We start from the raw sequence: 69,763 nt of genomic DNA, 5'->3' as shown, positions 1-69,763 counted from the left end.
TCTTCTTGTTTTTCGTATTAATTACTGATTTTTATTTGTGGTTGATGTGACAGAGCAAATATTTCTTTATTTTATTTCTTTGATCTACAAAAAGAAAAGAAAAGAAACCAGAAACAAAATAGCCACTAATGAGTTCAAAAGTTGATCTGGTTTATTAGTTTTATAGCAAGAAAGTTGAGTGAACATAGGTTATAGTTTTACATATGCAAGATTAGACTATAAGATAATTAGAAAAATGTCCCACGATTTGGATTGGGTTGAATTCCCACTAATCTTAGAAAAAATTATATTCGCTTATAGTTCCTTATTTCTTGCCACTTTTGATTTACTCCTTAAAAGAAAAAAAGACTAAAAGATAACAAATACAAAAAATCATTGTCAAATTTGAAATTACTTTTAAAAAATATTGTAAATTTTAGAATTTTCTAAACAATTTACTCCTAAAAGTAGAATTTTTTTTTTTAATTTTAGTTATTTATTCCCATAAAAATTGAGATATGATGGATAACAAAAATATTGTGAAAGTGATGTAGCGAAAAGGAAGTTAATATGACAAAATGCAACCTTATCAAGTAAACCTTTTTTTGAATGTAGTAGATCAAGGGAAATTTCCCTTTGTATGTTTACCTGTTGCATTGTTGATTGCAAGTTTATGAGAAGGTTTTTATTCAATTTCTCGAATTTAACAATCAATAAAATTAAATGAATATAAGTTAAGACTTTGGGAGAACAAGTTGCTTCATAGTTTTTTTAGAAGTGAACGGAGTGGTGCAATCCTTAAAAGTAGAAGGGTTTGGTTGACCATGGGAAAGAAGTCCACTATTGATTATTTCTTCAAAATAAAAAATGTTAAGAATGACACAGTTGATGCACCATTGCCTACCTCTATTCCTGAGACTTCAACTAGTGAAAAACATCATTAACAGTCTCTAATACATGAAAGTAAGAAACAAATTGTTTTGAGCATGATCTGGGGTTGAGAGAAAAACTTTAGATTATCTGGTTGATTGATATGATGAAATTCGGCGTCATTACATTAAAGTTGGACCATATCAGCATATCTTTCATGAGTATCCAAAATCTGGACTATCAAATCATCATTGATGTTTTTAGTCTTCGTGGTTTAAGGTTCATCCTTATTGGTTAGAGTATTTTCCTTCAAAGATGCAGAATTTTTTTTCCATGCTTTCTCTTCAATAAGCCTACAACAAACTCTAGATAGAAGTCATCACTGTTGACAGGCCTCAAAATTGGAGGAGTAGGATTTAATAAATCATGTAGGAAGGAAAATCAACTCATGCCACAAAGTTGCTGAAAAAGATTATACAAACTTGATGAAGCAATATCAATACATTCATTTAATGCTTAAAATGCATAAATCTCATGAAATTGAAAACAATTGGCTACGTTTGAGAGCATCAATTGATGTAGTCAGATTGCCTATGTGAAATCCCCTAGATTTCTAACCCGTTAGCCCATGATTTCAGGACCGCGAACCCGGGCCTCTAGTCGGCAACAATGTGGGCCATTCGAGTCTAGCCCAAAGGTTCGGAAGCAGACCCAATGATTGTGGATGAACTAGTGATGAAATAACTCTCATGGAGTTTAAAAGAAGAGAGAAGATTAATCTCGATGGTGTTAAAAGGCGATTTTGGCACGTTCGTAGATCGACGATGGAGAATTCAATTGACACAAATAAAGTATCAAATCGAAGATCATAGAAAGACCTTTCCAACAAGCCAAAAATAACAGGAATTGGAGTTTGTTTGGGGGTCCAAACATGGACCGGTTAGTTGGGTGAACCAACTCCCACCCCATTTTCTGTTTCGGGGCAAAAACGAAATTTCAAGTTTTTAAACCCTATTTTAAGTTATAACTCACCTCTAACCGCATTTTTTATGCTAGAATGAGGTTGAGGTTGCGGGAAGAGGAGAAACCAAGGAGAAGAGCGGTTCCCATCCTTTCGAAGGTGTTTTGTGATTCAGATCTTCACGAAAACATTAGGAAATGTTAGATTTCTTTAATCCTTCTCTTAGACATAGTTTTGTGGACAACTCTCTTCTCTTTATTCGTGGAATTGTGATTGTGGGAGCATGTTAGGGTTACTATTACCCTTGCTTTTTTGTTTTACTGTCCCTTTCTAGTATAAGAGTAATGGTGTGTCCCCTTGAGAAAGATTTTGCATTTTGATTCTCTGAGTCACCCACAAGTGATTTAGGAGAGTCAATTTGGGCCTTTTTGATCTAGATAAAATTAGATCAAATTGAAGGCACCCTTATGATTTTTTTTAATTGCCGATTAGACTTTCCCAAAATTTCATTTCGTTTCGACTTCAAATCAAGTGTGAAATTATAACTTTTAGCCGATTTAGGTTAAAAAGATGAGTTTAGAACCTAGTTTTCTGTTTGGTTTTTTGTGGGATTTTTTTGAGATATTTTTCTAAACCCAAATTAACTTATACTTTTATTTTGTTAATCCTCTTGCATGATTAGGTTAAATTATCTTTTTGTCACCTTCTTATGGGAAGGAATTCTTGATCTTTGGAGAAAGGAATCTAGTTGGAACCTGATGAATAACTAACCACATTATATATAATTAATTGTTGTTATTTTGATGTCTTTCATTAAATATAAATTGCTGTAATTTTCTATTTATCATACTATGCTTGTGTGTGACTTTGCGCGAAAGGAAGGTAAAGCTATTTGTTCTAATGTTGCTCTTTGCCTTTGAATCTATTATTATTGTTATGAGAATATTATGGAAATGTATGTGAAGGGAGATGAGGAATACTATTATTTTCTTTACCTTGTATTCTCTACTAGGGTTGTGGGTTCTCCCATTATCCTAATAACCATATGTGGTGCCATGAAACTCAATTGCATTATTGATAGGTGTCTAGAAGTGTTGGGATAGGAATCCCTATGAGTACTACTACCCTTCCGGTAGGGGTATTGAAGCCGGTTAATCCGTTATGCTATTGGCTGGGTCCTGTATATCGAGTAGGCCCACTATCATCATAAAGAGGTAGGGTTGCATATAATAGAGAAGGGCTCTTAGGTGCTTAAGACCAGTAACCAACCCATGAGAGGACATGAAGAACATCCTGTCCATTATATGTGGATGATCACTGGATTAAGGAATGAGGTCTAACATATGCCTCCCATTGAGGATTCCATTCATAGGTGGGAAGTTAGTGAACCACCAGAGCACTAGGCGTGAGGGGAGATATCCGGACCATATGTAGTACGAGACCGTATGACCTTGCACAGGGCTTAGGTTTATCCTTGATACACGCTAGATCTTATACCAATGGTGATGCGAGAGAGTGGTGACTTAATCCCCAACCATGTCTCGATAAGACTTTACCCAACAAACGTGCTTGAGTGCCGTGAGGGAAGAGTGATGAGATCGCCCAAAAAAGAGTGGTTTACGACTTAATGCATGTCTACTTTAGAGACTACATTATAGAGTTAAGAATCTCATATCATCACATTGCATTTGTTTATTTATATTATTAAATACATGATTGTCTTATGAACTATGATATGGAGTATGGATGAATATGATGTGAATGTTAGTTACCTCACTGAGTTCTATGAACTCATTCCTTTATTTTGTTTGTTTCTTTAGACTACTCTATAGGTTATGACGACCCCACTTTCGTAGAGGATCCTTTGTCAAGTGATTATCAGGAGGGAGTATTTGGAGAAGAAATGGAGGCACATGACGCTTCCTATTCGTGCCTGGACTGTTCTTATGGAGCTTCTTTTTCCATAGAGTTTCTTTAGATGATTTTCCTTTGCAACTTTAAACATTCTTTCTTTTCTTAGAACTTTGGTGTTTAGTTTTGATTGGAGGTTTTGGATATTATAATCCTTTCTTTTCATTCTTGATAATTAAATACTTGAACTTGTTTTATTTCTTGTCCATTTAATTTTACTTTATCGTATATTGTATGGAATTGTACTGAACCTAGATCTTGCGGTGTATCACCCCACGAGTATTCAGGTATGACCGGATCCGGCTTGGTGGGGGTATGACAACTTATGTCTCAAGGTTGTGCTCCTAGAGGTCATGATGAGAGAAAATATTCAACCAGTAGAGATAATTTTATTGAATTCTTAAAGTTGATAACTTCATACAATGATAAAGTTGCAGCAATTGTATTCGATAATTGTAACAACCCCCATATTTCTAACTCGAGATCTGTATTGCAGGTCCGAGAACCCGAAGGTCTAGTCAGGTAAATTTGTGGCGTGTTCGGATAGAAGTCCATGATCCATACCCTTAACCCATGGATCTGGATCCTCTGTCTGAAGAGCCTGCCTTGCTTGGTAGTTGGTCTTCTTGAAGGCAAGTGTTGTCTGGAGATGTCCAGAATGAAGGTAAGATCTCCCCCATCTCTTCTTTAGGGCTAGGTTGTACTTGGATATCAACCCCCTAGCAAAAACACCCTTGTAATGCAAAATACATGGGGGCAGTTGCTAGTGGCGGTCGATCAAACCAAGCCACCGCCCGGTCCTTTTTTGGGGTTTTACCCTATTTTGCCCTTGACTTCTATAAAAGGTAACCCTCGTCCAATTTATGAATATTTTATTCGTGGTTACCGTTTTTGGAGGTTAGACGGCTGCGGAGAAGTGCCGAAAGCGGATTTGAAGTGCTGGCAGTGATCTGGAGATCAGTCCTTCCCTGTTTCTGGTATTTTGGAGTGAGGTAATGGATTCACCCTTCATCATTTATCTCCTTTGTCTTTCAATTTCGTGTTAACCCATCCCCTCATCATGGTGGTTACCCTTTTGATCAATTGTAACTCTCTTTCCAATCTTCTTGATGTGATTCATCTGAAAATGAAACCCTGCTTTCATAAAAAGGATAGATCCAGTCAAGGGGAGAGTTCTGGGTAATCCAATGATGGTAATTGTTAGGTTTCCTTCACCCTTTGGCTATAGGAGTGTTAGATTCGAGATTTAGGCCATGATCACTCGAAATCCGGATTGAAAACGGATGATCAGAAGCCTGAGTTTCGGATTGAAACTCTCTGTTTTTGGGGCGGTCACTAGTGGCGGTCGCTCAACCTAAGCGACCGGCCCAAGCAACCGGCTGGTAAACAGTGACCAAATGACTTTTGGTTTTGATCCAAATTGATTTAGTTGACTTATGTATTATTGTAACCTTGTATATAGGTGTTCTCTGTTTGAAGAGAAAGTCTTGTAATAGTTTACGGATTCCGTTTTACAGACGATTTACTTATATGCAGGTAAGGACATTCAATTCTATCTTTATGAATAGACTTAAACATGCTAGTCCAGTGTCTGTTATCATTAGTCTTTCATTATATATATGCTTTTGTAGTCATGATTACATATTGATCTTGTTATATTATTGTTGTTTGTCTTGTTTACATATATACTTTGTTGGTTATGAATGTGATATATTGATGATGCATATTATGAGGTTCTGATGGATGAGGTATTCCTTTGGGATATCTTAGCTTGGGACATCAGAAGGCTGTGGAATGGGACACATGCTTGCTAATGTCTCCAGCACTGTCATGACTATTGGATGATATTCTTAGGTAGAGTTTAGAATTGCATGGCTAGGAACCCCACATGCTACTACCCTTTCAGTAGGGGGATTGAAACCGGATGACCCGTGATGACAGTGATGTGACGTTGGTCCACTGTTAGTCATGTAAATGGTAGGGTTGCATATGTTAGGGTTGGGCTCATGGACGTCCAAGGAATGGACCGGGAGTCGTGAGGAGTCATGAGAGCTTCCGCCCCAATAATATGTGGATGACCATAGGGTTAAGGAGTGGAGTCCAACAACGATAGCCAGTCTGTGAGGATTCTTATTCCTAGGTTGCGAAGGATATTGAACAGAGTTGGTTGGTGCCATAGGGGATGTATCTGGACTTCATGTAGACATGTTACCATTATGATGCATTGGATTAGAAACCCCGACATGCGCCAGTACTCATTGCCAATGGTCGTGGTGAGAGAGTGTTGACTTAACCCCCAGCCATGGTTTGAGAGCCAGGTGTGGACTTACCCCTTTGCCCAGGATCCCTACAGAAGTAACTAGTCCTTGCTGGATCAGAGTGACTAGACTTACCCAGAGGAGGGCTGGTGTATATCTTAAAGTATGTCAACTATTAGAGACTTGCATAGTTAGAATCTTAGAATCATTCATACTTTGCACTCATTCATATCATTTATGCATTTCTGCTTTGTTGGATAATTGATGGGAATTGTAATTGTTCTTACTGAGTTCTCAGAACTCACTCCTTTATTGTATATGTTTTATTAGCCTGCACAGATGGAGGAATTATGCCGGAAGATGGATTGGTTTCCTATAAAGGAACCTTCCCGTATGAAGAGGATGTGGCATCGGCAGTGGGAAATGGAGATATCTTGTGCAGGAGCTCCTGCGAGTGCATGGAGTGCGCTTATCGCACCTATTGATAGACAGAGATGGAAAGTGGTTAGACAGTTTGCTCAGCGAATAGAGAAGAACTGGAGGACCCCTTTTCTTGAGATTCATGAAAAACATTATTTAGCCTTAGAAAAGGAAACTTGAAAGAAAATAATATAACTCTTTTTGATTGCTTCCGCTGAACTCGTATTCATTTTAATTCATTATTCTTTCCTTTATTATTTTTATTGGAGTACTTGGGCTCCTGTAATTCTTTAATTCATTTATTGAACATTTATTTCTCTTGATTGTCTTTATTATTGTTGATAGACTAAAACTGTGGATCCTGTGACGGATCACTCCCACGGGTTTTCGGGCGGGTAACCGAGATCGGCGGGTGTGACAATAATGCTCCTTAAAATGCATCGTATACATCATCTCAGATACAAAAGAATATTTGACATATTATAGTAAATAGAGTGGAGTGAAAATTTTGCAAAGAGATTGGTGATGCAAAGTTTTGCCTAATAGTTGATGAATCTCGTAATAAAAGAAAGTAGATGACTATTGTTTTAAGGTTTAAGATACAAAGGCCTTGATTTGAAGACTACTCTTTTTTCTACTCTTTCTTATTCTAGGTTTAACATTCACAATATTTGAGGTCGAGGATATAATGGAGCAAGTAATATGCAAAGGGAGTGGAATGGGTTTACAAGCCTCAGTAATTATCGACAGTCCATATGCTTATTATATCCACTCTTTTGCAATTGGCATTAGTTGCAACATCTAAAAGTATTGACCTAGTTGAGAAATTCTTTTCAAATTGGTGTCTATTGTAAATATTGTTAGTGCCTCCAATAAGCGAATAATGAGTTAAAAGCTGCACATTTCTGAAACTGCCTATTTGATCTCCATTGATAAACTTGGAACTAAAAAAGCGGGCTAAATCATATTGGAACTGTACAACGGCCTGGGGATACTCGTCGTAATTCTCACTTGAGATCTATTTCAAGTTTGATATAAACATGTATGGTACTACATGTGGGGTCGGATCACCATGATTGATAAAGGGACTACTTCATCATAGAGAGTTGAAGCAGAAATAGGATACATTGACCTCATTTGATTTTGTTTTATTTTGATTTTGCATTTATTGCAATAAATTATGGGCATCACTGATGTGCTTTGTCAAGCTTTGCAATGAAAGTTTGAAGATATCTTAAATTCTATTCATTTTGTGTCCACTACAAAGAAACTTATTCAAGATATGAGAGATGTTAGATGTGATGGGTTTTGCTAACTTGATTTCTTTTTGTGAAAAGCGTAACGTTAATGTCCCTAACATGGGTGTTCAATTTGTTGGAAAGGAGGGTCGAGCTTGCCATCAATAGGATGACTTTACAGTTGAATGTGCTACAATTGATAGCCAATTGAAGGAGCTCAATAGTTGATTTCAACAAGCATAGTATGGAGTTGCTTATTCTTAGTTTTGCTTTAGATCCTCAAAGTGGATGTGAAAATTTTAAAATTGATGATATTTGCAAGCTTGTGGCTAAATATTATCCTCAAGATTTTATTAAGTAGGAGAGACACCACTTGAAGATACAACTACAAACACTATGAGTGTGAAACCCAGCCCTATCCTAACCTTGACTCGGAACCCTTGATGTTCGTAGGTCCGAAGACCCGGAGTGGTGGAAGAAGAGACTTGTGGGCCCTCGTAGTTGAAGACTTGGTGAATGATTTAGAGCTCATGGACATTGACAGTGATGCCCCTTACTTGGATGCATTGTCAGTGTTCAGTGAGAAACTGCACCTAGAAGAGGGGAAGCTTAGTTGAAGTACTTGGTGTGCTTCCAGTCTTGTTTCAAAGGTATTTCTCTAATTTAGACTTGTTAATTGACTTATAGGAGAAAACCAACTCAATTCGGATCAATCTAGCTCTTCATTTCCCTGAATCAAGCATGATGTCCATGCTTGGTCGACTGAATTGGTTGATTGGGCCAGTCGACCAAGCCAGATCGACCAAGCCAGTCGACCAAAGGATGCCTAAATCCGAGAAAAATATGCTTTTTGGATATTCTCTTCTCTACTTAAGTGAGCCTCATGTCTTGAACCCTATTTTACATTCCTAGCTTGCTAAGGACGAGGGGAGAGCTTCCCAAAGCACTTCCTTGGTAGTGGTGAAGATTATTTCATTCAAATCATTGCCAATCATTGCCTCTTGTCTTTATTAGCACCCACAAGGTATGATTCCTCTCTCTTGCTCTCTATTCTACTCTTTTCTCTTCTTCTTCTTGCTGTGTAACCTTGAAGTTGGTGCTACAACCTTGCAACCATCACTCAAAGTGTTCATCCTTGCTAATGCATGATTTCATTTCATTTCTACCTATGCTATGCTCTCATTTTGATTCTTGCATATGCATTTCTATAATTCTCTTCTTACCTTCTTGTATTCTTGTCCTAAACTAAAGTATGTAGTATGCTAAGTCTATTTTCTATCCTAGCATATGATCCTAATCTGTTGCACATCAATTCCCCTAGCTAATTCCTTCATTTCCGTTGCAATTTCATTTGGTTTCAATTGATGCTATGATTCTTGTCTTTAGAACTTAGGGTTTCAATTTGGGGATTCCTATTTAGACCATTAGATTATGCTAATTACTTGCTAAATAGTGTTCTTATACTGTTACAATCAACCCCTCCAAGTTTCGGATCGATCCGTACCCCGGAAGCTAGGTTTCGGATAAAAAATCACTATTCAACCCCGCACTGTTCACTTGGTCTACTGCTTAGTCGACTGGGTTAGTCGACCAAGTCAGTCAACCAATCTAATGCTAAATTGTGTTTTTCCCAGATTTGACCCATTCGACCTCCGATTTTCCCGATTTCTTTTCTAATATTTAATTTATGTTTGTCTAGGGTCTTGATACCCTCTTTGGATCATTCTTTTGAGATTATTGGATTATCATCATCGCGACTTAAGGTAAGGACGGTTATACCCATATAACATAGACTATGTGATTATTGTACTGATGTTGACAACTTAGTAGGCTTAGCTTATTGGTTGTATTTGGACATCATATGACTATTTTAGGTACCTTGTGATAGTAGCATCATGTTTATTTACTCTTGTTTATCATGTCTATTCATTCTTGTTATTTACTTATACACTTGATCATGTGATGTTATGACGTATCTGTCAATATGATGATGTATCATGTATGTATGATATGATGAAACAGAGAATGTGATTGGATAAATATGATTTGGGATTGGGGAATGTCCTTTTGACATTTCTGTCCTTAGAAATTGGAGGGAATAATATGGGATGTTCTCCGAAGATGCCCATCGACGCTTTCCCAGATTATTGGATGACATACATAGGACTTATCTAGATGTGTTGGCTAGGATGTCCTTGTTGTATTAGACCAAATCAGAAAGGCATTGAGACTGAACGACCCATGGTAGTTGTGTGATTTGATGGACGCTCAAGATCAATGAGTTATATCCTTGAGAGAACATAAATCACACTGTGGATACCTGAAAGGAGCCATTCATTGGTAGGGTTGCAAATAGCTAGACTTGGGCTCACGGGCGCTCGAGACCGGTGAGTTATATCCGTGAGAGGACGTGAGAGCTTCCCGTCTACTATTTGTGGATGACCAATAGGGTTGATGAGTCCGTATTTGAGAGAGTCGGATACGCTGACTCTAGTGTGAAGGATACCGGAAAGGATCCTGAGATGGGAGGAATGAACATATCCGGATCTGACATGATACGACTGAGTAGATGACTTGCATTGGGCTAGGCTTTACCTTGACATGCGCCAATACTTAGATCAAATGGAGATGTGAGAGAGCGGTGACCGAAACCCCAGCCATGGATTGTCCGAGATGGATGCAGGACCCAATTCCCACCGGTGCCGAGTGATTGAGACTTACCCAAAGAAGTATGGTGTTATGACTTAAAGCATGTCTACCATAGAGACTAGAATATGTAGAGTTAGAATCATATTTGCATCATCTGTTTCATATCATTTTGCATCATGTTATGTTTTGTATCATATGACTTATGTATTATGGAATAACTGCCTTCCTGAGTTATTTCAAACTCATTCCTTTCTGTGCAATTGTTTTGTTAGATTACTCTACAGGTATTGAAGAAGCTAATGGTTCCTTCCTCGAGACAGAGCCGAATTCCTCATACTACTCTGAAGGTCTTGGCTGCTATGAAGGTCACGGTGAAGATCCCGAGGGTGGTTACCCTCCGTACCAGGATTAGTTTGACCTTAGTGTGGGAAAGGCCGTGTTTGGTCTCCTATGTTTATACCTATGAGGATATCTTGTATAAGACCGAGGAGACCTCAATTTCGACCTTTTACCTGTTATTTCTTTGGAACATGGATCTGTAACTTTAACTTTCATTGATTTACATTCCTCTGTTACCGAGGGAGTGATTTCCGCTCACTCTCACTCTTTTTGGATTATATATATACACATTGGTATCTTTTATTCCACACTCTAATTATCTTGTTTTTATCTTATTCATGATTCCTTTTATTATAAGCTTTTACCTTGATTATTATTGTTTATGATTGTGTTATCGCGTATGTGGGAGGCATGGTTGCTCGATACATGATCCTTGGGACTGTGTATCACGTACCCAAGTATGCCAGGTAGGGTATCGGCTGGGTAGATGTAACAATGAGGTTGATGTAGTCAAAGGTCCAGATTATTAGAACATGTCAACCATTAGTAATTTGTGTCAGTAGTTAGTGACATCAACAAAATCTAATATCTACCCACTTATTCATCAATTAATTATACTCTTGATTACTCTTCCCATTATTACTGCAATTTCAAAACGAGAATTTTTTTATCATGAGAATTATTAAAACTGAATTGCAAAATAGAATGGAGGATGATTTTCTCACAAATTCTATGATGTGAGAAAATTAGTATAAAATCAATCATTGAGGATTTTTGCAATCTCAAAGATTGTCAAGTTCTACCATTAAATTGACATTAGAAAGGTGCTTTGTGGCTTTTCACTTGCTCTTGTTCCTCTAAGAATTTGTTGATTCATTGGCTAAAAATGAAGGTGTTGTCATTATTGGCAACTTAAGTGAGAAGATTGAGATATTTTAGCAGTTCAATAGATGGGCTCAAATCAAGTTGGGTCAACAAGTATTGGAGCCAGTTCAACCAATGGTTCATTGCTTATGGGCTTTGATATGGTACATCACATGAAGATAGCTTTGATATGGGCTTTGATATGGTACAACAAATACATGGGAAAGGGTTGAGACAAAAGGGGAAGTTAAAATTTTGAAATCATTATTTTTCAAGATTAAGAAGAGGGTTTTGGTTAAAAGCAAAAAGTGCGTTTCCTTTTCATAGAGCTGCAGCCAGCATGGGTTGAGAAATGAGAAGAAAAGCAGAAGCTGGAATCTGTGTTTTGAACAAAAAAGGAAGATGAAGATGCAGCAAATTTTTTAAATATCTTTTTCAAAGAAAACAAGTGTTCTATGGTTGAGTTGTGTTGCTCCAAAATCTGACTATGGGCCAACTGGTTCGTTGCAAGACTAAGCCTAGTTCTTGAGAAACAAAAAGAGTGAGTATGGGCCGCCTCTCTAGATGGGGAGCCACCTCTAATTATTAAGTCATAATCTGGTGAACACGAACTCTTGTAGAGAGGAGTAATTGCTCCAAGAAGATGAAGAAAGAATGTCTCCTTAGATAGTTGCAGAAGAATAAATGACCAGAGTTAATGTCATTGAACTTCCTTTAACCCCTGTAGAGTATTGGCTTATATATCAAGTTCATACCTCTGAGGTGGTGAAGATGTATCACAACCCTCTGATCTTCGAGTTCCAAATGAAGGGTTGAGATAACTTCTGATGGGTAGCTTGATCTGCAAGCCAAGAGCCCAATCTTCTTGAAGAAACTTCAAGACAATTGTTCCCAATCCCGCCGGATCAAGTGGTCAGGTTCACGTTGATGTGGATGTGACAACAGTCCCTTATTTTGGTAGACAAAACATAAGGGTGCAATACTCGAGAAAGTCCAAAGCGAATGAGAAGTTTTCTCGCCACCATTGAGTATTTAATGAATCTCAGTACATTCAATGCAAAAATTAATGTGTTAATTGATGTCTAATTGAAGATACATTGAATCATTTTGCAACGTTACTTTAACTGAGATATAATTTGTGGGGCGCTTAGTGAAAGACCATCCGAAAAGTCAATCATGACAGCTGGCTGTCACCATGAAGTGTCTTTCTCAGCAAGTATTCTACTGAGAAGTGCCTTATGAACCCTATGAACCAAGACTGAGCCAAACGTGCTGGTTTGCATGGTCGACTCAAATCCAAGTGTTTAAACCATAATATTTATAAAAAGTTGAGCAAATTGCACTGACACCCCAAAATAGAGACCTTAAAGCACTGACACCCCACTTTACGTTTAAAAAACACATAGGTCCTATTCTGTTAGAATGGTTAGTTATATTATTGCAAAGACTATTATACCCTTCTTTATCAAATTTATTTTCTAAGAAATCTTATTTTTATTTATAAAAAAAATAAAATAAAAAATTCATAGACATATAAAATGGCTAGAATACCTTTACATATATTTAAAGTATTTAAAATGATTCACTTAACCCCTACGTGGGTGAAGAGATTCTCTCCCTTCACCCATCTTCTTCCCATCCCACATTGAAAATACTCAGCACCATTGAAAATCGCCTACTGCCGGCGACGACCAGATCCCCTCCCGGCCTGCGATCACAGCCCGCCCTTATTTCTCTTACCGTTCAAAACCCTAGATCTCTTACCATACGATCCAACAGTGAAGTCACCGCAACCCAGAACCTAACAATGAAATCACTGCAATCCAAAACCTAACAAGGAAATCACCGCAATCTTTGGATTTTCAGTTTAGGGATTCATTTTTCTCTTCTATTTGACATATTATATTTGTTTTTCATTTTGATTCCCTTCTTGGTTTTACAAAGGCAAAAATCCTCTTGATCTCCGCATCAGCACCAAAACTAAAACAAGACCTATATGTAGATCCCAAATCAAACTCAAGACCTGCGGAAATTGTTTGAAAAAACTACTAAAAAAAATGCACTTCTCTTAACGCCTACGAATAAATCCCTTCCTGGTTTTAATTGATTTTGTTTTGTTCCTAACTAAAGAAAGTGTTTCGATCAATCAGGATTACAATTTAGGTTTCGTTTGTTTGTCATCTGGTTAGGGTTTTTAGTGATATAGGTTCGATCTTAATCAAGTTTGTGTTTTCTCATTACAGATGCAGAGACGGTCACCTTTAGGTCGAGAGTTTAGATTGGTAATTTGAAGCGAGTGGGTGATCGTCGAAATCGCAAGTGCTGCCAACTACAAGGATGCTGGACACAAAGCATACAACGATGGGGTTTTCGCGTCATAGAAATGGGGCTCTGACATGGTGCCAAATCATGTGGAGTGGATCTAAGGAGAAGGAGATGTTGGAGAGTGAGTAGAGAAGGTGTTGGGAGTCGGACGAGCAGAGTGCGTCGTTGACGGAGGAGGAGGTGGCGGTGGTGAACTGGGTATTTTGGATGCGAAGCCAAACGCAAGAGGAAGGGTTGAAAGAGAAAGCAGAGGTGATGGAACGATTGCGATGGTGAAGGGCGTAAATGATGAACCAGGGTTTGAGATGAGGAGAGATCCAGTGGGAGGTGGAGATGGAGCTTCTCCATTCCTTGGAGGCGCGAGAAGCTGCTACCAGATCCAGCAGTGTCAAGCGCGTGAGAAACATGGCCTCCAACACATCTCCATGGATTGGAAATGATGATGATGCAATTCTTTTTCTTCTTGTTCTTGTGCCGTGGCAACTGCTTCTTCATCTTCTTTTCTTTCCTTGTGATTATGGCCTACACTGGACCTAACACCAACAAGCGAGAGAGAGGTAGAAGATGGGTGAAGGGATTCACATAAGGGTTAGATGAATCATTATGTTTAAAATACAAGTAAGGATATTTTGGTCATTTTATAAGTTTTTTTTTGAATATTTTATTTTTTCCACATATTTTGATAAGGGTACTTTTAAAATTAAAGAAAAATTAACAATGAATTAACAGTTTCATTAACAGAATGGATTTGTATGTTTAATGAATTAGGGTGTCGGTGTTTTTTAAACGTAAAGTGAGGTATCAGTGCTTTAAGTTTTCTATTTTGGGGTGTCAGTGCAATTTGCTCTAAAAAGTTATATTGCCGAAAAAACAGAGTGAGAGAGAAAGAAGGAGAAAAGTTAAATGCTGCTGCGGGCTTGGCTATTGCTGAAAATTTGAGGGAGAAAAGGCAAATAAAAATAAGAGGAAGACAAGATGCTGCTCGATTGAAGAACAAAAGTAACCTTTTCTTCTATAGCTGAAAAATTAAAAGAGAGGGGAGAAAGAAAAGATGAACGCTGCTGCTTGGGATTTTTGGGAATCGTTTTCTTTTATACCTTTTCATTGTTGAACCAGGGAGAGTTAGAGAGAAAGAAGGAGAAAATGGGAACAAGCTGCTTCAAGTCTGCAGTTTGAAGAAAAAAGAGGAAGAAGAAGATTCTGCTGCTAAGGATTCAGAAACCGGGTCTTCTTTTGCTGAACGAGGGAGAGAAAGTGAAGAAGAAAAGAGAGAAACTGCTGCTGCATCCTGCGGTCTAGATGAAAAACAGAGGGAAAAGGAAGCGGCTACTGCTGCTCTTTGTTTAAAAAAAAGAGAGGAAGAAAAGTGCTGCTGCGACTGCTACTATGTGATTAAAAGAAACGAAAAAGAAGAAGAATGCTGCTGCTCCACTTTGTTTGAAAGAGAAGATTCTTTAAAAAAGAAAAAGGAAGAAGAAAAAGCAGAAATTTGAGTGAAACAAGAATTGGAGGTTGAAGAGGTGGAAGAAAAGTCAAAGTACTATTACCATGCACTTTACACAGGTTAGGGTAATCCGTATTCACAAGTTCTTGTTTATTATTTACTAAATTATGTTTACTGGTGAAAACTCCGATCATTGATCATTGATGTAATTTACGGAACTTGATTATTGTTTTACATTGTAATTTGACAAATTAGTGCTTGTCTAGGGGATTGGGGTTGTTGCCCTTATCTAAATAACATTTTAGATTTAAGCAGGGATTGGCGTTCTTAGGCTTTTGTTGCAATCAAAATATTGAGGAGTGTATTGAGTAATATACGAAATCTTGGGTAGGGTATTGCTCCATGGACGTAGGTAGTTTGGCTGAACCACGTACAATCTGGTGACTTGTGTTTTTGGTTTGTTTTGTCTTTGTTACACATATTGGAGTGTTTCTATTGCAGAGTGGTAGACATCGTAGTGTATGGTGGACATATTGGTATGTGGTTGATAATTTCGAGACTGTCCTGATTAATCTTGTTTTGAGATTAAGAAGCTTTATGTTAGAGAATTTTTGAATTTTTGAATTATTATCAAGTATTGTTTTCTTTCTCAATATTAGTGATAGAAATTTTGTAATTATTATTCAGCATCTCCAATGTTGAATCCTGACTCTTCCTCTGGAGTCGCCTTCTTGTTGGAGTCTTCAAATGCAGCACTAATGCTGCATTTCAATGAAGAACATGCAGGCGTGGGCTTAATTTGTCACGAATCCTCTAGACAAGTGGAGTTGCACTCTCCATTCAGTGGTCTACAGAGGGGTGCTGTTAGGGGAGGCCCTAGGTGTTCGACTTGGTTTATAAGAGGTTTTTTTTTTTTAGGAAAGGTAGCTTGTTACTGTGGTAGACCTATAAATGCTCAACGGAGACCATAAAGCCTCGACGGAGAAGGATATAATCCAATTGAAGGAACAGAAGAGCAGGGGTAGACCAAGATAACCTAAGAGAAGTGGTGAGAAAGGATATGTAAGCTAGGCCGTATCAGCATGGCCCGCAGACGATTGGAGGGCAAGAATCCATGTAGCCGACCCCATTTAGTTGGGACAAGGCTTATTGTTGTTGTTGTTGTTGTTGTTGTAGCTTGTTACTGTGGGGTGGGAATTAAATTACAAATATAAGCCGCCGAGTGGGTGCTTATAAGAGCTGTTGTCCTGTCGCATGGAGCATGTCGTGTTGGAAATTGATAATCAATATCTTGTTGCCTGTATTAATAGCCAGAATAAGGTGCCGACATGTACTTAGGGGCTAATTAGAGATATCGTTCAACTTAAGGAATCATCTACATCTGGTTCTATTGTATATTTACAAAAAAAAAAAAAAAAAAAGAACTAGAATGTTTCCGTTTTAACTTTCAGGATTCTTGCTGGCTTAGAGGAAGATATCTTAGTAGATAGTTGTCTTGATAAGATTATCTCTGAGATAGAATTACTATTAATAATGGCCAGTTTTGGGTATCCTTCGCAATAGTCTTGATCACTGAAGTCTCAAGACATCTAGCATTTTTGTGTTTCCTCCTAGTCCTCTCATACCACAAACGGAAAAGAATGATGAACAGAGAGATTTCCATACCCGCGGAAGCATAAAACCTTGGCTTTTCTTTTACATGCAGTAAGAGAGAAGGCTTTCAGTATCAGGGAATCTGCAAAGATCTCTTTCCATACGTTGACACCAAAATTTGCTTGAAATTAATTTTTTCCAGAGGGGAGAGAGGGAAACCTGAGTTTACACAGGAAGCATGAATGCTGAGAGTGATAGATACGATGAGAGAGACAAGATACAGAGATAGAGAGGCCATTGCAGCCTGCGGGATGAGTGTTGAGGAAGATTTTTTTTTTTTTTTGGGGTAACCAGTCTTGAGGAAGATCTGAAGCAGAGAGAAAGAGAAGAGATTGCAGAGATGTGTGTGCGTGGAGAGAGAGAGAGAGAGAGAGAGAGACTAAAGGACGAGAAATGAGGGACTAGCACAGGCCAAATCACACTCTATTGAAGTTCATCAAGTTTGGTTGAAGAGCTGACATGTAACACTCCCTAATCCTTCTAGAGTTCAAGCTCGTGGATTCTAGACAATTTTCATAATTCAATTATATATAGTCAATTTTAGAACGAACCTAGCCCCTGACATAGATCATAGATGTAATCCTTCGTTGATTTCCTTACATGGCTATCTGTAGCCACTCAAGCTTGGTATTCTGTTTTCCAGATTCAACATAACTGCTTTTGTCTTTCCAATATATATTTTCTCGCAAAAACATGCTAATGTAACAATGCCTAAACCTGCTTATCTAATCAACTAACATTCAGCAAGAAAGATTAAACCTAGACATGATTATCTAATTTTAAACATATTATGTCATGAATCAAACTCGTTAAGTGTAGATGCTGAAGACTGTTGCTATTCCTAGCATTGATGACAAGAAGATAGGGAGAAAAGCTGACTTCTCTTGAGGACATCTTCCCAATCTGAAAACCATGAAATATCAAAAACAACCGACAACCAGCCGCTGTAGCACCTGCGGTAAACCACACCGAGCCTGTTGAAATTCGTTGACAATGGCAGGATCCCACTTTAACAATTTTTCTTCCAGAATTGATATAAGATACATATGTGCTTTTTTCCTAGGAGTTCCACCAGATTGTATGATATATCGTTGGCACTCATGTAATCACTCATGATGGCAACTGGTTCATCACCAATGAATTCCAAAATTTGAAATTTGCCTCTTCAACCAAATCACTGAAAGTGGTTGCTGTAGACAGGGAAAATGACTAATGCCTCCTACTTCACCATGGAACAAGACTCCTACAAAATGAACCATCATAACTAGCGGCCCCCCACTCATCAACACTATCAGCCAAATCAACATCTTTAAGAAGACATCAAAAATAGTAAAGCAAATCAGTTATCACTTCTTGTTGAAGTGGGAGATGATAATGTCTCCTTGATGACTTGGTTTCTTTTCGTTTTCCCATCACTGAAGTTAGATAACAACAGCTTACGAACTAAATAAGGTACAAGACTAGACATCAAGGCATACTTTGGACATACAATAGAATAAAAGGACCACCTGCATCACCAACCGAAAAGTTAATCTTTATACAAACAAGAACACCTATATCTAGGAAGACCTAACATTAACATTTCATTCTAATCAGCTATAATAAACGTGGAAGATCAAGGCCCATAAAAATCAGCCACCAGGTGTGAGATGATGCTTTCAAGACTCAATGACAGTTTCAATGGTGAAGGGCAGTAAATGATATCCACAAAAGTGAAAGAACTTTGTGCCTCAAATTACTTAATTATCTGATAATACATCAGTGTAAAAAGTACAATTTTAGACCTCCTAGCTTGATCAAGATTACATTTTTTAATTATCTTAAAAAATCTCACGCGTCACATGAATGTCAATCTGAAGGGTAAAAATGTCTGGATTTGAATTCAACATTGACAGTAAAGCAGATAATTAGCACCTGGATATTGTCATCTATTTACAGTTATACTCCTCTTCCTCTCCCTTCCTGCACTATACCATAAATAAATCTAATACAATCTAAAAACTCCATCATGACCAAATAAGAAAAAGAATGAAGCACTATCAAAAACTAATAACCTCTCACCTTGGCTGCATTCCTGAAATGGAAAGAGAGCTGCCTAAATAGGTGAAAGGATTTATTGATTGTTTACCCTTCTGTGCATAAGAATTCTCTTGTGAACTACTACCGCCTGAGGATTGAGAATCCCTGTACATCCCTGGCTGAATTAATGACTCCACATTGAGGTTCATCTCTTCAGAGAGCATCTTCACCACCTGTGTCATGGAGGGCCTCTGGGAAGATGTAGCTTGGGTACAGAACAATGCTACCTTAATAAAGCGGAGCACCTCTTCCTCCGGGAACTTGGTGAGTTCTGGATCAACTATTTCCAATAGCCTATCCTCCTCTTTCAGCTTCCATGTCTGTAACATCATCCATACATTTAATCAGTATAAACAACTTCAAACTCTCCCTTACATAGTAGGGTACAATTAGTATTCAGATTTTAACTGATTGGAAGAAGTCATCAAGCAGAATATGAAAGCTGCCAACTAAATAGCATGGATGGATATCTGGAACACGCAGTAAAACGTGGAGATATGCATTAGATCTTCAAATGTGTAAACATAAATGATTGAAGAGAATACATGTTATTACAGTTTGTTTCATGCTTTTATGATGGAATGTTTGTCAAATAGTTTAATTCACGAGGCTCAACCAAATAACTAAATAAATTGTTCACAATGAGGGGCAACTTGTAGCCAATATAAACAGAAAAATAAGTTAGGCACATGCTAGTATAATATGCAAAGGGTATATACAATAGAGTGATAACAAATTTAACCTATTTGAAGCATCTACAAATGTTGCCTATAGATGAAAATCATAAAATGAGATAACAATTTTAATTGGAAGAAAAAATGAAAAATATCAAAATTAAAACCCTAAGATGTACATAAACTGAACCTTTTTCCAACAAATAGGGTCTGCTAAAAGAATCTTGCTTCACTGTTCAGAAGTTACTTCCAACGCCGAGCCATTCTTATTGGTTCTCATTCCTTTCCAATTAATTTTTGGTCCATCCGTTAGTTTTTTTAATCCCTAGTTTGCATCACACTACATTGTCCTTCAAATTGTATCCAAACGGCATTGTCCATAGCATATCAAACATTGCTCCTTTGACTAATCTACTATCAAGGCCACTTCTAAATATTTTTTCATTCTTATTGTAATTTTATTGATTACTCATCCAACTAAACTTTCCCACTTCAGATATATCAAGTCGTTAATTTCTTTTGTTGCTTAACATTCTGCTCCATAGGATATTGCCTCACGTAACTATCCGACAGAAATTTTCTTTTGGTGGATGTCTTCATAACACACTAAAAGCAACTCAACTTTCAACATCCCCAGTTATAATTTTATAGTTTTAATTATTTGAATGTCCAACTGATTGCATACTTATTTTCACTGAACTACAACTACAATCAACCAGCCATTTGGATTTCACTATAAGGCTGCTGGTGATATGTTTGTTGCAAGAGTTGTAAATCAAAATCACAAGATCCTGTAACAGTTCGATTATTTCTTAGGAAGATGTGTAGAAATAGAAAAATAGTTTCCTTTTGGAAGACAAAGAAAAATGAAGCTCTAGTTCATGAAAGGGCTGCATTATTATACTGAGATGTAGAAGACCTACCCATTCCACAAGAAGCATCAGATTCTCTCCAAATGCAGCCTTTGTATTACTTCTGCCACTAATTATTTCAAGTAAAAGCACTCCAAAGCTATAGATATCAGCCTTTTTGGTTAGCTGTCCCAACAAAGCATATTCTGGAGCCAAGTAACCCCTACAAAAGCAAGCAAACTAGAAATTGTCAAGGTCATTGTGGGATGCTGCAAATGACTAAATCTTGTACCACCGGGCACAAATGTTGCAATTTGATTTTAATTGAATAAGAGAACATTTTACATGCAAGAAACACATATTTGAGAAGAAAAAAATGGCTGCTTTGCAGATGCAAGTAGCCAGACTAAAATGTCAAGTAGAACCCAAAAATAGTCAAAAAGATTAGAGAAATTCTAAATTGAATCAGTGATAATTTTCTGGTTGACCAGACATTCCATGCATCCCTAAGTTGTCTAACAATGAATGATCATCATGAAATCTCTGCATTCTGCTAAAATGAGTCTGCAAATGAGATTTGTAATACCATCAAGCATAATGTATAAGAAAAGGGGCAGAATTCTCTTCACCAGCGAACTGCTTGGAGGAAGAGAAAATGGACTCAAATGGAAGAGTGAAAGGGCAAATATGCCCCAACAAAGTTGGCAAGAATTATATACTTGCGACAGCCTAACTTAAAAAATAAATAATAAATAATAAATAAATAAAATAAAAAAGAAAGAAAGAAAGAAGAAGAAGAAGAGGAAGATGAAACCACTATGGAGAATATTTCCCCACCAGTACTAGTGCTGGATCTCTTGATGATGGATAGCAGGCCAAAGAGCCCTATCTGGTCCTGGTCCCGTATCAGTATTTAGCTCTGTTGGATTCTATTAGGAGTCTAATAAGAGTTTGTATAGGAGTTAAGTTAGAGTTTGTATTCATATAGAATTCTATTCCTTGTAATATTCTACTTTCCACTTAATTATAAATAAAGGGCTTGAGATCATGGATCAATAAGCCATTCTACTACAATCGTTTATTTCTACATGGCATCAGAGCCTAATCTCGATTAGGGAATTAAGAAAAAAAAGAGAGAAGAGTGTCGAACTTACCTCCTCCCCTCTCTTGCTATCTCTGTCGTAGAAAAGAGAAACCCATCGTTTTTTTAGCAGTTCTTCAAACCAATCGATTCTTCAAACCAATTGAGTAACCATCGAAACTCATCGTCCTCTCTGGCTGATATTCAGTACCGCTGCATTCAAATCGACAACACCAAGAACAGAAAAGAAGAAAAAGAAAAAGAGAAAAAAGATCCGCTGCACTCCATCACCATCGCAGTTTTTTTTGGAACGATATTCTGATATTCCGGAACCGACTCCTTCAGCCATCGCTGTCTTCATCGTCTTCAGCCATCGCTGTCTTCATCGTCTTCAGCCATCGCTGCCATCATCGTCTTCAGCCATCAGTCATCAACCGAGTCTTATTCACCCACCTCTGCCATCGAACCAGACAATTTTTTCAACATGGCAACTATCGATGGTACTACTGCTCCCGCCGGCCCTGAACATTACCCAAATTTTCATCCTCTTTCGGTAAGATTTGATGGGACAAATTATTTGATTTGGTCACGATCTGCTTACTTAACTATTCTGCTGGAAGAGGACTTGTTGGATACATTACGGGCACCACTATCAAACCTTCTACCACAGGCGTTTCCCAGGAAAAATGGATCTCGAATGACTCTCTTATTATGTCCTTTCTCTTGAATTCCATGATTCCAAATATTGCCCGTGGATATCTATTACCGACACTGCTGCCCAAACGGAAGGCTACTACTGAAACATATGGACAGTTGGGGAATGATGCACAGGTTTATGAGCTACGAAAGAAGCTTCATGAGACTACCCAAAAGGAACTGACTGTGGCCCACTATTATGCTGAGTTGCGATCTCTTTGGCAAGAGTTGGATCATTATGGGGATTATCACCCCACTAATCCAGATGATGTGGCGACTTATAAGAAGCACATTGATAAGATTCGAGTATATGACTTCTTGGCAGGTTTGAACGTGGAGTACGATCAGATCAGAGTACAAGTCTTAAGTCGTTCTCCCTTTCCTACACTGAACAAGTCTTATGCTCTTGTTCGGTGTGAGGAAAGTCGTCGATTAGCCATGCTTCATACTCCTATTTTGGAGAAATCAGCTTTACCGTGTCGCACTAAATCTGATCCGGCTAAGGAGATTGTCAAGTGTGAGCACTGTCACAAACCCTATCATACTAAGGAAAATTGTTGGAAACTCCATGGGAAGCCTGCTGATTTTGAGAAAAAAGAGCACAAAAAAAGGAAAATCGAAAGCTCATATCTCTGAGACAGTTTCCACAGCACCCTCTGCAGATGTTGGTCTCTCACAGGAGGAGTTAACTTCTTTGCGACGTATTCTGCAATCTTCTACTGCCGGTACAACCTCTACCACTGCTTCCTCTACTAATCAAACCAACTCCTACCTTGCTACTTCAGGTAAAACTTTTACAAGCTTCCAAGTTTCTTCAGTTTCTACTCCTTGGATTATTGATACCGGAGCCACAGATCATATGACAGGTTTATCCTCTTTTTTCTTACAATATTCTCCAACTTCTGGAAAGGATAAAGTTCGAATTGCGTTGATGGCTCCTATTCTTCCATTGCTGGAAAAGGGACCATTCAACATTCTCCATCCCTGTCTTTGTCTAAAGTTTTACATGTTCCCTCTTTCTCTACTAACTTGCTCTCTATCAGCAGTCTTACACATGACTTAAATTGTAAAGTGACATTTTTCCCATCTTATTGTGTCCGGGATGGAACGGGAAGGAGATTGGACGTGGTAAACTAGACAATGGACTATGCGAGCGATTGAAGGATCACGGACACATCTAACGGGAGGTAAAGACCTCATCGGTGGAGAGGAGGACCCCAGAACCAAGAAAATAGATTTAGTTTCTCGAATGAGGATGATTTGGAAGCGCAGAAGGAGTTACTTATTTACCTTCTCTTCATAATAGAAAAAATATCCTTTATGTAATCAACGAGTGTGGGGGGACGGTGTCTACAGGCCATAGGTACTTTGTTACTTTATTGATTGTCACGTTCTACATGGATTTATCTTTTAAAACAAAAAAATGAAGTTTCGATGTTGTGATTTTCATAATATGATTAAAATGGCAATGCATGTGAAGATCCTGGTGACAATGGCAGAGTATATTGATGGTGAATTTCAAAGATATCTCTCGACTGGCATAATACACGGACTAGTGCGGATAGGGCCCAAAATGGGGGGCGAAAGGAAGAACGGCATCTCAGAGATAGCCGTTATATGATTGCTATGAATGTCCGACCGACGGAGTGATGCTATTCTCAGCTCTACCTATGAATAGGATGTAGGATACTTGGTTTTAAATGTCCTAATGAGATTCTTCTAGGAGCCTCTTCTTTTGTTATTTCCCCAAGGTTTTGGAGGTGGATGGGGGGAACCCCCGCCCCCGCGGGGGGGGGGCCCCCCCGGGCCCCGCGGGTGGGGTGGGGGGGGGCGCCGGGGGCGCGCACGCCCCGGGCGGGGTGGGGGGGGGGGCGGGGGGGGGGGGGGGGAGGGTTGGTGGGGGGGCGGAGGAAAAACAGAAACTTTATGGATTCGACTTATATGATAAAAGCTAGCTAGGGCCAAAAAGAAGGAGACACTATGGCGGTGTAGTGATAAGTGGGCAAGGGTAGCAGGGGAGGGGTGATGGGGGATGGGTGATAAGTAGCAAGGGTGCGTGGACGAGTGGGGTAAAGAAGCTAGTCCATAAGCATAGGATTAGATTGGCATCTGGAACATAGGATCTTAACTGGTAAGAGCTTAGAATTGATAGATGTTATGAGGAGAAGAAGGATTAATGTAGCTGCATTCAAGAGACTAGATGGAGGGGTAAAAAAGCCAAAGAGTTGGATGACTTTAAACTTTGGTATCGGGATAAAACAAATAAAAATGGAGTGGGTATAATAGTGGATAAAGATTTAAAAAATGATGTGGTGGATGTTAAAAGAGTGGGTGATAGGATTATTGCTATCAAGCTTGTAATGGAGAAAGAGTTCGAAATATAATTTGTGCATATGCACCTCAAGTAGGACTAGATGAAAGTCTAAAGCTAGAATTTTGGGAAAATATGGGTGGATTACGCAAGAAATTCGTCAAGGAGAAAAGATTATCATAGGAGGTGATTTAAATGGACATATTGGAAAAGATCAAAGAGGATATGAGAGTGTTCATGGAGGTTATGGTTTTGGAGAAAGGAATGACGAGGGGATTTCAATTTTGGATTTTGCTACTGCTTTTGATCTATCTATTATAAATACTTACTTCAAAAAGAGAGATGAGCATTTAATTACTTTCAAAAGTGGACAGCATAGAAGCCAAATAGATTTCTTCCTAACTAGAAGGACTGATAGATTGTTGTGCAAGGATTGCAAGGTGATACCGGGGAAAGCTTAAGCGCACAACATAGACTTGTGGTCTTGGATATGTGCTTAGTCCAAGAACACATAAAAGGTCTAAGGTAAACTATCCCGAGAATAAGATGGTGGAATTTGAAAGGAGAGTACTCTAAATCCTTCGTTAATGAAGTAGTCAAACAAGGAAAATGGGATTTTAAAGGGGATACCAATGCAATGTGGAATGAGATGGCTATGTGTATTAAGAAGGTGGCTAAGGATGTTCTAGGTGAATCAAAAGGAAAGATCCATTCTTATAGAGAGACGTGGTGGTGGGATAGTGAGGTTCAAGCTGCCATTAGGAATAAAAAGGCTAGTTTTAAGACATGGCAAAGAACTAAGGATGTTGAGGATCTTCAAAGGTATAGGTTAGATAGAAATGAAGCTAAGAAAATTGCGGGAAAAGCAAGGGAAAGAAAGTATGAAGAGTTATACAATAAGTTGGGCACAAAGGAAGGGGAAAAATCTATTTATAAGATAGCTAAGATGAGGGATAGGAAGAGTAGAGATCTTGACCATGTTAGATGTATTAAAAATGGAGATGGTAAAGTATTAGTTTGTGAGGAGGATATTAAGAAAAGATGGGAAACCTATTTCTCTAGTTTACTAAATGAGCATTCTTCAAGCACTTATGTTTCGGACGATTACACTTTTCACCAAGGCACGGTGTCCGAACTTATATACGTAGAATTTCGATGTCCGAGGTAAAAGAAGCTTTAAGGAGGATGAAACTCGGCAAGACACAAGGTCTGATGAAATCCCAATTGAAGTATGGAAGAGCTTAGGAACCCATGGACTAGTTTGGTTGACTAAGTTGTTTAATAAGATTATGAGCACGGGGAAAATGCCGGATGATTGGAGGAGAAGTGTTGTGGTTCCAATTTACAAAAATAAAGGAGATATTCAAAGTTGTAATAACTATAGAGGCATTAAATTGATGAGCCATACGATGAAATTATGGGAGAGAATAATTGAAACCCGGTTGAGACACTTAACTACGATTTACGGAGAACCAATTTGGGTTTATGCCGGGAAGATCTACAACGGAGGCTATTTACTTAATTAGGAGACTTATGGAAAGGTATAGAAAATGTAGGAAAGACCTTCATATGGTATTTATTGACCTAGAAAAAGCTTATGATAGAGTCCCTAGAGCGTTAATTTGGCAAGTACTAGAGAAAAGAAGTGTTGCAAGTAAATATGTAGATATAGTTAAGGATATGTATGATGGTTCGGTGACTAGTGTTAGAACAGTGGGGGGACAAAGTAAGGAATTCCCGATAACAGTTGGGCTACATCAAGGGTCAACTTTAAGCCCATATCTATTTGCTTGGTAATGGATGAATTAACCAAAGACATTCAAGATGAGGTCCCTGGTGTATGCTTTTTGCGGATGATATTGTGTTGATTGATGAGACCCAAGTGGGGATTAATACCAAATTAGAATCATGGAGAGTAGCTTTGGAATCAAAAGGCTTTAAACTTAGTAGATCGAAGACAGAATATCTAGTTTGTAACTTTAGTCATGATCGGGCAGATGATGAAGTGGTGATACTTGACGATAAAGAGATTCCTCAGAGTGATTGTTTTAGGTACCTAGGTTCAATCATAAGTAAAAGAGGTGATTTAGAAGATGAGGTTTCCCAAAGAATTAAAATAGGGTGGATGAAGTGGAGAGGTGCATCCGGGGTCTTATGTGATCGGCGTATTCCATTAAAGCTTAAAGGAAAATTTTATAGGACCGTTGTCCGACCAGCTATGATGTACGGTGCGAGTGTTGGGCTGTTAAAAAGAATCATATAGATAAACTCAGTGTAGCAGAAATGAGAATGCTAAGATGGATGAGTGGCAAAACTAGGATGGATAAGATAAGAAACGATCATATTAGAGTTGGTCTGGGAGTTGCTCCCATAAGTGATAAGCTTAGAGAAAGTCGTTTGAGGTGGCACGGCCACGTTCAACGGAGACCTATAAATGCTCTGTTGGAGAAGTGATATAATCCATATTGAAGGAACTAGAAGAGCTAGGGGTAGACCTAAGATAACCTTAGGAGAAGTGGTGAGAAAGGATATGTATAGCTTAGGCCTTGTATCTAGCATGGCCTTGAACAGGCGATTGGAGGGCAAGAATCCATGTAGCGACCCCATTTAGTTGGGAAAAGGCTTATGGGGGGGGCCGCCCGGAGAGGGGGAAAAAAGAACCCCCCTCCCAAAAAAAACCTAGGGGGGGGGGGGGGTGGGGGGGGGGGGTCCTTCCCCCCCCCGGGGGGGGGGGGGGGGGGGGGGGGGGGGGGGGGGGGCGGGCCGACCCCCCCCCCCCACCCCCCCACAGCCCCGGCAGAGGAGGGGGGGGGGGGGGGAGACGCGATCGAGGACAACCTCCCGCCGGAAGAAGGGGAGACCACGGGACATGGGGGCTTCAAAACGTTGACCAAAATAAAGAGGGGCACGGAGGAAGAAAACGGGGGGGAGAAAGGGAAGACAGGAGTTTGAGGATGATTCAGTGGAAAGGGGGATGAAACATCGAAAATGTATAATCTTGTCGTGGAAGGAGAAAGGGGAAGGATAAGAGATGGAAGGAAGCTATGGTAGAGGAAAGGGCAAGAAGAAAAGACAGGGGGAACGAAAAAAAGGGAAATGGGAGTGGTTAAACAAAAATGGATGGACTAACAAGTTGAAAGCTGACAGTGGGGACGAAGGGAGATACGGAGAGGGAAACAAATGGAGTGGGGGAACAAAAGAAGCAAGACGAAGAGGGGAGTGGGAAGAGGTCAGGAAATCAAGGCGGACGGGAAAGCCGGGGAGAGGTCAAAAGGGTAAGGTCGAGGTTGGGCGAAGGAATGATATGGTACAAGCAAGCAATGCGATCATACTATTTGTAGAAGTAAATACTAACATACACCCGCAGTAGCGATATGCATCCGGGGAAGATGGGAAGAAATCAAAAGTGAAGAACACGGCAAGAGTTGAAATAAAGACAGGGAAGGAAGGGAGAGGTGGGATCAAAAAAGGTATATCACCCAAAGAAAGTATGTCTAGAAATCGGGGGAATGTGGGGGTAAAGTAGTGATACCAGGGGAGCTAAACAAAGAAAAGAGGAGAACGGGACAGGAAGAACAAGGGGGAGACGAAGAGATGTAGGTATAGTGAGTCAAAGAGATCAAAGCAGAGGGAGGAACGTGAAGGGAACGGAAAAGGAATAGACAGATAATCTAAAAGTGAGCAAGAGGGGGGGATTGAGAAGTCAAAGGCGACTATGGAGGTAATCAGTACGGAGAAGTAAAAGAATGTGGTAGCATCAGGGAATATGGGCAGGTCGGGGGGAGCACATGGGAAAGGGGAAGATATGGAGTCCAAGTTCCAAACGATGTAATGGACAAAAGGGAAGTATGCAAAACGGCAACATGACAACTAAGCATGAAATGGGGTTTTGTAAGGAAAGTTGGAACAAGGGCATCTGATGCCTGTAAGATCGAAGACCAATAGGAGATGTTATAAGGGATTGAAAGAAAGAGATTTGAGGCAAGGGCGAGTATCATGTCCGAGGGGAGGTTGGATTCTATTAGGAGTCTAATAAGAGTTTGTATAGGAGTTAAGTTAGGTTTGTATTCATATGTTTTTATCCACAATTATAAATAAAGGGTTGAGAATGGTCAATAGCTTTCGGGGCGGGGGTTCCCCCGACCCCCCCCGGGGGGGGGGTTTCCCCCCCCGGGGGGGCGGGCTCCCTTCTCCCTCCTGGCGCGGGGGGGGGGGGGGGGGGGGGGGGGGGCCCCGCCGGCCCCAGGGAGTGTTTCATTAAATATTCTGGGTGTAGGTCATCTAGCAGAATAGCCCCAACCAAATCATGGTTGCAAAATACTCCCTAGATCTACCCAGAATAACAGATGACTATCTAGATCAGCCCATGCCTGGTGACATATAAATAATTAAGTGGTAGTCAGTCTAACAATATCATATAAGGGAGTGTGGACAGAGCTTGAACCCACTGGACCCCTGTCTAAACCAGATATAAAGCAAATTACCATTAAATTGCTCAGATCATCAAAGAGCCAACCGGGGGGGGGGGGCAGACAATGCAGTCTAAGCAAAGGATGCTTACATTGTTCCAGCAACTTTTGTGCTAAGATGAGTGACACTGTCTGGGAAAAGTTTAGCCAACCCAAAGTCTGCAATTTTAGGATGCAAATTGCTGTCAAGAAGTATATTGCTAGCCTTGATATCTCGATGAACAATATGTGGTTTAGCTTCTTCATGAAGAAATGCAAGACCATGAGCTGTACCCATGCATATGACTGCTCTTTTTGGCCAGCCTAGAGTACTCCTTTTATTATTTGGACCTGAAATAGATGATGTCAAATAAAAGTTAGTCCAGTTTCTCATTTGAATCAACTTGCTAAGACAAACATGTTTGGGACGAGTCAACTCAGGGTCCCGTGTGTCAGCATTCAGAATAGCTATTTCTGGTATATGTTTTTGGAAAAAAGCATTTGTGATCCAGTCTACGTTTTTTCAATTGAAATGAACTGGGTAAAAGAAATGCATTTGGATCAGTTTTAGGAACAATAAAGAAGTTTCAAAAAAAAAAAAAAGCACAAATTAGCCACCATCATTCCCACCAGAAGATAAAAGATAAGCTACTGTTAAGATGCATCTAATACATGTTTCAGTTTTATTTTATTTTATTTATTTTTTTTTTTTTGGGGGGGGGGGGGATGTGACAGAAATACATTCTTTCCCAGAGTTTTATCATGCTGCATTTTTTGGTACAGAAGTGCTCCAAAATATTAGGCACACAAAAAAGCTGTTAATGATTCAGAGATAATAATTTGGAACAGAAAAAATGCCATGCACACCCTCAGTGATTGGCAGCTAGTACATCATTTCAGTTCTATTGGCAGGACAGGAAGACGACTATTTTGTAGGATGTTGCATTCTTCTTGGCTACTGCTACTTACCTCAGTCACTTTAGAAACAGCTGTAATCATCATGGAAGCTGGGATGGCAGGGTTAGAGGTCTAAAATATCATCCTAATTAGTTCTTGCTACAATAAGAAATGACTGGAGTTATGTCATTTTTCCTTGACAATTTAGTTTCATGAAAGAAGTATTATAACAGCTTCAAACAGCCAGCCTCAGTTTTATAAGAAATGCCTGCATCTGCTAATTACCGAGTAAAGCACTTGCAAGGCTGTTGTTCTCCAAATACTCATAGACTAGCATACGGTTACTGCCTTCGATACAACATCCAATGAGTTGAACAAGATTTGGGTGTCTGATATTTGATATCATATCAATCTCCGTCAAGAACTCACGATTTCCTTGGTTAGATTCTGCAGACAGAGACTTAACTGCAACCTCAGTACCATTCGTTAGAACACCCTGCAATCAACATCCACAAAATTGGGTAACTTGAGAAACAGACACCTGAGGAGCATGCACAGTTTGATGTCTCTGAACTCATGCCCACAAACAGAAATTACGGAGAGAGGAATAAGAACTCTCACCCTATAGACAACACCAAAACCGCCTGCACCAATTCGATTTGAACGGTGGAAGTTTCCTGTGGCAGATCTCAATGTAGGATAGGAGAACAACCGCACACTGTCTGGAACAATCTCTACATATGCAGAAAAAACATACAGAAAAAAATCCATTTATGTCAATGATTTTACTAATTTACGTATTCATCAATGCAATGTATGTAAACTTCAAACTATTGCAGTGAAAAAACTCATAAATCCATATTTTGGTCTTCCTCCTTCATGTTTGCCATTTGATTTAGAAAATCAGAGACAGCCCTTGCTTCATGGCCTAATTACAGAGACACCCCAAAAACTTAAATATTATATGGACCACCCCTTATGTTATGGATTAATTGATACTAAGTCTACTCCATTAGAGAGTTCACAGTTAACCAAAGACTGTCACTTGGTTGACTCTTTCTAAATGACAAAACGACACTTAACACGGTGAACTTACCATAAAATCCTTTATATATATGAATAAGCTAGAATCCGTCTAAAAGCTCTTGCTATCCTTCCTTCACATGGACCTCTTTCTTTCAAAGGTCTTTCTTCCACTGATTTCGACTACAGATTCCCTTTTGTGTAATCACCTGTTGCAACCCCTTTTGTCTGAATTGATGCTCGCATCAGCTCTCTGTGGTCAAAGAAGAGATGGGTTCAGGAGGTAAATCCCAGGATTGTAGCCACAAATAATTTGGGATTTTGCACAGGAAGGAGGAGAAGGGAGACACTACATTGCCGCAGATGGCAACAGAATACTGGATCAGGAAGGGGATAGAGAGAGATGTTTCTAAGGAGATACAGCAGTACAACAGCATGATGCAGGACAACCAGCATAGAACCTGGACCAAGCGAATCAGCAATAGACCAGGCCAGCTCAACCCAGCCCATTCAGTTCAGATGGTCTTTTAGAAGACCGAAAAGAGGCCAAAAAGCTGTTCACGTGAACAAAGTCACTGCCAATTATTTGGCATATCGGGAATGTTCCATAGAGGATTTGTGGAGCGCAAGATCAGGTTCTATGAAGATTTTATTCTTTGGAGATTTAAAACTTCAGTTTAGCTTTTATTTTGGTAGTTAATATTTTAGTTATTTATACATGTGGCTGAAATATAAAGCCTAGTAGTTTCTATTTCTATAAGATTCTAATGCCATTAGTTACTAAGATACTAGTTTCTGTTTTCAGTCTACTTAAGTTTCTATTTCTTGTAAAGATTTAGCCAAGCTATACATAGGCCCTTATTTTGCAATAGAAAAAAATAGAGAGACTTTTGGAGGAAGAGAAAATGATGAATTAAAGCTTTAGCATTGGGCGTATGCAGCTTCCCTTCTCTTCTCTTCTTCTTATGAGTGTTCTTCTTCTTCCCCCTCTACAAGTCTAATTGTTCTCAGATTTCCCCTATCTTCTTTATCCTTCTTTCTCCTCTATTCTGTCCCTCATTACTGGTCTAAAACCCAAAGCTTCTGAAGGTCTCCAAAGAACAAAGTAGATGGAAGATTCAAAGCTGAAATTAGGTGAACCAAAGTGGACTTGATAAACCTGAACAGTCACAAACCAAGGTGAAAAATCCGTCACTGTCATGTGCAAGGATGAGGAGATCAAACATATATTTTTAACACCAATACATTTTTTGCAAGCACTCCTAAAGAGGGCTTTATTTATTGTCTCACATTCTAGTACTGATACTGACACCCTGCTGGAACCGAGGACAAAGGTGTGCTGACGGTAACCCTCTTTGGTGGCAAGTCACGCAAGAGACTGTCAAAATCATAAAGCTTATAATGGAATTTGAACTATACTTTTTTTTTTTTTTGGGGGGGGGGGGTGGGGTGGTGGAGGGGGGAATTTTATTACTAATCAACAATGCAAGTTTATGTTTGTCTTCTTTCTCCTAGATTCTGTTCAGACAGCTTTCTTGTTGTTTATTGTATGCTTTATAGGTGTCCCACCCTCTTATTCCTCTCCTTCAGCCAATCAGAAATTTTTTTTACTCTGGGTGGCGTTGTTTTTCTCTTTGTTCTCAATCTGTGCGTTCTTTGGAAAATTTGAGGGGGGGGGGGGGGGGAGAGAGTGGAACTTCTTTGGGCAGGTGAGGTGGGGTTGGGAGTTCTTTTTCCTTCTTTTTTATTTTTGGTGGGGGATGGAGAAAGACTGAGTCAACAGCCAGACATCAAATGGCATTGTCAGAGGCAGCAAAATCTTGTGGTAAGATAAAGAACAGGAGAAGCACAAAATGAGATGGTAATGAAGTTGGACAGAAAGGGAGTCGGAGGGAAATTAAAGGAATATCCTCAGTTTAGAAAAAGGATGTACATAAAATGAAAGGCAATAAGGGAAATAAAATACAGTCATAATAATAAGTTGTAAGGTATAACCAAAGTGGTACAAATAGAATAATAGATTAACCAAAAAATAAAGGGGTTAAAATAGACATTTCAAGTTTTAAGTTAAGGTGATAACCCGGGGTGGGGGTGGGACGTTACAAATTGAAAGTTTTGGGCATGTATGTCACTAGGCCAAACTGCATGGATCTTTGAAATTTACCCTTCAGAAAATATACAAGTATACCGGTCCAACAATTTTTCAAGAACATAACGTCTGAAATAGAGAAGAAAAAATCCAATAAATATGGAGAGTAGATAAATGGGTAACACTACGGTAACAGATCTGGAAACAATAAATCAGCAACAGAAGAAAAGTAGGGAACAAGGCATTCAGATTTGAGAAACAGAGTCTACTGTTATCCACACCTCTACCTCCTTTATTATGTAACTGACAACATACCTGGGAACACACTACGCCTAGGATTTATAATAGAAATAAGTTAATCTAATGTGAACAAAGCTGAAGATAGATTGATGTATATCTGGGGACCTACATCCACAGAAAGTCCAAGAAGAAGCAACCTAATAGTAGTAGTAGTTGTAGTAGTGCCACAATAGTAGTTCCATAATTCATACCTAGATTCTATTTGGACTTTCTAATAACACGATTGAACCAGAATCCCACCACTGGAGTTGGTTCAATTGAAGTTGTCATGGGACAGCTTAAGTAATCACATTTCATGATGCCATAGTAACTACAACTTCACAGCTGGCAAGGTTTTGCGTTGGTTTTTGTTAGCTTTTAATTTCTCTTTCCCAATGTAATTGAACCACAATCAAAGCCTAAGCCACCTCCCCTTACAAACAGACACCCATCACAGACAAGTAATAGACAAAATTGGTTATTGATTCCTCTTCTCCTTCATTTTCAAATTCCGGTTTGGTGAGTGAGATCTAAACTGTGATGGGATTGGTGTTTAATGTCAATCCAAAATGTTGTCAAAGAGAGCCCAAGAATTTCTAGTTAAGCTGCCCCTTCAATCAAGTAAATTATTTCCTCCATCAACAAGTTTCTAATTCAAGTTATACCACTCCATCACCAAATCTTCCTATGCAAGGTACTTTTTGAGAAAAATCATGTGGTTCAATCCATAAATCAGACCATTCCCCCCCCCCTCCTGACCATATGACCCCCTCCATAACCTTGGCACTTGATCCAAACTACATTCAGGTTGGACAGTGGAAACCCTAATCCAGCCATTCTTGAATTGTAATCCAATTCAGGAACCCCCATCTCACCGCTAACTCTCTTCAGGATCTTGCACCATAGACAGCTACTCAATCCAACTTGCTGCCACATCCTACCAAATAAACCCTAGTTCTTGGAAAGCTCAAATTCTCACCTACAAACCTGATTATTAAGAAACCTAACCTCAGAATTACCCCAAATTTGGATTGAGTCATCCTTAACTCTTCCCCTACATTTGATCTGAACCCCAACCTTAACAGCCCATTCAAAACTCTAAAAGGGAGATTTCAAAACAAAACCCTAACCATCTTATATCACCATAATTCTAAAGATCCCCGCTCCATGCGATACATCCTAACCGTCCTGTGACTCCTGCCCCACAAGTAGATCTTTTAACCCAAAAGTGAGGTCCTCCAGTGAGGCCTTCCAATGCTCCCAAGTATTCCACAAGATGGTACAAACCCAGTTGGATGACAAGATCAAAGTACTCCGCATTGATAATGGCAAAGAATATATGGAGCACAGTTCTCAAGCATACTTGGCAAATCACGGTATTCTCCGTCAAACCAGCTATGTTGATCCTCCTCAGAATGGTGGGACAGAAAGAAAAATCAACACTTGTTAGAGGTTGCTCGTGCCTTAATGTTTGCTGATAATTTTCCATCCTAATGCTAGAGTGGTGTTATTCCCACTGCTGCCTGTATGATTAACCGTATGTCTTCTCACATTGGGGAAAAACCCTTTTTTGGTTCCCTAGAGCATTCGGCTGTGTTTACAGGTGGGTGTTTAGTGTGAAATAGAACAGTTATGGATCTGTAGATTGATACAAGGCCAGACTGGCTTCTAAAGGGTTTACTCAAACTACTGGGATTGACCATCAAGAAATGATTGCACCTGTTGCAAAGCTGAACACAATCAGAGTAGTACTTACATGTCCTATCAACTTAGGATGGAAGGATGTGAAGAATTCCTTTTCAAATGGAGAACTAGAACAAGAAGTCTAAATGGAAATTCCTCATGTAACCATTGAAGACAAGACCCATGTGAGAGTATACAAACTACGACAAACAATATATGGGCTAAAGCAGTCGTCCTGGGTTTGGTTTGGTAGATTTCATAAAGTGATGGTGTTAGTAGGATATAAGCAGAGTAATGTTGGTCAGACCTCTTCATCTGAAAGACAGTTATTTAAGTTACCATTCTAATTGTCTAAGTTGATGATATAGTTGTGATAACTGATAACCAATGATGGTGAAGAAATATAGAAGTTGAAAAATCCTTGAGTAAAGATCTAGGAAAGTTAAGATACTTTTCTAGGGATTGAAGTTGCTTATTCAACTAAAAACATATTTCTATCCCAAAGAAAGTATGTCCTAAACTTGTGATCTGAAATAGGCCTACTAGGTAGCCATACCAATGATACTCCCATAGAATCGAACTCGAGGATAAAGAAGGGGAACCTTTTAAGCGATTAGTGGGAAAGCTAATCGACCTATCTCATACACGGACTGACATTACTGTTGCAGTCAGTATTATGAGTCAGTTCACTCACAATCAATCATATGTTTGCCGTCTTGAATGCTTAATTATTTGAAATCAGCTCCAAGCAAAGGTGTTTTACTATCCCCACATGATCATTTCTATATTGAAACTTAAACTGATGCAAGCTAGGGAGGTTCATATGATCAGAAGTGCACCTCACAATACTGTACTTTTGTTGGTGGTAATCTGGTTACTTAGCGCAAGAAGCAAAATATTGCTGCAAGGGCTAGAGCTGAAGCAGAATTTCAAGCTATGGGGCAAGTGGTTTGTAATTATTATTGTTCATGATCTACCAAAAGATATGGTTGTGAAAGTGATCGTTCATGTGACGCTATATTATTATAATAAGGCAGCCATGGGCATTGATCATTGTGACAATAGAGCAGCTATAAGCATTGCTCGTAATCCAGTACAACATGATAGGACAAAGCATGTGGAGATTGACAACCACTTCACAAAAGAGAAGCTGGAAAGCGGCATTCATCCGTATGTGGTATGCTATTTGTGAAGTCTGAAGATCAAGTAGTAGATGTCTTCACTGAAGGGTTTCCTGGACAAGTGTTCCATTCATTTTTAACCAACTTGGGCATGTGTAATATCTGGGCTCCAACAGGAGGCAGTGTGTTGAGAGGAGGACAAAAAAGTGCCTCTCAATCTAGCCCTAGATTGAGAAGGATCATCCTTCTCCTATTTGCATTAGGAGTCCACTCCTATTTTGTACTTGGGTCTTAGCTTCCTTTGCTAGTTTATTTTCTATCTTGTTTTTATTTCCTATTCCAGTTCGGGATTGGTTTTGTATTCCTTCTTGTATCTATATTTCTTTTCCTACTCAAAGTAGGACTTGCTCAAATTCTAACAAATTCCCCATTGAGGGGTATCAACAAACTCAGCAATAACGTGTCTCAGCTTAAAACACTAAGTTTTAGGTCTTCAAGACAGGTTAATTGAACCCATAATTAGATTTGTTCAATTTAAGTTGGTATTTAGTCCAAATTAAGTTAAAGCATCGAGATGCCTCTTGCATTTTCGTTAGGTGCTAAATCAGTTCAAGCTTTACTTAAGAGTTAAGACTCCATGCATGGATGGTATTTTGAGTCCCTATTGAGTTAAATGTTATATCTGACTATCAGGAAGTTAGACAGAGCTATTAGTTGGAAGTCTTTTCCGTTTTTAGTTTGAGTTTGGAAGGCTGATAGCCCTTTGTATAATCCCCAAACAAGGAAAGCAATAGGTGGATTGAATTAATAGAACTTAAACTATCTTTTAATCTGTTATGTTTATTCTCTTGGAGATAACTGCTTTTGAAGAGTTAAGCATTTTGGAAACCTAGCCCTTGTGAGCTGTTGGACAACCGATCTTGATTTGCCAAGCAGGTGTAAGCTCTGAAGTTTCAGCCTAGGCCGTCAAGTGAACCTTCCACCCTTCTCCTCTCATCATTTTGCTTTTCCTGGAAGTTTTTTAACCTTGTTCAATCCCTTTTACTTCCATCAGAATCTGCTGATTTATGGAGGAATAATTCAGCACTTTAACCCATTCATTTAGTAACCCCTTCTGCCAGCAAAACTACAATCCAATTCCGGCCACTGGAACTTCATTCCAGCAGGAATTAATCATCAATTTAGCCACAGTTTTATCTACCATCCCCACTCATAGCATCCCTACTCAATCCTCTTCTTTCAAGAGAACTCTAAATCCCATTAGAGTCTATAACCACCATTGAACCTGCAACTTGTGGTCCTTACCATCTGTCTTTCAGAATTACTTCTCTTTCACAGGAAACCATTCTCACCCCCACTCTATCTGAGTTACGGCCCCTGGCTCTTTGATGTAGGACTCGTAAGTTCTCTCTCAACTTGCCTAAATTTGGAGTCCAAATCCAACTATGAGAAGTACCTCAAACCTGGTCCAGAACTCCTCCTCACCCTTACATCACTATCCTCAGTTGCATCACCTTTAAAACCCTTAAAATAGTCCTCCTTTTGTGACCCCAAAGCCTTAAGTTTTGGTTCAGATTTGATTATCTTGGAATTGGCCCTCATTCAATTGAGGCCACATCACTCAATAGACATCACTTAAATCAATTCCAAGTCCCAGATGTGTATAAAATATTTGGGCTTCATATTCTGAATTCTAGGTGGTATCTAGGTCACACAAGCAGTCCTACCATGTTCTTCACATTTTTCTTGAAAATTGCAAGTTGAATCAACTTGGATCTAAAATAGGCAGAATTTCAGGGCAGGTCTATCAATTCAGAGCATTTTTGGTTACAAGTGGAGTATCAGAAGAGTGGCGTGAAATTTCTCCATGTCATCTGTCATAAGTCATTGGATAAAGAAAGATTACAGCACTTGAAATTATGTGTCATATCTAGTGCATTCTGTCAGAAAAAGAACAATGCAACAGGACCATGGATGGAATCCAAGGCCATCCCACAGTGCCTCCCACTCTAAACCACATTGATTAATGTTCATGAACTGGAATCTTGAGAACTTTCATCATGGTGAAGCACCATATGTAAAAGTTCTGTTCATAAGAACACAAATCCCCAGAACCATTACTTTTCAACCCTGTTAGCTTTGATGGATCAAAATCTGCTCATGTGGATTCAAATAGATGACCTTCAGGCCTTCAAAACCAGTAAACTCAATGAAAAAATGTCTCTGAAGAGACAGTTTCTGAAAGCATCCATTGAGGCTCCAAATAACTGATCTCCCAAGCATTTTTATGAAAAGTTCACACAGGCTTAATGCCTAGTCAATTTTTTTGCATCCAATACCTTCTCACAAGGCATGCTGGCCCAAATAGACACAACCACACACAGGGGCTTCTGCAGAAATGCCAGCCAGCATGTAGGAGGCTACCCCCTGTTTGTGCATGCTCAACCCATGAGCTGGTGGCTCCTTGCCATGTTGCTTGCAGCTTGGCCTTGGCCATGTGTAGCCTAGTAGCATGACATGGTGATCCTGCTGAAAGACTTTGGCCATTTGGCTCCATGCTGCCTTCGCCTAGACTATATGCAGCCATTTATGTCTGTGACCCTTTGTTCCTCCTGAACAACCTGTCTGCCTAAATGCTTACAGAGTTACAGTGCACTCTCACTTGCTTGGCCATATCACTGGCCATGTCACCTATGCCACATTAACTTCCCAAATCTCCAGTCAACTCATATGATGTCAAGTCACCATGGTCATATCTCAAACATCAATATCATCACTCACCATGGTGACTTGGCATAAAATCAGCAAACACATTCATCACCATGGACGTTATACATATCATGCACATGCAAGCGCATGCTATACACATCTCAAGCATGTCAAACACGTCACATCCTGGAAAACACTAACAAGTAGAACGCTGCATGACTATGAACAGTTTTAAGCACAAAATTGTCCTAAATGTGCAATAGAAATGTATAACTTAATAAAAAAAATTTGCATTTGATTTAACTGTTGATAAATCGAAGTCTTATATTACACACATTCAAATCCCTCTCTACTTCCTCAAAGAGAGAGAGACTGACCAGGAAACTATTGCAGGATTGGTCAAGAAGAAAGTTACTGAAAAAAATTAATTAACTTTATATGGAATTATCGGTGTAACCATTGGACATCCACAGATATTAGTTACTATCTATTGCATAAAATACAAGAGAAAGGTGATAACCAAATCTCCAGTAAGGCCCAAATAATTTACCTCTCCTGGACCATGTTGAAGTTCAATCTGAACAAACAAGTGTAATCTATAAGCACACAAGTATAATCTATACTGAAAAAACATCTATTTATGCATTATATAGCAATTGATTGGTAAAGGTGTCTTCTAGGAATTTGTTTTAGAAGCACATAGCATATAGCTCGACCAAACATTCCCCTAACACAATACAGCTATACAACACAAAGCTAATTCAGTTTCTTACCTTCCGTCTCTGAGGTGTTCACATTCTTCTCTTTGCGAGATATGAATTTGAACTTCAATGCACCGAAGCAAGACAGTTTCATCTCAATCTAATTAGGGTCGCTCAAAACCCCAAGTAAAACTATCTTCTTCAAAGCCAAACCTGTCAAATTACAATTACCAACTCATCAGCAGCTTCAAAAGCACAGAAACCCACAAAATTACATGAGAAACAAATCAGACCCATCCACAGCAGAAACGAAGAAGAAGAGGAAGAAGAAGAAATAGTTACCATAGTTGCAGTTAGATCCAGCAAAAGGTGGAAAAGAAAGGATTCAAAGACAATTATGAGATAGGAGAGGAAAGTGGAAAGACCAAATATAAGAAGAAGAAGAACTTTAGCTTTGCAATCTTTGTGGCAAAATCGTGCTAACTTATTTAATTTTATCTGTGAATATAAAGATGTTGCAGTATTTCTTCATCCGTTGGGGTTTTGACCATGTTATTGATGGTGGCTGCTGAGAGAAAGCTCATGCCGTCGTGAGACTCTAAACAGTGGAAGAGAGAGAAAAAAACATAGAATAATCCCTTCAGATACAGATTGAAATGGTAATAAAGGTACCGACAGTCTTTAAATACAGAATATACTGTTTCAACTTTCAAGTGTTCTTGGAGATTGCCACGTTTGCTAGCTTGACTTGGGATGGGTCTTGTGTCCTTGGATCAGAAATCAACATTTACTACACGGTCAGGGTCATGGGGACAATATTTTACGTGGTACACAGCATCTATGCTATCAATCCACTATGCAATTCCATTTTTCTGACCAAGTGAAAAATGGTGCATTTTGACTTTAAAGTCTCCAGCCAGTCTCTACGCGGAAACGAACGCCAACCACATTTGAACTTTTCCTAGTTTCTTATTTTATTTTTATTTTTTTGGTTTGACTTTTTCCAGTTTCTTCTTACTGGTAAAGGTGGACTTTTAACTTTGGTCACCGGAAAGTGAAAGTACAAAAAGTTAGACTTCACTGATTTTCTATAAAAGAAAAGGATATCTAGTTGAATGCGTCCCAAGCCATTGATCTTCTACCTTCGCTCTCATAAAATCTGTGGCCTAGGGTGTTAATTTGTAGATTGGACTATTAAAATCGAACCGAATTGGCCCATTATAAGTCAAGCTAACTCATACCAAAGTTTATCGGGTTGGCTAAGGGCTAAAGGGTGAAAAGCCAAACTATTCGAGTTCCTGTGGGCCAACTAGTTTGTGGCCCATTAGCCCTAACCAAATGGACCTGGACTGAACAATACTAAACAAACCGTATAACCTGTTATAAACTTATGAGAAAAAAAGATAAACAAAAGTTTTTTATTCCTATGTATGCCATAGCATTTATCTACTCAAGCTTTGTTATCCACATCATGTATGTTAACTAAACTAATTTAAAAAATATAAACATGATTGAAAGAACTGTGTATCAAAACATGATTGTCCAATTCCATCTCTGCAATTCACATATGCTCCTATTGTTTTTAGATGGCTACCCAATTAGGGGCAGAACCAGGATTCAATAGTGGGGGGGGGGGGGGGGGGCGAATAATAAAAGTTCAGATTGGGAAAGCACACCTACATATATTTTGTGGGGCCCATATATATTTGACAAAAATAGATAAATTATTAATAATGGTATTTTTTTCAACAAGATATAGGTAAATTAAAGCATCGGTTAAAAAAAATACACGTGACTTTAACCCTAAAAAATTTGCAAAAAAAAAAAAAAGTTTAAGTAAAGATGCAAACCAATGGTAGTTAGTTACTTTACAATTATAGACATTTTATTTACAATATAAAATCAAATAATAAAAATTGTAAAAGAAATACAAAAACAAAGAATATAAAATCAAATAAAGAATAACATAAAAAATAAGTAAAATTGAAAAAATATATAAATTGAAAAAGAGAAAGAGAACCTAATTGTGTAGAAGATTTTTCCCAAGTTTTCCTTAATAGAATAAATAAAAAGAAAGAAACTGAAGAGAATAAATAGGAAGAAAAGAGGAGAATGAGAGAATAAATAGGGATTGAGGAGTTAATTTCCATTAGAAATGACATTTTGAATATTTAATAATATTTTTTTTTCAAAAATTTTCCTTAACCCACATTTATAGAAGGAGAATAGGAAGAAAAGATGTGAGAGAGAAGAGAGGGGAGAATTAATCAGAATTGAGGAGTTAGTTTCCATTAGAAATGGCATTTTGAATATTTAATAATAAATTTTTTAAAAAAAATTCCCTTAACCCACGTTTATAAAGGAGAATAAATAGGAAGAAAATATATGAGAGAGAAGAGAGGGGAGAATAAATAGGGATAGAGGATTTGTTTTTTAAATAGGGATGACATTTATACCCATTATTTTACCTTTAAAATTTGTTTTCAACTTGGATTGGGGGGGGGGCAAATAGTGATATTTCACATGTGAGAAGAGAAAAAAGCTAGAAAAATGAAGGAAATTAATATATAAATGAAAAACCTAAGCAAATAATATAAAAAAATTAAAAATCGGGGGGGGGGGGGGGCATGGTCCCCCGGCCCCTTAGTGGGTCCGCCCCTGTTAACCCAGCAATCTAAAGCTAGTTAGCTAGTTAGCTAGTTGGAAGTAGAAACACTCCATACACAAGTAACCCAGCCAACTTTTAGTTAAGTGAGATATGCTAGCCAAACTTATATGTAGGATGGACTAGGGCGTATTACCCACTTTTATTAATGCTAGTTTTTATTCTCATTTTAAAAATAAAAAAATAAAAAGTCTTTGTTTGAACCTGGCCCATGAGGTAAAATTCAAGACCCATATGCCTTTTAATTCAAAATGGGCTATAACAATTTGATAATGGATTGATAATGGTCTGAAAACCACTGCAACCCGAAACCAAACCTTCAGCTCAAACTATTAGTCAACCGGAACCCAAATCACACCAAACTAAAACTGAACCGAAATTGCTATTTTGCAAAGGGGCAATGTTTGGGTTTGGTGTTTTATTGCAAACCGTTGAACCCAAACTGAAAGTGCCCCAAACTGAACCGTTGACACCCCCACTGTGGCCTATAGACGTCGTTCCTAAACTAAATAGTTTATCCCTAAAAAATTCAAAATGCAACCTTAGAATATTTCAAATCTCAAACCCTTCTCTACTAGCTCACCAACTTAGTTTTACAATATGTATATATGTCACATCCACCCAGCCGGTATCCTATCTGGCATACCCGGGATGTGATCCACAGCCCAAAGATCCAGATCAAGCGGCCATACCTCCACATACACGATAACATAATCATGAACAATATAATCAATGTATAAAACAAGCCATAAATAGATCAATTGAATAAGATAAGATAGTAAATCAGAGTGCGGAAATATATTAAGTATCAAATTCTAAATAACAGAGTCTCAAAGAGAAAGAGTGATCAGAAGTCACTCCTTCACCAACAGAGGAACAATGATAAATCAAGTTAAGTTACACCCAGTGTTATGAACAAATCCATAGGAACTAGAGAGAGAATATCCAAATGATTACAGTCATCCAGAGAAATGGGGCCTACACATAGGTTTCCTCTATCCTAATGATATCCTCTTCAAAAGTATGGATAAAGTAAACCCAACGTGGCCGCTCCCTCACTAACGTGGGGCTAACCCTGGTACGCACTATAATCCTCCTCGGTATAGCAATCCTGACTCTCCGCGTAGCCATCACCCGAAGGGTAGTATGCGGGATCATAGTTCAGGTCATAGGACGTGCCATCAAGGTCTTCTGTACCTGTAGTGTAATCTAACAAATTGCACAAAAGGAATGAGTTCAAAAAGAACTCAGCAAGGCAAGTCGTTTCATAATCCACAGTTCAATCAACACAAGTCAAAATAGGATGTAATATGATATGAGACAATGATGAATGATGATTCTAATTTTAAGTATGCTAGTCTCTAAGGTAGACATCCTTTAAGTCATGGCACCATACTTCTTTGGGTCGTCAGTCACTCCCCCTCAATCATAAGATATCTTGGGTCTGCCCGGGGAAGTTCGGTAAAATCATCTCAAAAACCATGGTTGGGGATTTAGTCACCACTCTCTCACATCACCGTTTGGTATAAGTACTGGCGCATGTCAAAGTAAAGCCTAGCCCAATGCAAGTCATCTACTCAGTCATATCACGTCAGATCCAGATACGTCCATTCCTCGCCCCCGGTTATCCTTTCCGATGTCCTTCACACTAGAGTCAGCGTAATCCTGGATTACGGACTCATCAACCCTATTGGTCATCCACATATAGTAAACAGGAAGCTCTCACGTCCTCTCACGGGTTGGTTACCGGTCTTGAGCGCCCGTGAGCCCAAGTCTATCCATATGCAACCCTACCAATAAATGGCCCCTTTCGGGTATCCGCAATATAGTTCAAGTCCTCTCACGGAGTGGGTACCGGTCTTGAGCACCCTTCAACCATATTCTACCACGGGTCATTCGGTCTCAATACCCTTCCGATTCGGGTCTGATACGACAAGGGAAATCCTAACCATACACCTAGACAATCCTATACATGTCATCCAATAACCCGGGAAAGCGTCGATGGACACCTTCGAGGAATATCCCATACTACTCCCTCCAATGTCCAAGGACAGAAGTGTCGAAAGGACACCTCTCAATCCCAAGTCATACGTAGTCAATCACAATCTCAATCTCATCATATTATACTAAATCAATGATTCGTCATATAAACAAATACATATCATAACATGATTGATCATACATGAATCATAAAGTAAAACTGAACATGATATTCTAAATGATATATATACATTCTATTATTGATAAGGAAACACATAACAATCATGTATAGTAAAGGATTTCTCATATGATCATAACCAATAAGTTCCCATAATGTAAGCATGTTGGTATAATTAACATACTTGAGTTAACGACTATCCTTACCTTAATGAAGTTGTAAATAGATTCAATGATTACCAAGTATGGTCCCAAAATCAGTGTTGATACCCTAGATAATCATACAATTAATGTCAGAGAAGAAAACAATTGAATTGGGGTTCAAACGGATCAAATTGGCTGAGTAAAGGGCCTTAACAACTCTTGGTTGACTGGCTTGGTCGACTGTCAATCGACCAATCGACCAAGACTTGTTATCTTCGGGATGACAATGGAAATTTGATCCGAATTTCAAAGAGAGATCCTGTATAATCTTCATGAATGTGTACTCATTCAAAGACTTTGATTTCTACTGCATGTTAGATTCATTCCTATGATAGTTTTTTTTATTGTGATCTATTGTTCTTTCTTTTCTAGAGTGAATTCTCATTCTCTCTAGCCTTTTCGTAGAATCCGCGGATTGAATTCGGTAAAAGCCTAGTTTATGATTAAATTTGATTTCTATTCCATTGATCATTCTTGATGCTTAGACTATGCTAGATAATCTTATTCTACTATTATAGAAATTTTTTTTTAAAATTTCGGAGTGTTTCGAATCCCGGAAGATGAGTTTCGGGTCAAAGTAGAGAGTTACTGTCCGTACAGGAGCACCTTGGTCGCTCAGCCTTTGTTGCTCCAAGCGACCAAGCATGACCGACCAAAGTGGTCAATGACAGCAACTTTTCCCAGTTTGGTCAATTTTGATCTCCAGTCTTTGGGGGTTTGTTCCTAATGCCTATCTATGTTTGTTTAGGGTTTCTTTGATAAACTTTGGACCTATCCTCTAACTTTTCTCCGGAGTTATTCAAATCAAGTTAAGGTAAGGACGTTCGTTTACAACTTACCTAAATTACATGTTTGCTCATATTGGAATTGAACTGCATGATCATACTACTGTTTTTAGGACTTGTTTATAATTGTATTTGTGAAATCCAGCCCTTTCCTAACCCTAACCCTGACCCGGATCCATTGGTGTTTGTAGGTCCGAAGACTCGGAGTAGTGGAAGAAGAGACTTGTGGGCCCTCTTAGTTGAAGATTCGGTGTATGACTTAGAGCCTATGGATATTGACAGTGATGCCCCTTACTTGGATACACTATCAGTGTTCAGTGAGAAACTGCACCTAGAAGGGGGGGAAGCGTAGTTGAAGTACGTGATGCACTTCCGATCTCGTTCTGAAGGTATTTATCAAATCTAGACTTGTTGTTTGACTTGTAGGAGAAAACCCAACTCAATTTGGATCAGTCTGGCCTTTCAATTCCCTGTCTAAAGTTGTTGTTCATGCTTGGTCGACTGACCAGTCAACCAGCCAGTTGACCAGCGGATGAATAAATCCAAAAATCACAAAATTCTCTATTATTTTAAGCCTACTTTATGGGAACTTGTGAATAGAAGCCTAACCTAATCATTGGGACTCCAAAGAACGAGGAGTGAGCTTCCCTAGGGAATTCCTTGAAGTTGGTGAAGGATCTTGGTCTCAATCATTGCCTCCCATCTCCATTGCTTCCTCAAGGTATGATTTCTCTCTCTCATTCTCTATTCTACTCATTCCTCTACTCTTTCTTGCCATTGAGACCATGGCTAAAGTGTTGCAACCTTGCAAACACTTGGTCATGTGTTTCCCCTTTCATTTCCATTGTTTTTCTTTCATTCTTGATATGCTATGCTTACAATACAATCAATAGCATTGTATTTCTATGATTTTTGTCATTCCAACTTGTCTTATTGATCTAAATTGATGTGTTGATGTATGCTAGGTCTGATTTACTATTGGTTTATGATTCTAGTATAGTTCTTATCACTTCCTTAGCTAATTCCCCATCATTCCTTGCCATTGCAACAAACTCCATTTCAATTCTTGATGTTTAGCATATAGAACATAGGGTTTCAATTTTGGTATTCCTAATTGGACCATTGGATCATGATAATATTCATTGTATAGTGTTCTTATACTGCTATGATCAATCCCTCCAAGTTTTGGGTCAATCCGAGCCCCGGAAGATCGGTTTCGGGCCCAAATTCACTATGCTGCCCGTTACTGTTCATCTTGGTCGACTGAGTCAGTTGACCAAAGGAAGATAGCAACTCAACACTTGCTCGTTTCACTCCGTTTGATCTCCGATTTGATTGTTTCCTTCTCTAATGTTGCATATATGTTGTCTAGGGTTCAAGCACTAAGTTGGGGACTATTCTAAGTGGTACCTGCTATATTTCCCGATTCGATTAAAGTAAGGACGATTATACCCATATGATATGGACTATGTGTTTATCCAATGATGATTGACAACTTGATATGCTTAGCTTATCAATTTTATTTAGACATCATATGACTACTGTAGTTGTCTTTTAACAGTAGTAACATGTTTAATTACTCTTGTATATCATGTCTATTTAATTATTGTTATTTACATATACACTTGAATCATGCGATGTTATGATATGACTTTCAATATGATGATGTATCATGTATGTGTGATATGATGAATTGAGAATGTGATTGGATAAGTATAATTTGGGATTGAGGAATGTCCTACTGACATTTCTATCCTTGGACATCGGAGGGAATAGTATGGGATGTTCTCCGAAGGTGTCCATCAACGCTTTCCCGAATTATTGGATGACATACATAGGACTTGTCCAGATGTATGGCTAGGATGTCCTTGTCATATCAGACCCGAATCGGAAGGGTATTGAGACCGAACGACCCATGGTAGTAGTATGGTTTGATGGGTGCTCAAGACCGGTAACCAACCCGTGAGAGGACATAGATCATATTACGGATACCCGAAAGGGGCCATTGTTGGTAGGGTTGAGAATAGTCAGACTTGGGCTCACGAGCGCTCGATGATCGGTGAGTCATATCCGTGAGAGAACGGGAGAGCTTCTCGTCTACTATTTGTGGATGACCAATGGGGTTGATGAGTCCGGTGAGTAATATCCGTGATTCTAGTGTGAAGGATACCGGAAAGGATCACCCGGGGCGAGGAATGGACGTATCTGGATCTGACATGATATGATTGAGTAGATGACTTGCATTGGGCTAGGCTTTACCGTGACATGCACCAATACTTATACCAATGGTGATGTGAGAGAGCGATGACAAAACCCCAACCATGGAATTATCCGAGAGGGATGCAGAACCCAAGTCCCACCAGAGAACCCAAGATACCTGGATGGTTGAGGGAAGAGTGATTTGAGACCTACCCAAGGAAGTATGGTGCTATGACTTAAAGCATGTCTACCATAGAGACTAGCATATGTAAAGTTAGAATCATATTTGCATAATCTGTCTCATATCATTCGCATCATGTTATGACTTGTATCATATGGTTTATGTATTATGGATTAACTGTCTTGCTAAGTTCCTTTGAACTCATTCCTTTTTGTGCATTTGTTTTGTTTGACTATCCTACAAGTTTTGAAGAGACCGATGGCACGTCCTTTAAAGAACCTTATGATGAGCCATACTACCCTTAGGGTAGTGGCTACTATGAAGATTATTGTGAGGGTACCAAAGGGGACTATGCTACGCACCAGGATTAGCCCGGCACTGGTGCTGAAGTAGCTGTGCTGGATTTCGGATATCTATAATTATGAGGATGTGCTTTATGTGACTGAGGAAACATTTGTTAATGTTACATTGTGAATTCTTCTTTTAGACCGGATCTGTAACTTAACTTTCTTTGATATACTCCTTAGATGTTGATTTTGTAACTTAACTTGAATTATCTACTTTCCGCTGCCATGTGAGGAAGTGACTTCTGATCACTCTCTCTCCCTTTTGAATTATATCTATACACTTGGTATCATCTTTATTCGCACTCTGATTATCTGTTTTATCTTATTCATGATTCTTTATTATATGCTTTTACCTTAATTATTATTGTTCATGATTGTGTTATCGCGTATGTGGGAGGCATGGTTGCTCGATACTTGATCTTCGGGACTGTGGATCACATACCCGGGTATGCCCGATGGGGTACCGGCTGGGTGGATGTGACAGTAGTGCTGTTGCAAACTACTGTAACTACAATAGGACATTACTCATATGAATACTTATCTATATTGAACATGAATGATTGGTTATTACTCATGAGAATGGCTTATCAGTTATGATTGTGATTGAATGATTTGATATGTGATTTCCTAAGTTGTAATTGGGGAATGGGGAATGCCCTTTTGGCATTTCTGTCTTTGGACACCAGTGGAGGTGGTATGGGACGCTTTCCCATGATGCCCCTTGACGCTTTCCCTGATAACTAGTTGACATGCCTAGGGCATGTCTAGCAGTGTTTGGCTAGGATTACCCTATTAAATCAGACACCCTATCGGAGGGGAATTGAGACCGAGTGACCCGTGGCAGCAATGGGGATTCATGGGCGCTCAAGACCGGTAACCAACCCATAAGAGGACATGAATCACATTGTGAGGGGCCATTCATTAGTAGGGTCGCATTTAATAGACTTTGGCTCATGGGCGCTCAAGACCAGTAACCAACCCTTGAGAGGACATGAGAGCTTGCCGTTTATTATTTGTGGATGACCAATAGGGTTAAGAGTCCATAGTCCAAGTTGGTTAGAGCCATAGGATACGATGACTCTAGGGGGGGAATGGAACTATCTAACCCTAAGTTGATATAACTAAGTAGATGACTTGCATTGGGCTAAGATTTACCATGACATGTACCAATACTCAGATAAATGGTGGTGAGCTATAGCGTTGACCTAAACCCCAACCATGGAATGTCCGAGAGGGATGCATGACCCAATTACCACCGGAGAACCCAAGATACTGAGACGGTTGAGGGAGAGTGATTTGAGACCTACCCAGAGGAGTATGGTGTATTAACTTAAAGCATGTTTGCCATTAGAGATCAGCATATATGCATAACTGCCTTATATCACATTTCATCCTATATATTTCTGAAATCATGTATTATGTGTTGTTTGTGAATGAACTACTTGTTAAGTTCTTTTGAACTCATTCATTTTGGACAATGTTATTAGATCTTTCTACAGGTATTGATGACTATGAGAACTAGTACAACCAGACCGCAGCGGATGACTCATACAATTCCCAAGGTGCTGGCTGTTATGACTATGACGGTGAAGACTACTAGTGTGATGTTGGAACAAATCAGGATTAGTCAGACTGTGTTCCTTGTGTGTCGGCGTAGGGATACTGATGTATTTCCGTTTAGACATACTCTTTTTATATTTGAAGAGACTTATGTTCAGTCGAGTTTTATTCTTAGATTTGATTCAGTTGTAATTACTTTTGAGATTGATCTACTTTTCCACTACTATTATAGAGTGATTTTCAGCTACACTTTATTATCTGATTATTGTTTTGGTATCTTATTTCCGCACTCTGATTTGATTGTAATCTTTCTAAGAATTTTTCTTGGATTATTCATTTATAATATTTATACATTGATTTATTTGTTCTTGTTTATATTATTTTTGAATGTGGGAGGATGATTACTATGAATTGATCTTCAGGGCTATTCACTCGATCGCAATTAGGGTACCGGCTAGGTGGATGTGACAAAGACTACAGGAAATATCTGAAACACAAGAAGGAAGATGTCACAATTATAGAGGGATATACAAATTGAAGAAGAGGACAAAATCCGTGATGGTACTGATATTTCTAGAGTTCTTGTAGTGGAGGAAGGCAAATACCCTAAAGAGAAGGAAAATTCTGACAAAGGTAAAATGAAGAGGAAGGGGAACTCAAATTCTAATTCCAACAAGAAACAAAAGTATGATCAGAAGAAAAAGGGTCCCTGTTATCACGGTGGCAAGGTGGGTCATATTAAGAAGGAATGTCAGTTTTTGAAAAAGAAATCAGACGAAAAGAACAATCATAAGGAGAACCTAGTGGCTATGATTTCCGAAGCTAATGTTCTTGGTGTTGACACTTCCTGGTGGGTTGTGTGAAAGACCTCACAACCCTAACCTAGAAATATATATTGTAGGTCCGAAGACCCGAAGGGCCATTCAAATTGAACCCATTGGATCTGACTTGGAACCAATGGAAGTAGATGGTGATGATGCTATGATAGAAAACTTGGTGGATTTTGGAAGAAGATGCAACTTGAATGATGGCAGACTTGGTTCAATTTTGACACAAGCGGAAGATCCCATAATACTAGGTAAGACCCTCCTATAACTTGGAAAAGGACCCAAGAGGAAGATAGAGCTTTCGGGGACCAAAATACAAGTTCTGGAAAAAAAAGTATAGGTTGGCAACCTACCTTGGTCGCCCCAAGCAATCAACCTGTGAAATCCAGCCCAAAACCTAAATTAGACACCCTATTTGTTTTGGATGAAGAAGAACTTGTTTGATGTTTGACCTTGAAGTTGGACCTTGAGTATGGTGTTGATATGTTTAGAAGGTCCTAGGAAGTCAAGTCGGACCTCTCCCTTAGTATAGATTTGAAAACCCATAGAAAATTGATGATGGAATTCCCTACTTGAAGAGCTTGGTTGATTTAGAAAAGAGAATGCACCTTGATGAAGAGAAGATTGGTTGATGACCTTAGAGCATGGTTTGATATGATTTAAAGCCATTTTCCTATGCTAGGTAAGTTATAGTTGTTGTGTAGAAAGTTTCGTTTGATTCCGATAAGAGAAAGGCCCTCAAATCCCTATTTTAGGCTATGCTTTCAGCCTGGGTCGAGTGCTTGGGTCGACTGGGCCATGCTACCCACCCACTCGACCCAAGTAAACAGAATCCGAGCAGAATCTTCTGTTTAGGTCCTTATTGCTATATATACCTCATAACTTCGTGTTTTTAGTATCCCTAGCCTCCAAAACACCTAGAGAACGAAGGAAACTCATCTCCAAGCCTCCTTTTGGTGTAGAAGAAGATCTACATTCAACTCTCAAGCTTTCTCTCTCTTGTTCTTCAATCAAAGGTTAGTATTCAATCTATTATGCTATTGATTCATTCTTACTATGATCATTCTCTTCTCTGATCTGAGATTATGAGGAAGATATTGCATCTCTGCAATCATATCTTCTACAATCTCTTCTCTTTCTATAAGCTATGATTTCATATTCATTCTTTACATGATTTTCATGATTTCTTCTTAAACTATGATCATGTTCTTATTTTGATTCCTTCTAGCATATTAGATGCATCTTTATAATCATTCTTACTCTTGATTTACTGTGTTCATATACTAGAATGAGGTCTCATCATCTCTAGTTCATCTCTTTCATTCATAGCTTGTTTTCAATGAAAACCATGTTGTTTTCCAAATTAGAAAGTCTTGTTTTCCAAAATAGAAACTATGATTCTAAATTAGTAAGTAATGGTTTTAATGGTGGTTTGATGTCTAAATTATGCTTTTTAGTCTTAGACTACTGTGTTAGACATTCCCTCCAAGTTTCGTCACATTCCGGTTTGTGTAGCATAGGTTTCGGATCAAGATTCTCTTTTTATTTCCGGATTTGCTCTTGGGCAGATTGCCCTGGTCGTTGGAGCACTCAACCCAGCCAATCAACCCGCAAGAACAGCAACTCTGTTTTTCATCTGTTTCGACTCCAATCTTTTGGAATCACTTCTTATGACCTATACATGTTTTGTCAAGCTTATTTAGGTGATTTTGGATCTATTCTATGATTTCTTATTTGAAGACTATAAGTTCGGATTATGAGGTGAGTACTCCAACTCACAATATGCCTATTTACATGTCTTATGATATTATGACATGAATGCATGATTTAGCTACTGTTATGTTAGTTTCCATTATGATATGAATGCTGTAAGTACAGTAGGATCTTATTTCCTTATTTACTTTATGTACTTGATCATGAATGAATACTCATTCATGTATGTTTCTTATTCATTTAATCTTGTCTTATTATACTCTTCTATTTGATGAGATATTTGTCGTGGATGATGTGACTGAATTATGATTGTGATTGTTTAGGTATGATTTGGGATTGGGGAATGTCCTTTTGACATTTCTGTCCTTGGACCTCATTGGGAGTAGTATGGGATATTTCCAATGTTGCCCTTTGACGCTTTCCCGGATTATTTGTTGTCATACCTAGGACTTGTCTAGCAGTGTTTGGCTAGGATATTCCCTGTTATATCAGACCTGATTCGGAAGGGTATTGAGACCGAATGACCCGTGGTAGCAATGGGGATTCATGGGCGCTCAAGACCGGTAACCAACCCGTGAGGGGACATGAATCCCATTGTGGGGGCCATTTATGGGTAGGGTTGCATATGGATAGACTTGGGCTCATGGGCGTTCAAGACCGGTAACCAACCCATGAGAAGACATGAGAGCTTCCCGTTTACTATATGTGGAAGACCTATAGGGTTGATGAGTCCGTAGTCTGGGACTATGCTGACTCTAGTGTGAAGGATACCAGAAAGGATCGCCAGGGGCGAGGAATGGACGTATCTGGATCTGAGTTGATATGACTAAGTAGAAGACTTGCATTGGGCTAGGCTTTACCTTGACATGCGCCAATACTTAGACCAAACGGTTATGTGAGAGAGTGGTGACTTAACCCCCAGCCATGGATTGTCCAAGATGGATGAAGGACCCTTTGCCAACCGGCGTTGTGAGATGAGACCTACCCAAAGAAGTATGGTGCTATGACTTAAAGCATGTCTGCCAATAGAGACCAGCATACACATATAGAGTTAGAAGCATATTTGCATATATTGTTTCATATCATTGCATATATGTTTGCTTGTGAATGCATGTGAAGACGCTTATTGTGTTTGGATTACTTGCTAAGTTCTTTTGAGCTTACCCTTCGGGGGACTTGTTTTTAGATGACATTGCAGGTACGAAAGAGAACCCGTGCACCAGCATGGAGAACCTTTCCTTATATGGTACAGCTCCGGATGTCCTTGGACAAGGTAATGAACAGCGAGGCAGCCAACACTCGGATTTGGGCTGCATTGATGGCTCCTATTGATGGCAACCGGCATCATCTTATTCGCCGATGGAATCGTGCGCTAGATGCTGATCTGAAGCTTCAAGAGCATGACCCTAAAGTGAAGAGGATGAAGACTGAAAAAAGAAGAAGAGCCGACTGAAGAAGTGGATTAGATTCTCTTGTTTCTTCTAGACTTTTATTTTACTTGTATTAGCTTAGAGCTTGTTTTAGATTTTGATCTACCTTCCGCATATGTTGTGGGGTATATTTCTGCTATACTCTACAGTTGTCTTTTGATTTGGTATCTTGTTATTCCACACTCTGATATTCTTTAGTGATCCTTCTGTGATCCTTTCTTGATTTTTACTATTAACTTATTAGAATACAATGATTTGTTCTTGCTTTTGATTATGTTATTGTGCTAAATGGATATGATCGTTCCTAAACTTGATCTTTTGGGTTGTGGATCACTCCCCCGGGTAACGATAGGGTATAGGCTGGGTGTATTTGGGCGGGATGTGACACAACCAGTCTTGGGACAGATTTGGTACTTTTTGGAAATTAGGTTTCCAAATCCCTATATAATCAATTCTCAATCTAATTTGTGTCATATTGTCACTAAGATGTTGTAGAACGTCAGAGACACCCTAGAGCACTCTCTCCAAGGCCAAGGAAGATTTCCAAGTGTCCGTGAAGCTTTCCACTCGATGACTCTTCTTCTCCAAAGTTAGCGATCACTCTCATTCTTCTAGTTCTACACTCTCTTATTGATTATACCCATTGATGAGACTTTGAGGAAGGTCTTATGCTACTATAATGACCTACTCTTCCATCCTTATAGTTTTAGAGTGAATTCCCATTCATCTAGTTCTTCCATGAACTACACGGTGTGATTTTGGTATAAGCCTAGCATGAATCCATATGATTGTATTCTCTTTGATTTGTTGATTTCCAATCCATACTAGATCATATTCTAGGTTGTTTTTAGACTTTATTCTTGTGAAATCCAGCCCAAACCTAGCTAGGACACCCTATTTGTTTTTGGGTGAAGAAAGACTTGTTTAATGTTAGACCTTGAAGTCGGACCTTGATTTCAACGTTGCTATCTTTGAAAGCCTTAGGAGATCATGTCCGACATTTTCCTTAGGGTAGATCTAATATCCCTAAGTGAAGGAAGAAGTCCTTGTGGGCCCTCTTTGTGGAAGACATTGTGTCTGACCCAAAACCCACGGACATTGACGATGATGCCCCTTACTTGAGTACATTGTCAGTGTTTAGTGAAATTCTGCGCATCGAAGAGGGTTGAATTATTTGAAGTACCAAATGAACTCCCATGCTCAATCCAAAGGTATTTCCTGAAACTAGACTTCTTGATTGACTTATAGGAGAAAACCCCACTCAATTTGACCCTGTTTAGCCCTCCGAATCCCTGTCCGAAGTTGCAGAACTATTGCTGATTTTCTGCTGAAACTTGTTTGGTCGATCCTCTTTGGTCGATCCCATCGACCAAGGAGCATCGACCAAGGCTTCCCAGATTCGAGTAAAAGATGCTTTTTGGAATATTCTCTCATCTATTTATGCTAGCCTCGTGTTTTGAACCCTATTACACTCATCTAAGCCACTGAGAACAAGAGTGGAGCATCCCAAGGCACTCTCTTGGTATTTGTGAAGGATTCTTGCCCCCAATCATTGCAATCATTGTCTCTCTTCTCTAATCCTCATCTACAAGGTATGATTCATCACTCTCACTCTCTATTCTATTCTTTTCTATTCCTTTTCTTGCTGTTGCAACCTTGGAGTTGATGCTGCAACCTTGCAACCATCACTCCAAGTGTTCACTCTTGCTTAACCTATGATCCTCTCCCATTTCCATTGATGCTATGCTCTCATTTCAAGCCTTGCATATGCATTCCTTTGATTCTCTCCTTAACTTCATACATTCTTGTTCTAAACTGAGGTATATAGTGTGCTATGTTTATGTTTATTACTAGCAGATGATTCTAACCCAATTCCTATTAGTTCCCCTAGCTAATTCATACATTTCCAATGCAAATGCATTTGATTTCAAGCCATGCTTTGATTCTTGTCTATAGAACTTAGTAGTACAATTTGGGGCTTTCTAATTAGACCTTTAAATTGTGTTAATTTCTTGATTTATAGTGTTCTTATACTGTTATTAATCATCCCTCCAAGTTCCGGATCGATCCGAGCCCCGGAAGAACGACTTCGGACCAAAATCCTATATGCAGCTCGAGACTGTCTTGGTCGATCCTCCTTGGTCGATCCCATCGACCAAGAGCATCGACCAAACATGCTGCTAAACTGTATCCTCTGCCGTTTTGACCCGTTCGACCTCCGATTTCCCCGATTTCTTCTCTAATCTTTCATTTATGTTTGTCTAGGGTCTTATTGCCATCATTGGATCATTCTTGTGTAACCTTTGGATTATCATCATCACAGCTTAAGGTAAGGATGGTTATCGCCATAAACACATAGGCTATGTAATTATGTCTTGATGTTCATAACTTAGTGAATATAGTTTCTTTATTACTTATGGACATCATAGGACTGTTGTACATGCTTTAGAACAGTAATATTGTGTTTATATATATTCTTGTTATAATGATTAGTCGTTCTTGTTACTTACATATATGATGAACTATTGCGATGTTATGACTTAACTTCTATTATGATGATGTATCATTTGTATATGGTATGATGGACTTGAGCATGTGATTGTTTAGGCATAATTTGGGATTGGGAAGTGTCCTATTGATGCTTCTATCCTTGGGCATCGGAGGGAATAGTATGGGATGTTTTCCAAAGGTGCCTATCGACACTTTTCTGGATTATTGGATGACATATATAGGGCTTGTCTAGTGGTGTTTGGCTAGGATGTCCCTGTCGTATTAGACCCGAATCGGAAGGGCATTGAGACCGAACGACCCGTGGTAGGGTATGGTTTGATGGGCGCTCAAGACCTGTAACCAACCCGTGAGAGGACATAAATCATACTACGGATACCCGAAAGGGGCCATTTATTGGTAAGGTTGCAAATAGCTAGACTTGGGTTCACGGGCGCTCGAAGATCGGTGGGTCATATCCATGAGAGGACATGAGAGCTTCCCATCTACTATTTGTGGATGACCAATAGGGTTGGTGAGTCCGGTGGGTAATATCCATGACTCTAGTGTGAAGGATACCGGAAAGGATCCCGGGATGGGAGGAATGGACGTATCTGGGTCTGACATGATATGACTGAGTAGATGACTTGCATTAGGCTAGGCTTTACCTTGACATGCGCCAATACTTATACCAAATGGTGATGTGAGAGAGGGGTGACCGAAACCCCAGCTATGGATTGTCCGAGAGGGATGCAGGACCCAATTCCCTCCGGTGTTGAGTGACTGAGACTTACCTAAAGAAGTATGGTGCTATGACTTAAAGCATGTCTACCTTAGAGACTAGCATTCATAGAGTTAGAATCATACTTGCATCATGTGTTTCATATCATATTGCATCATGTTATGGCTTGTATCACATGGCTTATGTTTTATGGAATAACTGCCTTGTTGAGTTCTTTTGAACTCACTCCTTTTGCAACTTCTTTTGTTAGACTCTATTGCAGGTACTACTACTGTTGTCTATGACAGTAAATACTCTAAAGACCAAGTTGGTGATTTGTACCACACTGGTTACGGTGAACAAGTTGATAAAGACTAGTAGTCCGAGATTGAGACTTATCTGGAGCAGATCGGTTTTGCACTTGTGTGCTAGAGATGGGATATCGTCTCATTCCTTTTTTTTTAATGTTTTATTTGATTCGTTGAGACCGTAGTTTAGTTTGTTCCCTTGTCATTTTGGGAACCGGTTGTAACCCTTTATTTTAGTCGATATACCTTCCGCTATTATTATAGTATGGGTTCCCCCCTCCTTTTCACACTTTGACTATTTATCTTATTTGTATCATTTCCACACTCTGATGTCCTTTGTGATCCTTCTGAGATCCTTTCTTGACTTGTATTATTAAATTAATTGAATACAAAGATTTATTCTTGCTTTTGATTATATTATTGTGCTAAGTGGCTATGATCGTTCCTAAACTTGATCGGCGGGACCGTGACTCACTCCCCCGGGTAATCCAGATAGGGTACCCCCTGGGTGGATGTGACAATTCTACTGTCTTCTTAGTCCTAGAGTGAATCCCCATTCACTCTAGTCTACCGTGAATTTGTAGTTTGATTTCGGATGAAACATAAGTTGGGACTCATTAGGTTTTCACTCCATTGACCATGATTGAAGCCTAAATCAAATTAGATAGTGTCCTACTATTATTTCTGAGTTTTCTAAATAATTTCTGAGTGTTTTGGAACCCAAACTATGAGTTTCTGATCGATCTAGGTTTTACCATCCGTACACAACAACCTTGGTCGATTGGGGCGACCAGGCCAAGTGACCAAAGGGTACAATGATAACAACTTTCCCTATTTTGATTTTGTTTCATCTTCGATCCTTTAGGGGTTTGTTCCCAACGTTAAATCATCGTATGATTAGGGTTTCTTTGGCAAGTTTGAACCTACCTTTTGGTCTACTTTGTGAAGGTTACAAGACGACAACAAGGTAAGGACATTCACTTACAAATAGCATGATTTACTTTCTATTTTTAGAGCATGATCTTATTTACTGTTTTAAGACTTGTTCATGATAGATATGCCTATGTAATTTCAATATGATTTTCATTATGTGATATGCATATTTGATATGAATGTGCATGTTTGGAATGGGAATGGATTATGATATGATGTTACATATGAAATCATATTGTAATGTGATTGCTTTAGTTGTGATTGTGGAATGGGGAATGCCCTTTTGGTGTTTTTGTCTCGAGACATCAGTGGAGGTGGTATGGGATGCTTTCCTATGATACCCCTTGGCGCTTTCCATAATTACTGTATGGAATACCTAGGACTTGTCTAGAAGTGTTTGGTTAGAAACCCCGTTATATCTCACCCTATCAGCGTGGGTATTGAGGCCAAGTGACCCATAGCAATAATGGGGATTGTGGGCGCTCAATACCGGTATCCAGCTCGTGAGAGGACATAATCACATTGTGGGGGCCATTCATTGGTAGGGTCGCATTATAATAAGCCTGGGCTCATGGGCGCTCAAGACCAGTAGACAATCCGTGAGAGGATATAAGAGCTTCCCATTTACTATATGTGGATGACCACTAGTGTAACAACCCCCATATTTCTAACCCAAGATCCGTATTCCAGGTCCGAGAACCCGAAGGTCTAGTCGGGTGAACTTGTGGAGTGTCCAGATTGAAGCCCATGATCCATACCCTGGACCCATGGATCTGGATCCTTTATCTAAAGAGCTCGCCTCGGTTGGATTTTGGAATTACGAAAGTCGGGTGTTGTTCAGAGATGTCCGGAATGAAGGTAAGATCTCCCCCATCTCTTCTTTAGGGCTAGGTTGGCCTTGGGTATCAACCCCCCTAGCAAAAGCACTCTTGTATGGCAAATTACATGGGGGCGGTTACTAGTGGCGGTCGATCAAACCAAGCGACCGCCTGGAGCGACCGCCCTGTCTGTTTTCGGGGATTTTGCCCTATTTTCCCCCTGACTTTTATAAAAGGCAACCTTCGTCTAATTAACGAATACTTTATTCGTGGTTGCTTATTTGGGAGGTTAGACGGCTGCGGGGAAGATCCGAAAGAGTCTCTGGAGTGCTGGCAGTGACTTGGAAGATCAGTTATTTCCTTCTCTGACTCTCTGACGTGAGGTATTGGATTAATCCTTTATTCTTTACTCTCTTTGTCCGTTAAATTAGTATTAACCCTTTTTCCCTCGTCTTTGTGACTACCCCCTTGGATATTTTAACTCTCTTTTTAATCTACTTGAGATGGAATAACCGTAAACGAAACCCTGTTTCCGTGAGAAGGTTAATCCAGTTAAGGGGAGGGTTATGGGTAATCTATTGATGGTAATGGTTAGTTTTCCCTCACCCTTTTGGCTTAAGGAGTGTTTGATTCGAGACTTAGGTCAAGATTACTCAAAATCTGGATTGAAATTGAGTAATCAGAAGCCTGAGTTTTGGATTGAAACTCACTGTTTTTGGGGTGGTCACTAGTGGCGGTCGCTCAACCTAAGCGACCGGCTAGTAAACAGAGACCAAATGGTTTTTGGTTCTTATTCAAATTGATTCATTTAACTAATATGTTACTGTAACCCTGTATATAGGTAACTACTGTTTGAAAGAAAAGTCATATAATTGTTATCGGATTTCATTTTACGGACAATCTTATTATATGCAGGTAAGGACAATTCATCCTATCTCTTGAATAGACTTAAAATATGTTAATCTAGTGTATATTTGAAATCATATTCCTTTATATATGCTGTAGTTTATATGTTTTATATAGAAATCATATTACTTTACTGTTGTTTGTCTTACTTATATACATATTGTATTGATTATGGATGTTATGGATTGATGGTAGTTGGTATATGGTTCTGATAGATGAGGTATCTATTTTGGGATATCTTGGCTAGGGATATCAGAAGGTTGTGGAATGGGACACATGCCTGCTGATGTCTCCATCACTGTCTTTACTATTTGATGGCATTATTTAGGTAGAGTCTAGATTGGATGGTTAGGTACCCCACATGCTACTACCCTTTCGGTAAGGGGATTGAAACCGAGTGACCCGTGATGACAGTGATGTGACTTGGTGGTCCACTGTTAGTCATATAAATGGTAGGGTTGCATATGTTAAGGTTGGGCTCATGGATGTCCAAGGATCGGATCGGGTATCGTGAGGAATCACGAGAGCATCCGCCCCAATAATATGTGGATGACCATAGGGTTAAGGAGTGGAGTCCAACAGAGGTATCCAGTCCGTGAGGATTCTCTCTCCTAGGTTGCGAAGGATACTAAATCGAGTTGGTTGGTGCCATAGGGGATGTATCTGGACTTCATGTAGACATGTAACCAATATGACCTTGCATTGGATTAGAAACCCCGACATGCGCCAGTACTCATTACCAATGGTCATGGTAAGAGAGTGTTGACTTAACCACCAGCCATGAAATTGAGAGCCAGGTGTGGACTTTCCCTTTTTCCCAAGATCCCTACAGAGGTAGTAAGTCCTTGCCAGATCAGAGTGATGAGACTTACCCAGAGGAGGGCTGGTGTATAACTTAAAGCATGTCAACTATTAGAGACCTGCATAGTTAGAAATCATAGTATCATTCATGTTTTGCATTCACTTATATTATTCATGTATCTTGGCATGATTGGATATATTGATGGGATGTTGATTGTTTCTTACTGAGTTCTTTAGAACTCACGTCTTTATTTTTATTGTTTATTAGCTTTGCACTGGAAGAAGGAACTTTACGGGGAAGATGGACTGGTTTCCTATGAAGGATCCATCCCGTATGAAGAAGATGTGGCACCGTCAGTGGGAGATGGAAATAGCATGTGTGGGAGCTCCTGTAGCTGCATGGAGTGCGCTTATCGCACCTATTGATGATCAAAGGCGGAGGGTGGTCAGAAAGTTCGCTCGGCGAATAGAGTTGAATTGGAGAACACCTTACCTTGAAATCCATGAAAAACATTTTTAGATTTAGAAAAGGAAACTGGGAAGAAATTGATATAACCTTTTTGTTTACTTCCGCTGAAACCTTTATCCATTTTATTCATTATTTCTTTCCTTTATTTATTGACATTGGAGTATTTTGGACTCTTGTAATTCATTTAATTCAGTTATTGAATAGTCTTTGCTCTTGATTATCTTTATTTGTCTTAAATATTGTTGGTAGACTAAAACCTTGGATCTTGTGACGGATCGCACCCACGGGTTGTCGGGCGGGTAACCGAGACCGACGGTGGGGTGTGACAGATAGGGTTAAGAGTTCGTAGTCCAAGGGTTGGAATCATAGGATACGATGACTCTGGGGGGAAGGCATTGGAACGGATTGCTAAGGCCAAGGAAGGGAAGTATCCAACCCTAAGATTGATATGACTCAGTAGATGACATGCATTGGTCTAGGTATAACCCTGACATGCGCTAGTACTCATGCCAATGGTGGAGTGAGAGAGTGGTGACCTAAACCCTAGCCATGGTGATTGTCTGAGATGGATGCCCTGATCCAACAACCACGGAGAACCCAAAAGACATGCTTAAGAGTCATGAGGGAGAGTGACTGAAACTGCCTAGAGGAGTATGGTGTTGTACCTTAATGCGTGTCCACCACTAGAGACTAGCATATGTCAGAGTTAGATGCATACTTGCACATTGTTTCATATCATATTGCATTATGCTTTGTTCTTGAATATTGATTGTAATGGTTATTTGTACTTGAACTGTCACATCCACCCAGCCGGTATCCTATCTGGCATACCCGGGATGTGATCCACAGCCCGAAGATCCAGATCGAGCGGCCATGCCTCCCACATACACTATAACATAATCATGAACAATACAATCAATGTATAAAGTAAACAATAAATAGATCAACTGAATAAGAGAAGATAGTAAATCAAAGTGCGGAAACATTAAGTATCAAATTCTAAGTAACGGAGTCTCAAAAAGAAAGAGTGATCAGAAGTCACTCCTTCACCATCAGCGGAACAGTGATAAATCAAGTTAAGTTACACTCAGTGTTATGAACAAATCCATAGGAACTAGAGAGAGAATATCCAAATGATTACAGTCATCCAGGGAAATGGGGCCTACACATAGGTTTCCTCTATCCTAATGATATCCTCTTCGAAAGTATGGATGAAGTAAACCCAACGTGGCCGCTCCCTCACTAATGTGGGGCTAACCTTGGTACGCACTATAATCCTCCTCGGTATAGCAATCCTGACTCTCCGCGTAGCCATCACCCGAAGGGTAGTATGCAGGATCATAGCTCGGGTCATAGGACGTGCCATCAAGGTCTTCTGTACCTGCAGTATAATCTAACAAATTGCACAAAAGGAATGAGTTCAAAAGAACTCAGCAAGGCAAGTCGTTTCATAATCCACAGTTCATTCAACACAAGTCAAAATAGGATGCAATATGATATGAGACAATGATGAATGATGATTCTAACCTTAAGTATGCTAGTCTCTAAGGTAGACATGCTTTAAGTCATGGCACCATACTTCTCTGGGTCGTCAGTCACTCCCCCTCAATCATAAGATATCTTGGGTCTGCCCGGGGAAGTTCGGTAAAGTCATCTCAAAACCATGGTTGGGGATTTAGTCACCACTCTCTCACATCACCGTTTGGCATAAGTACTGGCGCATGTCACAGTAAAGCCTAGCCTAATGCAAGTCATCTACTCAGTCATATCATGTCAGATCCAGATACGTCCATTCCTCTCCCCCGGCGATCCTTTTCGGTATCCTTCACATTAGAGTCAGCGTAATCCTGGATTACAGACTCATCAACCCTATTGGTCATCCACATATAGTAAACAGGAAGCTCTCACGTCCTCTCACAGGTTGGTTACCGGTCTTGAGAGCCCGTGAGCCCAAGTCTATCCATATGCAACCCTACCAATAAATAGCCCCTTTCGGGTATCCGCAATATAGTTCAAGTCCTCTCACGGAGTGGGTACTGGTCTTGAGCGCCCTTCAACCATATTCTACCACGAGTCGTTTCTGTCTCAATACCCTTCCGATTCGAGTCTGATACGACAAGGGAAATCCTAACCATACACCTAGACAATCCTATACATGTCATCCAATAACCCGGGAAAGCGTCGATGGACACCTTCGAGGAATATCCCATACTACTCCCTCCAATGTCCAAGGACAGAAGTGTCGAAAGGAGACCTCTCAATCCCAAGTCATACGTAGTCAATCACAATCTCAATCTCATCATATTATACTAAATCAATAATTCGTCATATAAACAAATACATATCATAACATGATTGATCATACATGAATCATAAAGTAAAACTGAGCATGATATTCTAAATGATATATACATTCTATTACTGATAAGAAAACACATAACAATCATGTATAGTAAAGGATTACTCATATGATCATAACCAATAAGTTCCCATAATGTAAGCATGTTGGTATAATTAACATACTTGAGTTAACAACTGTCCTTACCTTACTCAAGTTGTAAATAGATTCAATGATTACCAAGTATGGTCCCAAAAGCAGTGTTGATACCCTAGATAATCATACAATTAATGTCAGAGAAGAAAACAATTGAATTGGGGTTCAAACGGATCAAATTGGCTGAGTACAGGGCTTTAACAACTCTTGGTTGACTGGCTTGGTCGACTGTCGGTCGACCAAGACTTGTTATCTTCAGGACAGCAATGGAAACTTGATCCGAAACTGCCCTTCCGGTTGTCCGATAGTCATGAAATTTGGAGGGCATGTTTATAACAGTAAGGGGATACTGCACACTAATTTTCATGATGATCCAACTGTTCAATCAAAAATACCCAAATCGAATTTTAGGTTCTATATGATGCTTAGCAAGAATTAAATTGGAACTTATAGAAATTGAAAGGGATGATAAGAATCAATCAAATGAGTGCTAAGAATCAAGCTAAAATCTTAATTTCATTACAGCCTAAGCTTATCATGCATCTACATATCAGATTAGAATCAAAATAGGTTAGATTGAATAGAATCAAAGTGATGGAGTGCAATTAATCTCATTTGAATCATAGCATAGCAACAGTGGGGGAGGATTAAGAAATTGAAAAGGGGGGGAAACTCATGGTTAAGTGTTTGCAAGCTTGCAGCACTTCAGCCATGGTTTCAAGATCATTAATTGATAGAAACATGAATAGATTAGAAGAGGAATAGAAGAATCATACCTTGAGATGATGATTAGTGTATACAATAAAGAATGGAGTCAAAGATCTTCCCAAACATCAAGGAGTAGCCCAAGAGAGTGTCCAACCTCGAGCTCTGGAGTGCAAATGATTAGTTTAGGTCCTCATTCATGAGTTCCAAAAAGGTAGGGGCAAAATGGGAAGAGATTTAGTGTAAACTCGAATTCCATTACTCTTGGTCGACTGGCTGGTCGACTGTCAGTCGACCAAGCACTCGACCAAGCTATGACAACAACTTCAGGAGTGGATTCGGAAGGCTATACAAGGTCAAATTGAGTGGGGTTTTCTCCTACAAGTCAATCAACAAGTCTAGTTTCAGAAAATACCTTCGGATTGATCACGGGGTTCCGGGAAGTGATTCAACTAATTCAATCTTCATCGATGCGCAGATTTTTACTCAACACTGACAAGGTGCACAAGTGAGGGGCATCATTGTCAATGTCCATAGGCTTAGCATCAAGCATCGAATCATCCACTAAGAGGGCCCACAGGTCTCTTCTACCACCACTTTGGGTCTTCGAACCTGCAACAGAATAAAATCCGGGCCGGGTCAGGGTTAGGATAAGGCCGGATTTTACATGAACTACTTGATGAGTTCTTTTGAGCTCACCCTTTGGAGACAATGTTTTAGACTTTGCTGCAAGTGTTGATGACATCAAGACCCAGGAGTACGAGGCCACGATGAGTGACACGTATGGTTTACAGAGTATTGGCGATCATGAACATCACAGTGAAGAATGTGAGTGTTATGACTATGTGTTTGGATTAGTCCTGTTCTGGAGCTGGAGTATCCAGTATTGGATACGGAAGTCTTTGAGTTTAGACATTATCTTTTAGATAAAGAGACATATTATGAATAGTACTTAAGACGTTTTGTTTTCTTTATTCTTTCGAATCTAATACTTTTAGTTGACTATTCTTCCACTTTTGATTACTAGAGTTTATTTCGCTAACTCTTTTACTCTGATTATATTGGTATCATTTTTCCACACTCTGATTATGTTTTGAGATCGATTAATTATTTATTCTTTTAATTACATTAATATATGATTATATCCTTGCTCTTAATTATACTATTGTTCAATGTAGGAGGATAATTGTTGAGACTTGATCTTCGAGGCTGTGGATAACACCTCTTGGTATTGCAGATAGGGCACCGGCGTGGGGATGTGATAGGTTCACTCTGGTGAAACTAGACATGCCTGTAATCACAGAAGTTTCTTTTTTGAGTATAAGTTAGAAGAAGATGGAAGCATCCTCTATATGAGAAATGCTTCACTACAATAGTGGAAGGAAAAGGGAAAGCGCAACTTGAGTTCACCTCTAGAAAAATCCTCACTCTGGTAAATGTGTACCACGTCCTAGAAGTCAGGAAGAACCTTGTGTTTGCAAGTCTATTAAGTAAATTTGGGTTCAAACTTGTATTTGAGTTAGATAAATTCATTTTGACTAAAGGTGGCTTCTTTGTGGGGAAAGGTTATTTGTATGAGGGTATGTTTAAGTTAATTATTGTTCCTGTTTCAATGAATAGAGTGAATAATTCTGCTTACATACTTGGCTCTTTCTCTTTATGGCATAGTCGATTAGGACATATGAATTTTTGAAAAATGAATGATATCGTTAGACTAGACTTGATTCCTAAAGTTAACCATGATATAGATAATTGTGAAACATGCATGCTAACTAAGATTACTAGGAAGCCCTTTCCTAATGTAAATAGAGATTCTAATATTTTGGATTTGGTGCATAGTGATGTTTGTGACTTTCATAGTACTCCTACTTGAGGAGGAAAAAAGTAATTTGTAACATTTATTGAAATGGTGAACGCTATGACGAATGTCATTAAACCTTTTTAGATTTTGTTATGTCTATCTCTTGAATGTCAAAGATGAAGTTTTGAAATATTTTAAAGTTTTCAAAAGTGAGTCTAAGAATTTTTGTAAGACAATCATCAAGTGTCTTAGGAGTGATAGGGGTGGAGAATATTATGACCCTAAATACTTTGAAATTATGGGCATAGTACATGAGGTTACAACACCTTATTCTCCTCAGCAAAATGGCGTGGTAGAGAGAGAAAAAATTAGGACTTTAATGGAAATGGTGAATGCTATGATGCCCTATTTGGGGTGAAGCATTATTAACAATGTGTCATATACTTAACAGAGTTCCTTTCAAGAATAGCTCAAAGACCTCGTATGAACTTTGTAAGAAACGAATACCAAATTTGGCATACCTTTAGGATTTGTGGTTGTAGAGCTATTGTGAAAGTCCCATAACCAAAAAAGAAGAAACTATGTGAAAGAGGTATTGAGTGCATTTTCCTAGAATATGCTCTGCATAGCAAAGCATATAGGTTCATGGTTATTGAACCTAATGACACAATAGAGTTAAACCCAATTATTGAGTTAAGAGATGCCATTTTTTTAAGAAACTAGATTCTCTTCCATCCCTAGGACCATAAATTTTTTTAATCGTGAGAGATGAATGAAGAGTCTCAAACACCTAACGTAGAACCAAGGAGGATAAAAAAAGAAAAGGACTAGAAAGTCTTTTAGCTTAGATTTCTTTATGTATCTAGTAGAAAGTACTAAAGAAATTCAGAATAATCAAACCTTATTAGCTTTATATGTAGAGACAGATCCTAAAACATATGAGGAAGCTATGAAGTCTCAGGATGTTGCTTTTTAGAAAGAGGTCATAAATGATGAAATGTACTCCATCATGGGACATAATACTTGAAAATTAGTTGATTTGCCCCTTAGCTCTAAAACAATAGGGTGTAAGTAGATTTTCAAAAGGAAATTAAAGGTTGATGGAACCATTGATAAATTTAAGGCAAGGTTAGTGGCAAAAGGTTTCACACATAGATTATTTTGATACTTACGCTCTAGTGGCTAGGATTGCTACTGTTCGAGTTTTAGTTGCACTAACATTTATATATAAATTTGACATTCACCAAATAGATGTCAAAACAACATTTCTAAATGGTAAATTAGATGAAGAAATTTATTTGCAACAACCTGGAGGATTTGTTGTGAAGGGACAAGAGCATAAGGACTGTAAGTTATTGAAGTCACTATATGGACTCAAACAAGCACCAAAACAATGTCATGAGAAGTTTGACAAAGTAATTTTGTCAAATGGATTTAAAATACATGAGTCAAACAAATGTGTGAATGGCTAGTTTTTCGGAGGAAAAGATGTGATTATTTATTTAAATGTTGATGACATGCTTATATTTAGTACTGATTTAGAACAAGTAGAAATTACTAAGAAGTATTTGTTTGCTAATTTCGATATAAAGGTATCGGTGAAGCTGATGTCATTTTGGGCATTAGAATAATTAAACAGGGTGATGGATTAATGTTGAGACAATCTCATTACATTGAGAAAGTGTCAAAGAAACTCAACCATTTAGATCTTTCACCTGTTAGTACACATTTTAACTTTAGTGTTAAGTTAGTATCAAATGATAGAAGAGTTATGTCTCAAACAGACTATGCTAGTGCTATTGGTTGTCTAATGTATGCAATGACTAGTAAAAGACCAAACATAGCATATGTTGTAGGAAAATTTAGTAAGTACACTAGTAACCCTAGTAACATACATTGGAAAGTTGTATTTAGGGTTTTTAGATATCTTGAGGGAACAACTAGTTATGGCTTAAAATATAGTGGATATCTCACCATTCTAAAAGGGTTCATAGATGCTAGTTGGATAACAGATAGTGAAGACCACTCATCCACAAGTGGTTGGATATTCACTCTTGGTGGGGGGTGCAATTTCTTGGGGATTCAAAGAAGCAAACCTATATCGCTGATTCCACTATGGCAGCAGAGTTTGTGGTGTTAGCTTTTGGTGGTAAAGAAGTATAATGGCTTAGGAATTTATTGATAGAAATTCCAATATGGCCAAAACCCATGCCGCCAATATCGCTTCATTGTGACAGTGAAGCAACCTTGGCTAGAGCATATAGCCTAATTTACAATGGAAAGTCAAGACATATTAGACTTAGACACAATTTTGTGAGGTAGTTGATAGTTGATGGAGTAATTACCATTGATTTTGTAAGATCAAGTCAAAATTTGGCAGATCCATTGAAAAAAGGTCTTACAAGGTATTTGGTTAAGAATACTGCAAGAGGGATGGGTCTTAAGCCCATTTCCTAAGATCACCGATAGAGGAAACTTCGTCTCAATACTTGAGATATCAAATTTGAGTTCAATGAGTAAAGTACTTTGTATAGAGTGGTCTGCAAGCACTAATTATCCACCATCCCATAGAGGAGTGCTTGGTTCCTGTAATGTAGGTGGAGGGTGAGTTGTGTGCTCTTCATAGATCTATAATAGTTCTTGTTGAGGTGTTTGTTACAAGACATCTTTGATAGATCTACCTAAGTGAGTGCATGAAGTGAGGTCGCTTCTACTAAGTTTTGGGCTTAGACTCTAAAGCACTCATGATACTGGTATAGAGACACATGGCCTTATAGGTGTACGCTTATTGGACTATCTTCAGAAAAGAAATCAACTATGTGACATACGTCCAGCTTGTCATCATAGAATTATCAGTTCAACGACTTGTCTACTGTAGACTTCTTATTAGCCTTGATGGATTTCACTAAGTAGCAATTCAAGTCAGAGTACACGTAACATTTAAACATTTGGTTTCCAATTGTTGTTGTGCATTTATTTTCATTATATTGAAAATGGTGGGGTGGGGGGGGGGGGGATGTTGTATTATTTTTAATATAATACAAATAAAGGTTTTATGTGCGTATAACTTAAATTATTTTAGGAAAGTATTTTTATTTAGTCCCACATCGGAAACCGAGAAGTCAAATCTGAGTTAATTAATAGGCACTGCTTATTAACTTTGATTTATAATAATAAGACAGGCCAATGCATGTGCGGTGTATGACCGAAGATTATGTAACGTACGAGTGTGCTCGTGCACACGCGGCATGGGCAATGGGTTGTTTAGGCGCCTTTGGCACAGCTTACCCAACTAGACAACGCGACCAAGATATATGAGTCATATATGAACTGTATGGTGTCAACTTGAAGATCAAGGGCGATGGAAGTAGATCATTGGATTCCAAGAATATGTTAGAAGATGATACACATATCAATTCGATGGTTCACTATGGACCGTCAGATCATGCGGTTGAACGATTCGACGCCTTAGATTTGAACATAGGCATTAGTATCCCTACAAAGAGGTGCACCCATACAAATAGAGTCATACATGCACCTCAATGCCTATAAATCCCCTCGCTTTTCAACAATAAAATAGAAGAAGAATCCAAAATTTTCTCTATTCTTGGGTTTTGTTTGTGCTTTAGCAAAACCTAGGGAAAAAAATATAATTGGGCTTCTTTATATAGTTGGGCTTATAGCACCTTCTATGGGGAC

The 69,763-nt window shown here is 39.0% G+C and overlaps 1 protein-coding gene across 1 annotated transcript; it reads right to left on the bottom strand.

Moving 5' to 3' along the window:
• Nucleotides 1-17,450: 17,450 nt before the first annotated feature.
• Nucleotides 17,451-40,187, bottom strand: LOC149024124 (putative serine/threonine-protein kinase). The gene is made up of 7 exons (XM_089144454.1): nucleotides 39,896-40,187; nucleotides 39,626-39,766; nucleotides 30,570-30,682; nucleotides 30,234-30,444; nucleotides 29,165-29,402; nucleotides 20,588-20,738; nucleotides 17,451-19,310 (listed from the first exon to the last, which is right to left on the bottom strand). Exons 2-7 carry the CDS (start codon nucleotides 39,705-39,707, stop codon nucleotides 18,969-18,971), a joined length of 1,137 nt encoding a protein of 378 aa, XP_089000580.1. The 5' UTR covers nucleotides 39,708-39,766; nucleotides 39,896-40,187; the 3' UTR covers nucleotides 17,451-18,968.
• Nucleotides 40,188-69,763: the final 29,576 nt, after the last annotated feature.

Source organism: Hakea prostrata, chromosome 2, assembly GCF_041222555.1.
Source record: "Hakea prostrata isolate BN-2017 chromosome 2, UWA_Hpros_2, whole genome shotgun sequence".
Lineage (NCBI taxonomy): Eukaryota > Viridiplantae > Streptophyta > Magnoliopsida > Proteales > Proteaceae > Hakea > Hakea prostrata.
This window is presented reverse-complemented; position numbering and strand designations above follow the sequence as displayed.

Excerpts from the sequence above, each read along its gene's own strand:
- LOC149024124 (XM_089144454.1), bottom strand. The coding sequence starts at position 39,707 with ATGAAACTGTCTTGCTTCGGTGCATTGAAGTTCAAATTCATATCTCGC. Across the intron at positions 30,683-39,625 it reads GAACACCTCAGAGACGGAAG|AGATTGTTCCAGACAGTGTG; the intron begins GTAAGAAACTGA and ends CTGCATATGTAG. Across the intron at positions 19,311-20,587 it reads TGATGCTTCTTGTGGAATGG|ACATGGAAGCTGAAAGAGGA; the intron begins GTAGGTCTTCTA and ends ATGATGTTACAG.